General features: G+C 36.3%; 4 protein-coding genes and 1 long non-coding RNA gene across 7 annotated transcripts; 3 read left to right on the top strand and 2 right to left on the bottom strand.

Moving 5' to 3' along the window:
* Positions 1-12,325: 12,325 nt before the first annotated feature.
* Positions 12,326-15,392, bottom strand: LOC136812347 (uncharacterized). Its single transcript, XM_067068842.1, has 2 exons — positions 15,331-15,392; positions 12,326-12,851 (listed from the first exon to the last, which is right to left on the bottom strand). Exons 1-2 carry the CDS (start codon positions 15,390-15,392, stop codon positions 12,326-12,328), a joined length of 588 nt encoding a protein of 195 aa, XP_066924943.1.
* Positions 15,393-15,957: 565 nt separating this feature from the next.
* Positions 15,958-16,685, bottom strand: LOC136812383 (uncharacterized). The gene is made up of 3 exons (XR_010847341.1): positions 16,650-16,685; positions 16,378-16,518; positions 15,958-16,001 (listed from the first exon to the last, which is right to left on the bottom strand). It is a non-coding gene; the product is annotated as an uncharacterized lncRNA (long non-coding RNA).
* Positions 16,686-23,104: 6,419 nt separating this feature from the next.
* LOC136812346 (uncharacterized) lies at positions 23,105-46,762 on the top strand. Its single transcript, XM_067068841.1, has 35 exons — positions 23,105-23,147; positions 23,462-23,551; positions 23,722-23,781; positions 23,926-24,061; positions 24,534-24,686; positions 24,833-24,893; positions 25,237-25,281; positions 25,793-25,843; positions 26,084-26,113; positions 26,261-26,331; positions 26,473-26,527; positions 26,715-26,810; positions 26,916-26,981; positions 27,616-28,052; positions 28,346-28,426; positions 29,134-29,184; positions 29,957-30,020; positions 30,927-30,974; positions 31,199-31,276; positions 31,821-31,888; positions 32,515-32,586; positions 32,770-32,841; positions 33,062-33,133; positions 40,502-40,573; positions 40,806-40,877; positions 41,014-41,085; positions 41,242-41,313; positions 41,450-41,521; positions 41,679-41,750; positions 41,887-41,958; positions 42,116-42,187; positions 42,540-42,602; positions 42,865-44,480; positions 44,867-45,168; positions 46,094-46,762. The coding sequence occupies exons 1-35, from the start codon at positions 23,105-23,107 to the stop codon at positions 46,310-46,312; spliced, it is 4,776 nt and encodes a 1,591-aa protein (XP_066924942.1). The 3' UTR covers positions 46,313-46,762.
* Positions 46,763-54,751: 7,989 nt separating this feature from the next.
* On the top strand, positions 54,752-64,653 carry LOC136812395 (uncharacterized). Of its 3 annotated transcripts, XM_067068885.1 has the most exons (5): positions 54,752-55,100; positions 56,182-56,233; positions 56,580-56,647; positions 56,853-56,923; positions 57,567-64,653. In XM_067068885.1, exon 5 carries the CDS (start codon positions 57,822-57,824, stop codon positions 64,428-64,430), a length of 6,609 nt encoding a protein of 2,202 aa, XP_066924986.1. In that variant the 5' UTR covers positions 54,752-55,100; positions 56,182-56,233; positions 56,580-56,647; positions 56,853-56,923; positions 57,567-57,821; the 3' UTR covers positions 64,431-64,653. The 3 variants fall into 3 exon arrangements, with proteins under 3 accessions (XP_066924986.1, XP_066924987.1, XP_066924985.1); XM_067068886.1 differs by lacking the exon at positions 56,182-56,233; XM_067068884.1 differs by lacking the exon at positions 54,752-55,100 and having other exon boundaries at positions 55,107-56,233.
* Positions 64,654-68,361: 3,708 nt separating this feature from the next.
* LOC136812394 (uncharacterized) lies at positions 68,362-71,860 on the top strand. The gene is made up of 3 exons (XM_067068883.1): positions 68,362-69,063; positions 69,240-69,307; positions 70,202-71,860. Exons 2-3 carry the CDS (start codon positions 69,259-69,261, stop codon positions 71,308-71,310), a joined length of 1,158 nt encoding a protein of 385 aa, XP_066924984.1. The 5' UTR covers positions 68,362-69,063; positions 69,240-69,258; the 3' UTR covers positions 71,311-71,860.
* The last annotated feature ends 229 nt before the right edge of the window (positions 71,861-72,089 follow it).

Genomic DNA, 72,089 nt, shown 5'->3' with positions numbered 1-72,089 from the left:
GTGCTTAGGCAAAAATAGGTGCTGGGTATGTGCGGACGGCAAGGGTCGGGTTGTTCACCTTTCAAAGTCTCTCTAAGGGTGGGAAAAATCACGATTTTTAGAAAAAAAATTTGATTTTGAGAGAAAAAATTACAAAAAAGTCTCACTAAGGGTAGGAAATTTTGAAAATCAGAGAAAATTTTTCGTAAAAGTCTCTCTAAGGGTTACTTTTTCACTAAAATTTGGTCTCTCTAAGGGTCGGTTTTCGGAGGTCCCGTCCGCACATACCCCTCATTCACCAACCCTAGTACCCCCCCTCCCCCGGGATAGCGACATCAAGGCCAGCTAGTATATATCATTATTTTTACTATTTATTAAAATTGTAGACTAACTTTCTGCTTTTAATCTAAATAAATTGTATGTTTGCTGCTCATTATTTTACTTTATCTCGACTAATTTCATGTTTTAAACGATGTTATGGTTTTCGTCTTTCGTTTCAGATTAATAAGTACAAAGTTATAATGAAAAGACATAGATCAACTCAAGCCTTTTTTACTCAACCCATTGCAAAGGTCTCAAATGTTGAAAAGTCTACTCAAATCGGCACAAACAGTCTAAACAGTCTAGCTATCATAGATAAAGTCATCCAATTATTGGATCGTACCGTTGGATACTATCTGATGTTATTCCAAATAACGAGCAAGCCATTCGATGGTCGATGGATAATAACTTGATTAAGAAAATCGCACCTGTCATAAATGTAATTTGCCTATGCATTTGACAAAAACAACAAAGTGTTCTGATGGGCTTGTTTGGAGATGTCAAAGACACGGACCATTCAGTAGAGAAATCGATCAGGACAGGTTCATGGTTTGATAACAGTAATCTAACCATTACAGAAATATTGGAGCTTACTTATTGGTGGTCTACTGGTAAATATTGATCATGTTTTAAAAATATTAGTTAACTTTCAAGCAATAGATGCTAAAGTTAGATATTTTCAGATATCTTAAATGTTTAATCACGGGTCTTCAAACAATAGTAATAGATTACATTTGACGATTCTTTAATTTTACTTTATTATAACAAGGTGTGGATCAATCAGTTATAATTCAACAAATGGGATTATCTCCAAACACGGCAGTGGACTGGGACATGTTTTGTTGAGAGGTGTGTGAAGTCATAATACTCCACGAACAGTGAACCAATTGGAGGAGAGGGTCAGTTTTTATTTAAATTTTTGTATACCTTAAACTTTTGATACTTTAACCTTTATCGTTCAGAAAACATATATGAGGATCAATGCTTGGATTCTAAGGATTGAAAAAAATTTATAATCAGGATGATTATTCACCTTTTTGGTAAATTTAAATATAGTCCATTTTATTTTTGAAAGGTATTCGTGTACAGATTGATGAGAGTAAATTTGGTAAACGAAAGTATCACCGTGGGCACAGAGTTGAGGGCCAATGGGTTTTTGGTGGCATAGAGGAAGGGTCAAGGAAAAACTTCATGGTAATAGTGTATTAAATACATCATTTAAACTAACCTCAATGACCTCCATTTAAGAGCAAAGTATTCAAGGAACATAAAAATGAAATGGTTTTCAACTCAAATGATTCCGAAAAATATTGCGTTAATTTAAACAAAAATTGCTATAATTTGTTTTTCTTTAGTCAATTTTAAAAAACAATGTTTATAATTTTCATTCATTGTTTCAGGTACCAACTGAACGAATGTTTTGGTTTAAAAAATGAATGTTTTTGTGGACAGACTAACTAAGCAATTGGAATTGCAGTCAAGAAAGAATTTACATTAAATGTCTTCAAAAAATGACGTTTTGATATTTCGAAACCGTCTACAATTCTATACCTCACTTATGTTTTCATTGCTTACCTGAAGTTGGAGTGCATCTTTCCAAGTATCTCAATACTCGAAAACGCGCGGTAATTTTCAATACGTAGGTTACGGAGGCTTATCTCCGTTTTAACTTTATTTTAAAAGTGGGTTTTCTATAGTCGCTCCAATACATAATATAAAAAATGTGTTAAAAAAATGTTTCAATATGATATATAGTCTAGAAGTATAAAACCTTCAACTACTCAAAATGGAAACAATAAAGACAAAAACCTACAAAACAAAAAGACAATACAAATACAACAAAAATCTAGAATGAACATTCACAGAAAATCAATCAGGTTGGAATTGAAAAGGAAAATATGATGACATAGAAATCCATCAATGCAAAACTAGTGATCTAAAAGTGACTACAAGGAAGAAAGCGACTCAATATATGTTAAGATGGAAAGAAGTAACTCAATATGAGTCCAAAAAAATTTCAAGAAAACACATAATCCTCAGTTTTCGACCTACACAGGATTTCGGCCTTTTACGAAAATGGGTTGTGTAGGTAGGCAAAGCAGTGTTAATTGGATACCACCACAGATAAAAAGATGTAAAAAAATGTGTTTAGTGAAAGTATGAAACGCGAATATAAAATACTAGCCGGTACCCGGCGTCGCACGCCGGTTAAGCTGTAGCTGAACGCACTAAAAGTCCTTTGGATGTTGAAGCTGGCTTAAAAAGGCGATCAAAAAAAAAGAAGAAATCTCTACAACGTTTAACTCTAACCTTCCCCGGGTGTCTTATCTTTTAACCATATTTGGATCGTGTACTGTCCCCCCGTGACATAATTTTTTGTTTAAGTCAAAAGTTATCAGAAGAGCATCGTTTACTGTACCAGTGTCGTTTGAAACGACTCTGCAGGTAGCTATTTTTCTCGCTTCGCTCGCGTTAAATATGCCGTCTAGTTTAAATGCCATTTTTTCAGGAAAAAGTGGGAAAGTCACGAAGAATAGTGCAACTCTTTGTTTTTTATCAGATCGAAAAAAAATAAGACAATTTAAAGTTGCTTTCTTAAACCCTTGGCATAATTTTTCGAATTCAAACATAAAAAATGACAGACTAAACGACGACTTGAATATTTTTATAAAAGAAAGAAGTAAACTAATTTTTTCTTATGCTTGATATCGCCCTTTGAATGCTGTTGTTGTCCACAAACTTTTTGATTTTTATGTTTTGATTTACTTTTGAAATATTCTTTTCTATGAAATGAAATTGTTTTGTTTTGAAAAGGATTCGAATGTCATTTATAAATACGATCGTTAAATACATTTGAAAACATTTAAAACAAAAGAAGAGAGAAAAAGACACGAAAGACAACTCTGGGCAGAAATTAAAATTACTAAAATGTAGATGGGCCTTAAATTTCAAAACAAAGGCTGAATAAAGTCTAAACCAAGCTCTAACTGATCTTTTGCAAATGGCGCGAATCCAATGGAACAAATTTGTGGAGCAAGAGACTAAAAGTCATAATTTTAAAACACAAACAAAGCGAAAACGAAAGTGGTGACACACAGACACACAAAGCACCGCTATTAATATATAGAAACTACAACTTAAAATCCACGGAACCAGCCGAAGAAACTAAAATAACAATGAGAAAAGAAGTATACTTTCTACTACACAAAGTTGCCACACCTTTAACACGTTTCTGCCACAACGTTGTAGAAAGCATACTATAAGGGAAGGAGCTGGGATTCGATCGCCACTATCCAACCCTGTGGCTCTCACACACATTTTACATTAAGAGACGCAACTTCACCCCTTCGATTCTTTTTATTTCACAGGAAAAAATAATCAAATACCAAGGTTCGGGAAATATATGAATACATATGTGGAAAATGCTATATTTACCTAACTGATCACTAACTAGGGATCGTGCTAACTGTCCCTAGGTTGGGATTCAGGATATCACTAACAAATTACCCAGATGTAGATTAATGGTAAACATGATCTGGATGTTTGTTTTAACTAACTGGTGAAATTGAAATTTCACCATCAAGAAAATGCTATTCCCGAATTTTCAAAATACAGATCAGTTTGTGTCTCTGCTGAAAACATAATTCACGAATTAAATCCTGATTTATAGAAAGCGGGTAAAATAATTAAATGTATTCGATCATTCTGTGAGCATTAGTTCGATAGCTCTCATTCGTTCTGACATGTACTTGCGCTACTCTGAGAATCCCGGCACTTTTGTCACAACAGTGGAGCTGCACTAGAGAGCCAACTTAATGACCTCATACCCGTCTCACTGATCCACTTTTTGAGCCCTTGCGACGCAAGTCCATTGCGAACGAATGAGGCCGCCCTGGCGGGACGCCTCACCTTTAACGTTGTGTTACACACTGATCGAATACCCCCTTATAATGGTTTGCTTTACATACGACTCGAACAATTTTGAGTGAAAAAATCACTTGTGGATTTTTCTCACGCATGCGTAATACAAGTTAGGTAAATCAATTTTCCCTAACCTGAAAATAATTTTCCCGAACTTAGGCTCTAATTTGTGATAGTTTAAAGTTTTTGATTAAATTGTCTTATTTGAAGGTTTGAAAAATAAGCTCTGATTAATTGTTTAAATGATACACTCGAATTAAAGAGACTCCAGATTGCATTTGTTGGGTTTTTGAGTGGTTTTTGGTGTTTATAATTATGTGATTGCTGTTTTGTTTTTCTGCTTGGCTTTTTAAATTTTTATGTCTATTGGTTTGTTGGTTCTTTTCGCATAAAATTCTCAAACGTATAATTATAAAAATATTGGTCCCTTTTTTATGTTTCATCTTTATTTTATTTAGTATTTTCAACACTTTCTCTCCTTGAGGTCAGATCTCTGATTTTCACCATATATATTTTTTTAATTGGGGTAACGCGGTAACTTGTTGGTTTTTGCCTAAAAAACCTTACGGTTTGGGGTAACTCATGAGGTAACGCGTGGTAACACAAGCCAGTTTTGTTTATATTTTACATATAGGCCAGTATAGGCAGTTTTTTTAAACCCCTCAACCAAAAAGAAGGGTCTGCAACAAAAACAAGTCATTGGGAAATTAATGTGCTTGAATTTGAAAAAAGCTGGATGGCAGCATCATAAAAGTTTTTGTTTACATTTTAAAACAGAAAAGTCAGTCCCCCAAGTCAGATTGGAGCAATAAACTTGTTTGAGTCAAACAAACCTTCATCATAGTTCAGTATTTTGTACTATAGCCGCCAGTTTTTATGATGCTGCTGTCAACACGCTTGTCCATGCTGTTGATTATTTTATCGATGTTGTTTGATGGGAAATCTAGAAGGGGTTGCTTGACTCTCGCAGAAAATTCTATAAAGTTTCACGTTCAATTTGTCGATCCAGTGCTTGTCGCAGGCTCTTCATAATGGTGATCTTGCAGGAATTTTGAAAACTTTTACTTTGTTTCGGTCGAAAGCACCAATAGCAGTTTTTTAGTTTCGTCTGGGGCAGCCGCCTTGGAGAGTCTTCATCTATGATTTTTGCCATCTTCTTCCCAGTTATACTTCCAAAGTTTTGGCTACACGCCATAACACCATTTCGATATGACATCCCAACCATGAAGGTAGCATTGCGTACGCCTTCCTTTTTGCCTTTCATCGTTACTCTGAGCCCTTCGGATGTTAAATGCCATTCACGGGAGGAGGGAGCCCTGGCCTGATCCAGCGGCTTTGTTTTGAATTCAAACCCAACTCCGTCAATATACATGGAAATGTATTTTTTCCAGAAATCTGCGCACTTTAGATCCTTAACCCTCCAACAGAATTTGACACGGTTTTCACGGTCTTGTGAAGACAACAATCCCTTCTTCCTCAACTGTCTATATTTGTATCCGTTTTTGTTCTGGCACCGTCTGACAGTCCTATTGCTGACGTTCTTGTCTAGCCCTGTGTAACTTGCCACGCGCTTTGAGGTGAAGCTCCCATCTGATTTCCGCGACTCCTGAACTGATCTTATAACGTGACGATGGTCTCTTTCTGAAAGTTTGCGTGGCCTTCCCGTATTGAGCTTGCAACGGTCTGCTCTGGCCGGCTGCCCCAGACGAATGTTGGAATGACGGTAAATGCTTACTCTTGAATAAAGTCGGTCAAACTTTTTTCAAAATGTTTATCATTGGTATGTCAGCTTCTTTCATGGCTGTCATTTGGGCAGAGTGCTCCATGGTGATCTCCATTTGTTTTTTGTTTTTTTACTATTTTGCTATTTATTTGTTGGTTTTTTTTCTGTAAATAGAAAAAAGAAACATAATTGCAGTTATTACCTAAAGTGGATTAATTTTCGCGTGGACTTTTTTTCGCGAATTGAGATTTTAGAATTTTCGCGTGGACAAAATTTAGCGAATCGAGGGGTTCTAAAAATTTCGCGTTGACAAAATTTCGCAAAACGGTTTTTTTTTAACTTCGCGATTTCGCGATTTCGAAAATCCTATAGTGTGGGACTGCAAAATTTTTTAATCTGTATTTTCATGTGGAAAATCAGGGTACTGCAATGAAATATTGATGACACATTACAAGTAAAGTAAATAAAGTACGATTTCGCGATTTCGAAAATCCTATAGTGTGGGATTGCAAAATGTTTTAATCTGTATTTTCATGTGGAAAATCAGGGTACTGCAATGAAATATTGATGACACATTACAAGTAAAGTAAATAAAGTACATTTTTGCATGTTCTTTTAAACAATTTGAAAACAAATCTACAAAAAATGTCTAAAATAATCGAGAAAAAAGATTGTCAATGATCGACTGCTTTCTTTATTCCAGAAACTTCACATGCTTTGAGACATACGTTCCGTCCTTCATCAGATGTCATAACGTTGTACATCTCCATGATCCACTTCGCATGAAGTGGCTTTACAATCGATAGTTTTAATGGCACTTCGATTTCGGCAAGCTGCTTTCCTTCATCCAGACCTAGCATGATTTTTCCCGTGTACCATTCGGAAAACTTCTTCTTCGTCAAGCGCTTAACAAAGCCATTTGGACCTCCTTGGACATCAAGAGGATGAAAAAGATAAGTGAAGTTTGCCGGTACACTTTGGAGGAGAATATGATTATCTTTCAGAACTTTAAGTACTTTTGATGTCATTTACCCTTTGAACACATCCATGATAAGAAGTGCATAGTGATCCTTTTGTAGTCCCAATTTCTCTCGTTTGTTCTTGACGTAGGAGATAATAATATCATTCAAGATTTTGACAGATTCGGTTTCATTGCTATAGTGCTTAGGGTTTGCACTTAGACTAAAGCTTGCAGTAAATTTGACTCTGGGTAAACTTATTTTAGTTCTCCCAGCGTAAATAAGCTGAATCGGAAGGAAATGTCCTTCGAGCGTGATAGTGAACGTGGCGGTGATTGATCTTTTGTCAGTTGAACCTTTAATTGGCACCGTTTTTGAGCCTTTTGGCGCCATTGTTTTCTTCGAAGTGGTCACATATTTTGTCAGTGTTTGGTCAAGATTAAGCACTAAGGAATGTGGAATGTTGTTCTTTTCGATTTTACTAACAATACCATTTAGGTAATTTAGCTCTAGCTCCTTTCGTAGATTTTCTGAGATAGGTACTTTCCCAGTTGTTCCAAGTTTTCTGACAAACTTCATTCTCCGTAGCAAACTTTGTGCCCAAGATGAACCCGGCAGGTGAATGTGATCGAGATTCATCTCTGGATGTTTTTTGATCAACGCGATTGCTACAGACTCTGCGATGATCTGGGTCACGACACCTCCGAGCGTACGAACGGCCTATGAAAAACGTAGTATACAATTAAACTTGTGCTGAAAAGAGGGGAATCAAAGGAACTACAGATTTCTTTAGAAGCCTGACTTTTAGTTAGATTATTACGGATTGTGTTTGGGGGAACATTAAAAATTCATCGCAAGAAGTTGGCTAAATCCATCCAAGGCTCGGAAAGTTGTAATCGACAGAAATAAATCTACTCACTCGTAAATAATTTTGAACAAGGCCATCAATTGGACCAAGCATGAGTGGTCTTCCACGACGCTCGGCTTTCAGCTTTGAATGTGGTTCACGTTTCTGCAAAACAGGCAATTTCAATTCCTTTTCATACTTGTCACGCATTGAACGGAGGGTGCTTTTATTAAGGTTAGGAAATTTTCCTTTAAATTTCCTCAAGCTGCTGGCACCACCGAATTCTGCCATATGTTTTCCAATGTTGAATCTTTCCTCGTCTGTGTACTTATAATAACGCTCTCTTTTATTTTTATTACTTTCTTTCATTGCTGATGATGCTGCTTCAAAATCAAATACACCAAGATTTGTATCTGAGTGAGATGGAAGTTGCACTTTAGAGGATGAGCTTTCAGGTTTCTCTACTGTCAAGTCAACATCGACTTGTTGAGGTTGTTTGTCTTGAGGTAATTTTTCTTGAGAAAGAGAACTGTTTCTCATTTCTTTGATATTACCAAGACTTCTAAGGATGGACATGACTGCTACTTGTAGACACAGAACGCAACCGCACACAAGACAGTTCTTATGATCCTTTTATTCTGGGTGTTTTTAGGCCCTGTTATTTGCTTGTTATCAATATCAGAGGAGGCTGACAGACTAAGTTCACGTGAATCCATAGTGTTTTATTTAAGTATTTATACTGAAACGAAGTAGAAAAATAATAGATAACAAGCATGGTCCTTAAATTACCAACCTTAGTACGGGGAAAATACTTAATACAACACTCTCAAAATTTAAAGATGGAACCCTTGTCACAAAAGATAATTTGCTTTAATTTTGCAATTTCTTTATGCAACCATATGGAAACTACTTTTTAAGGACTCATTAAAGTACGCTAGTTTCAACATGGTATCAAAAAGTTTACTTACTTAGGAGTTTAGCATGTACACAAAACTTAGTAACCCTTTTAACGTGAAGTCAATGTGGAATTGTTTGAGGGAGTCCATCCTGCTTTACAATGCACAAGTAGGCATTCCCAGACTTTGAACAGGGCTTAGGTGAGTTACCTCCCTCAAAGCATTCCACACCGGTATTTTGAGAATGGTTTGTATTACGTATTGATGATGGTTATTTTTACGAGACTAAAACACTCCTACAAGTAGTAATTCTACAGAACATAAATTTCCTACTAAACTACACATTGTGATTTGTCTGCTAGTTTAATCCAATAAAACATGTTACATTCATTGATCTAAGGAATGCAGGACACAACGACAATGATAGGCATGTTTGTAGCATAGCGAATCTTGAATACCATCATCACAAAAAGCGTCAATTTCCTGGATCAAGAGGAGTTCGATTAAGCATGGATTTTCACGAATCGTTTTTTCAGAAAGTGATTTAAGGCGTTTCTTTTCAGCTTGTCTGACTTTCCTCTTAGGATGTCTATTGAGATACTCTAGACGTTCAAATGGTATGGGTTCAGCAATACACCAATTGACACCTTCCGTTACAGGCGAAAATGCGGTATATGCAGTTCCATAATTTTTTACTTCCATCTCTATTTCTGGTGACAGTTTTATAATTGCATTAGAGATCTATTGGTTTCTTCCTATTGTGTCATACCTTGGCTCTTTGTTATTGTTAATGCTTAACCAGTAATCAAAGGAAATCCTTCACGATGACAGTATTTTGCATCGCAAAAAACTTCATTCAAGGGTATCAGCACCCATGTGGGATGGTCCGGGTGCCACTGTGGACCTTTCATTTTAGGCAAATCAACAACTATAACTTCTGGGGAAGATAGGGGTTTTACACCCTCTTTGTACACGATGCTAACCACAGTACCCAATGATGCTCCATTATTTAAACCAAGCCTAGCAAGACTTCCTTGATTCTTAGTAAGAATGACCCGACAGCCAGCAGCAACAATAATGCTGCAATGATGCTTTGGGATTTGACCCATAGATTCTTTTTCTTTTGAATGATGTTTTCCTACAACAGTGGAAATTATTACGACAGACACATCACGATTCCCATTTACATTCTTGCTATTCAAGACATTCTTATTATACATCCTTGCTTCTTTCCATGTTTCAGTGAGACAAATAACGTCCGATACTTCACTGTCAAAATTTCTCTTCTCTTCTTTGCACAATAAATTAAGGCTTCGAGCATTGATTTCGTCCCAGTCTTTCCTTGTAACATTTCCAGTTGGTAAATTATCAAGTCTATTTAACAAAGCCAGGGTTTTGTCTCATAATCTCCTCTAAAACAATGACATCTTGAAAATTACTATAAACTAAATTACCAGCAGCTTCTATTGGAGTAGTAGAATCTACATTCTCTTTTCAACAAACGAATAGAAAGCTCCATAAACCTGTGATGAAACCAAGCAAGTACGTATTCTCCTACCATTCCTCTTTCATTGACCTGATAACAGCTGTTAATAATTTTCTTACGCCCACGGTAAACCTCTAAGGGCGCTTGAAAAATATACATCTGAGGAAAATATTCCTCCCACGGAACATTTTACAACAAGAATCTTGTTGTGAGCCAGAAAGTCAAAAACTAATACGGCGCCCTATTCATAAACACAATCACGCAACTTTGTTGTCATCCCCAGTCCTTTTAGACGAACGCAGTCCTTACGATTTCGAGATTGCATATTCGTCAGATTGTATGTTTTCACCCATCCCTTTAGAGCATCAGCGTGGTAGGCAGAAAACAATCACAATCCGATCACAAGGTTATCTTTCATCGGCATTAATACACATCAGCGAGATATGTTAATTTTTATCAAAGGTAAGATCCTTTAACTCTTTGTACTTACCAGCAGACATGGGCTTGTCAAGTAAAGTTGCAGTGTTCGAACTTGTATTTCGAGGAATATGAACAGCCGAATGAATAGTACCGCAATCAGGTAGAAGTACAGCTGCAGCCCCAGTTGGTGCAACATTCAAAACAGAACAGTTAGATTGAAACATTCTCCTGACCATTCTAGTAAGAATCTTGATTACTTGGCTTTTCCCTGTACCTGCACAACCCTGGACAACCAAGCGTTTACAATTGTCATAACTAATGTCAATATTCCCCCTAGCATATTGCAGTAAGGTTTTTAGATTGAAATGGACAATCGTCATTTGAAGTTCGTTCACAAGCTTGGGGTCGACGTCTGGGAGAGTACAAAGACGACTCGATCTTTCAACTCAAGAGATGTCTCACCAGAAACTTGCGAGAGCCAGCCTTTCATTTCCTGATACTGATCTTCAGAAATCGTATCAATGTTTAGACAATCCGCCTCATGATCATGCCAATTAAAATTATTTGTACCAGCATAAAGAACAAACAGACTCGTGTCAGCCTCAGCATTTGACATTTGCATCCTATGGTTTCTAGCTATATCTCTCAATAAATCATTTCCAAATGACTCCAAATTCTCCATGTGCCAGGGGGGAATTTCATCAATAATCCTTTGACAAATTTTTCAGAAACAGGCCATTTCCAAAATCTTTGACATCCAGTAAAAACAGGCACATGATCTGCTTTTTGGGCATGTACATATCTTTGCCCAATCATAAAGTGAAATTTTATACCTATTTCTTTAACGGCGACTACAAGTGAATTGGCATCCTTACAAAACTGCTTCTCGAATACTAGAGTATCTTCATAATGTTCAAAATCAGTTTCATCTTCATCTGACGCAATACAATCACTTCCATACATCTCAGAGATGATGGGGTTGCTGACTGACCATCTAAGTAGGGCTGTGATTCCAAGCAAATAAAGAGGACTGTATTTTTCTATTAAATTTCACAAGATGTTTCTTCTATAACTTCAACTAAATAAAAACGCTAACTTCACAACAAAAAACATGCTTTATATACTACTTGATCACGTGACTTCATCAATTATTCACACTCCCCCGGCCAGTGGTACGGCATTTCGTAACCGTTTCTTTCTTGAAAGTTTCAACGGGATAAAGTTTATTCACAGGGCGAGTAATCAAAGTTCTAGTCTTTCCAACAAATATATTAGCACCACGAATTCCAATCAGTTCTCTTACGCGACCGAGTCGCCATTTATGTCGTGGTTGTTTGTCGTCGTAAATTAAAACTACGTCATTAACGCGAATTAACTGTCCTCTAGGTCGATTTTGTATGGTGTATTGACGTAAGGTGTTCAAATATTCCTTTCGCTAACGATTCCAGAAATGATCAATCACAGTTTCTACTTGTGACGATTCGACAGTTCAATTTCGTCATTCAAATTTACTACGTTTTTGTTTGTATTTCGTAGATTCAACTTTCGACCAAATAATAAATCATTAGGCGTCAATGGTTCCTCTAAATCATCATCGTCAAGTTCATTCAAAGGACGCGAATTTACATTGTTTTCAGTTTCTGCAAGGACAGTTTGGAATTCAGTAAAACTAAGGCAGACGTTGCCAATATTTTTCTTTAGACAACGTTTAACAGTTTGTACAAGTCTTTCAAACATTCCTCCATGCCACGGAGCTTCGGCAATGTTGAAACTCTAATCAATATTACGTGAAGTGGCGAAGGATTGCACTTCTTGAGCAATGAACATAGTCCCGTTATCACTCAAGACTTTCTGAGGGCATCCTAGTCTAGCAATAAAACGAAAAAGGTAAGAAACGAATGCTGAAGCTGATGCATCTTGGACAAGATCAAGCACCACACCTCTAGTAATAGCGCAGGTGTATAGTGCAGTGTAGGATTTGTAGAGTTCATCTTCTAATTCGTCTTCAATGTGAACGCTCTTACAAAGGATAGGACCGAAAAAATCAACACCAGTACCACTGAAGGGTACATCGTCTCTCAAACGAAGTTTTGGAAGGTCAGCTTCTTCTGGATAACGATAATGTCTAGGGTTGAACTTTTTACAAGGGAACGGATATTTTGCGAGAACGCCTTTTACGAAGCTACGACCGCGCGTAATCCAAAAACGATTTCTAATTTCAGCAAGTGTTTGTCGAGCACCGAGGTGTTGTACTAGTCTATGACAATCAATTGTAATCAATTCAGCGAGTTTGTGTTCTCTGTTTATAACAATAGGAGATCTGGTTTCGTATGGAATACACGGCAAAAACTGGTTGGTATAATAAGTTATTCAGATTCCGGAAATTTAGGTTTTCCCGAAGTTTTCACAATTTTTACGAAGTTGTAGTATCCTAGGTTTAACGAACGCGGTTAACTTAGGTAATCTTCGGACAAATTTGGTAAACAGTTCAGACGAAAACTGAAGTATACGAAGTTGTGAAAACCACGCTAAATTTAGAAAAACTTAGATTCACTTGATTTAGTGTTTTTACAAAGTTTTTAGAATAAATGACTTGTTTAACAGTGCAACATATAAGTCTAAAGGCTTTTTTTAAATTGCAATAGTAGGGTGGGAAGATCTTTTTGAATTAATTTATCAATGGTTACAATTACCCAATTTATATAATGATCACAAGTAGGCATGATAGTCCTACCAATACATTCATTCATTTCACAATTAGAAAATCAATGAAAGCGGCATTCAAAACTTAAAAAATATACAATTGGTACTTCATTTTCATTTCTTCAAAATACCTGGAGAGATTGAACTCCTCCAAGTAAAAAGTTCAATATTTCGAGCAAAGTAGGCAATTAGAGTCAATAGCGGAAAAAGCATTTGGCGAGAAAACAGCTTAAGAGAGACACATCCTGCAACCAATGATTTCATCACCTTAAGGGGATTAATATTCGCGGGAAGTTATTTTTGTTAGGCGACTTTTTTGCGAGGTCTGGCATTGTAAATTTTTGCGAGGATTTGCGAGTTTCGCGAAAATTGGGCCTATTTTTTTGAAAATAAAGGGAAATTATGTCTACAAAATCCTTAAAATCACGTACGTCTAAAAACTCAATTTTCAAGAGAATTATATTTAGCGAATCCGAAGGTTTTTTAAAATTTTCGCGAATTTGCGGAAAGACTCGCGAAATATAATTCCCGTTAAAATTAACCCCTTAAGGTATCTATCGGATTGTATGTCCTTCTTGCAGCAACTAAATTAATTTTTGTATGGTTGTTGGCCTCTGCTAACCAAAATCTGATAGAAGAAAGTTTCAAATCGGAAGCTTCTAGGATGAAAATAATACAAGAGAAAAACTTTTTGGTGTAATGTGCCGGATTTTATTTTGGCGATTTAATGAAATTTCTAAATTTAGCGAGAATTTATTTATAGGCAAACGACCCATATTTTAAAAAATATTTCAGCTGAAAAAGGAGGGATAAGTTGTTTCTCAGGGAAAAGAATGAAGAATGTGAAAGAAAATTGAATATGCTATCTGATTGAGTTACTCGAGCATTTAAAGAGAAAATACAGAAAATACAATTTTGTCATTAAGCGAAAAAGAGAAAATTTGTTCAACTACGGGCCCGACTGACCAAGATTTTTTCAAAAAATAACTATTATACAAAGTTTTTAATGTTGAAAACTAGATTATTTATATTTCTAAGTTATTTTACTTGAACAGATTGAATTCACTGATCTGGCGCTTCTTGATGAATTATTATACAATAATTATTAGACTGCGACTTTTTAGGGTCGTCCCTTTCATTTCATAATAACAAACTAAAATTGTAGATTTCGCGCTTCCTGCTTTGTTATTACGCAATAATTAGACTGACATTTTAGGGTCGTCCCTTTCATTTCATAATAACAAACTAAAATTGTAGATTTTGTGCTTCTTACTTTTGTTACTACGCAATAATTAGACTGACTTTTTAGGGTCGTCCCTTTCAAAGCATAATGACAAACTAAAATTGTAGATTTCGCGCTTCTTGCTTTGTTATTACGCAATAATTAGACTGACTTTTTAGGGTCGTCCCTTTCATTTCATAATAACAAACTAAAATTGTAGATTTCGCGCTTCTTGCTTTATTACGCAATAATTAGACTGACTTTTTAGGGTCGTCCCTTTCATTGTATAATAATTAATCCCCCTACAATGATGGATTCTGCGCTGCAACATTCAATTATCATGCAATAACAAGACTAGCTTATAGTGAATCATGTGAAAAATACGAAATCATCAAGATATTGTACCTCATTTTCGAATAATTACCAAAAGAAGAATAATATACTTAGAGTTTTCTCCTTTTTTTAAATAAAATACATAAAACCGATGGGCCTTTTAATACACTAATGGCTAATGTTTACAAAAGAAAATAATCGCTAGGTAATTATATAAAGATCAAATTGACGTCATTTGTCCGTAGCAAAAATCCCAATGAAATACGAAGAAACTAACTCTTATTTAACGAACTGCGTCATTTCGGTTGGGAAATAATCCCCTTTGTTGGACAAGAGTTTAACACTCAAATGTTCAGTTTCTGCCTTTTCTTCTGCAGGGGTATGAACCCAAATTCTTTTTACAATAGACGATATCAGCATTCCAAAACTATATATATCCGAGCTAAAAGATAGAGGCTGTTTACCTTCCAACACTTTAAATGGTAAGTGATTTGTCTGTGCAGACCTTTCACGAAAATACTTTGAAAAGACTTGTGCACCATTCTTATGACAAGCCCAGCTGAAATCCACAATGACCGGCATACTGAATTCTTCATATTTAATTCGAGTAACGGAATGTTCCATAAGGAAATTCAAAATAATCGATTTTGAATGAATGAACTCCATCGCCGACATCAAATGCTTTAAAACCCATTTCAAATGTTGGACCTGGAAGCCACGAAATTCTGCAAGATTGGACGATGGCACGGACTCGTAGACTGCTGTTGGTTTATTGCATATTTCAGTAAAACCAATTGGTTTAATTATGTTTGGATGGTAAGTAAGAAGGGTCAAAATTTTCAATTCGTAAGATAGAATGAGACGCTCATCGTGGTTATTTGATAACAATTGCTTTGTGACTACTTCTTTCCCAAAATATTTTCCGTCGTGATAGTGAAAGCGGCCAGCATATTCGCAACGATAGCCAAGGCATATTTCCCCATCAAGGATATCAATGTCTATATTTAGTACATCGTCTAAGATTTTCCCTGTAAGGCCATTGCACATTGAAGACATACACAGTTCAGCAGTCCTTTTAGAAAAGACTTTGTTTAGGGTACTCTGGTTTAATTCTTTAATAACAGCATCGGCAACAGACTCAAACGTCCTTCTTTCCACCAAGCTCATTCTTTTATACGTTTCATCAACATTCTAAAATTATCAAAAATAAATCAGTATTTACCTAAGAGGATCCAGGCAAAAAGAAACAAAAAGAGTTTGGAATAGGCAGGGTGGGTCGGAAAGTCTTAACAATTAATAGGCGGGAAGAGGGATTGGAATAAGAATGTCTTGGTTAGATATTTGTCGAAAAATAATTGTAGCGGAGGGACGCTTCATTAGTTACGCGATATTAGTGGAAAATCTTGCAAAATTAAGTTTAAGAGAGCTTCTTGGATTCCACAGACGTACTGAGACAGAAATGTTATTAAACTCCAATCAAATTTTGCAATGATTGTACAGAACTTGAAAATTTCAACATATTATTCTATTTATGACTGAGAACTTTGGGACCAAAGTTGTTACTCACCAGCTCCGCTATTGCAATAGAGTCATTTGTAACGGCTTCTTTTTGTTCGGTTATCAAGTCAAACCTCTTGCTTATACTGTGGATAAGGCATTCTTTGATTTCATCACCACTCATTGTCTTTATCAGATCTTCAATCTGGTTCTATAAAAATAAAACAGGTTCAGGGGTTTTAGCGTTATGAAAATTACATTCAAATTTGTCTGCGTTAACTTTTTATATTGGTGAAAAAATTAAAACACAGCACATGTTGACCAAAATTTTAATTAACATACCTTCAAAGATCTTCCCAATCTTCCTTTTAGCCTCCTATGATATGGCTTTTCGCAGATTTGCCTTCTACTGGAGGGAACAGTGAAAGAATTTCACCAATAATTTCTGTTGTTATACACATTTTAGTTACTTCTAAAAGAAAAATTAAATCTGAAGTAATTGATACCATGATAGATTGCGAGACGATAGATAGACATAAATCTTTATAGAAGTATTTTGAGAAGACACTGGGGGTGGCATAAATTTTCATCGTTCTATAACAATAGATTTTTTGTCAAGTCCGAACCCCCACCCCAGTTATGCTTATCTTACGAAAAATGAAAGACAAAATAGTCAAGACAAACCTGTATAGAAGAAGCTTTATTATAAATTTTAGTTTCCTTCAAAACTCAAATATAAAATATCAATCGACACAAGCAACAAAAAAAAACATCTCGTACGAGGTTCGTACCGTCGTTAGACAAAACTTTCAATGTTTTCATTTACCCATTTTTGAATGTTAGGCAAATTTTTTGAAAGTTTTGTCCAAGGACGGTAGTGTAAGAAGTTAAAGTTAAAGAGGGTCAATTGAAAAACAATTTAAGAAGCATGACAAAAATAAACAAGCAAAATGTCGACAACTTTGAAAAGATTTATAAAATAAAATTACATTCACAAGTTCTTAATCGAGATGGTACCATAGAAACGAAGCTGAAGATTAAATCCTATAATTAAAAATAAGATGCAAAGTATTAATGTAAATGAAAAATAATCGTCAATGAAAGAATATAAAAAATCACACCAGCAGAACAAAGTTAACAAGATCAGATTCTGTGCCTTTCCTTTTCTTGTATATAGGATGGCGTTTGAAAAATCTACACTTTTTCTTCTGCACAGTAATAAATAAACTTGGACCGGACACTTGACAAGTGTATAAAAGCGTTAAAATCCCAGTGTTCATACGTTATGTTCCAAATTTTCAATGGGCTACCATAAGCTAATTCCTCTCGGTAGGGATGACGAGCGAACCAACGGCATTCAGCGATATAATCGACAGCTGTACTACCGTCTTGATTTAAGACATCAGCCTGGAAAAGATTTACGATTTCTGCCGGTCGAAATTCTTCTGCTCCATCCAAATCATTTACGACTGGGGCGATTACGAAACGATCAGGGAAATTTCCTCCGCGAAATTCTACCGAGGAATATTTACACCCATTGAAATGCAAAACCTTGAATTATTTAGAAAATTTCGAAACCTTTGAACCTTCAAACATTGAAGATATTAATAAATGGTCTTCGTCTGAAAAAGTGAATCTGTCTTTCAGCAATTTATCGGCAGGAACATTTTTCGTTTTAGATGTCTTGAAGAAAGGTAAATACATACTGTGGTCCAGAGACTTAACTGTTTGGTGAAACACAACTTTCTTCATATAGGTACTCACGATATTGTAGTTATTCGTGTAATAGCTTCCCAGAGTACCATTGAAACGTTCGAACGAAAAGCACCAGAAGCTATAAACTGGACCAAAGTTTTCAATACATTCCTTCAAGTGTAGATGAAGGTGCATGTTGGGGGTACAATGTTCTGCACCATACAGGTTGACAAAATCTTTCAGGAACAAAATAAGAAGATTATGGGCTTGTTTTACTTCGTCAAGAGTAACAGACTTTTTGCATAGTAGTTTACAAGCCCTAACGTTTTTGTACATGTTTTGGTATTTTTTTCTACCCAGTAACCGTTTGCAGCAATAAAGTGCATAAACTAGAACAAATGCTTTACACTCTTCTGCCTTCAACCGCTTATAGTATTTAGAAATCTTCCTAGGTAGTTTGGTTTGACCCTCTGGCACCTGAATGTGTTGTTGAAGGTTGTCGATTTTCTTCAATTGATCCTCAGTGAGCGTACCAGTTCTCAACCAGATTTTGATCAAGATCAAAGAAACAAGAAAGTGAAAAGAAAAAAATTAGCAAAGATGTTGGTTTTTGTAACATTTTTTTAGCTGGTGGTTTACATTCAGCTGTTTGTTGTTAAGATAAAGAGTAAGGCTGGAACAATTTTGAAGCAACACCTTTAAGGAATGTCGAGAAGTAGAGAAAGGTTAAATTGAAGCTTGACAAATGTTGAATAGTACCAAAACTTTGGGTTAAAATCGCCCCATTTATTTATCTACAATGAGCAATGAAACTCAGTCATTCATAAACATTACATGCCAAAAGATGTATACCTCAAAACCTCCAAAAATAACTATGAATAATAGGATGTAGGAAAAGGTGAAACGCCATTCAACTTACCCAATAAAAGATTGTGCATGGGGTCGATTACATGCATTGTTATGGGATCAAAGTAAGGCAGGTCAAACAATTTTGAATATCTCGCACTATATTTCTTCTCCAATTTTCATTTTGCGGTTTTATTTTTGGCCCGTTCAACGATCTACGGAGACTTTATGGATGGCACCGTTTCGTGAAATCCACTTGTTGAAACGAAAACCTGAATAGTCATGTTTATTGTTTGGAAACCTTCCTCTGGGAAACCTCTTGAAACACTTACTACAGCCTGAAAATAATAATAATAATAATAATAATAATAACAATAATGAAATCTTACTTTTGAACGAAGCGCGGCATGATTTGAACGAAACACGTCATGATTTGAACGAAAAGCGACACGCTTTGCATACGATTGAACGAAATGCGGCATGGATATGAACGTTTTGTCGGTTCTTTGAACGAATCGTCGGAAAGTATTTGAACGATTTGTATATTACCCACAATGCGCCTGGAAAAACACTCGCTCCAAATTTCTAGCGGGAAAGGCCTTTTTGCTGTGATTTTCAAGTTTTCACGTAAGTAAAACAAGAAAAAAGAAGCTGGTTGATTTGATTAACATTGTATTGGTTTTTATTTTTCTTGCCTGGGATTAACATAGTTATTAGAATGCTGATTGGATTTTGTCTGTAAGTATAAACCTAGCACCTTTTCTTTTTTAGAAAAGGTTACCAGTCACTCCACCTTCTTTAGGAGCTGCTCAAGTGTAATCCCATCAAATTTCAGGGACAAAATGTACAGTTTGCAAATCTTGTTATGGGCTAGACTCTAACTATCTCTTCTTTCAATGACAATGCCCTTGGAGAAGTTGGCTAGCCACATTTCCAGACGGTGTCAATCGAACGAATCGAACACCGAATCAATCGAACGCCGAATCAATCGAACGCAATTGAACGCAATCGAATAATTGCAATTCGATTGTCGAACGCAATCGAATCGCAATCGAATATTACCCGGGATTTACTGTTCGATTGCTTCAATTACGTTTGATTGTATTCGATTACGTTCGATTGATTCAATTTGATTATTCGCTTTGGTATGTTACTTAAAAGCACTCGGCCACCCACGCTAAAAGCTCTAACAGAGTGATCCAATTTGATTTAATCGCAATCAAACTCATCGAACATAATTGTAATCAATCGAACATAATCGTAATCAATCGAACATTAATCCAATGTTATTGACAATCAATCGAACCAATCAAACATAGTCAACTATCAATCGAACATTACTCGAACGCAATCGAACACAATCGAATATTACCCAGGAATCGGCCGTTCGATTAAGATTCGATTACATTCGACAATCGAATCGCAATTATTCGATCGCATTTGATTACGTTCGGTTGGTTCGATTGCAATTTTTGTTCGAAGTTGTTCGATTGACACCGTCTGGACATTTAACAAGCCAACTACTTTCTTTAGTTGGATGGGCTGACTCTGACCAGGCCCTCCCACTGGCAATTGCATTCATTCCAATTACCAATATTTGATTGTCCAAGTAATTTGATCGAACGCCAATCGAATATACCAGGTAATGTCCAGACAATCTCAAATCGAACGGAATCGACTATCGAACCAGTCAAACAGTTACATCAATATGCCTTCTTACCTGTCTTTAAAAATATAAATAAAAGTAATCGCGGAAAAGGACGCGAAAAAAAAAGACATAAGTGTGAGAACAAAGTAATCAAACTCGTTAGAAAAAGTACCATTAGAAGTCATAAAAAATCAACCTGAATAAATGCAATCGAAATTCCAGAGAACTTCATAATTCCCCAAACAACATTACATTACTATGTCAAACTCCCATCACATAAATTTTACAATTACGTCAGAGTAGACTACGCTCGCCACCGAAGAGGTTTATTTGGAAAGGGTAATTATATTTTATTGTTCGCTTCTTTTTTAAAGATTTGCCAAGTTGGAAAAGTATGAATTTCTTTGTACATATTTTACCTACCCCAAATATTTGGGACGCTGAGTTTTAAACGAATGGTCAAGTTGAAACGAACGATAAATGTATCAAGGTCTGTTTTATTTACCCCCTGGTGACTTAACAAAAGAGACTTAACTCGATGTTACAATCCAATTATTGAAAGTTTGTCTCGGCCTTTTTATAATGAGCGAGACATACGTTCTCTGATTACGCAATTTTCATATCAACATTTTCGAGGCATTTTGATGTAACTGTCAAACCAAATCGAACGCAATTGACCGATTGAAATTAGATTGTCGAATGCAATCGAACCTCAATTGAATATTACCGCTTTATTTTCAGATTTGATTGATATTTGATTGATGTTCGATTGCGTTCGGTTAGGATTCGACTGCATTCAATTATGTTTGAATGCGTCCGATTGGGTTTGTATTATGGTTAATTGGACTTTTCCTTTATATTTGGCAACCACTGATGTAAAAATTTTCTTCTAAGACAGTCAATCGAACAACGATCAAACCAGGTGAACAACAACCGAACCAATCAAATGTTACCCAGATTTTTGCGTTAACGACAATCGAATTTCAAGTGGTCGATTGCGTTTGATTTAGTTTGACTGGTATGATTGTCGATTCCATTCAATTGACATCTGGCAATGTCGGCTGAACTGTCTGTCCCTGTCGAACTGATTTTTGTAATCTATCCATTGAACTTAGTCCAACAAAATCCAGTACTGTCAAGTAAGAAAAAGGCTAATGTGCAACACTGGAGGGTAACATGTATGGCGCGCCAAAGCGGAAATAAATACTATCTTTCATTTCGCGACACTATCTTTCATTTCGCGACACTAACTTTCATTTCGCGACACTAACTTTCATTTCGCGACACTATCTTTTATTTCGCGACACTATCTTTTTTAGAACGATACTATAAAGTTAGTGTCGCGAAATGAAAGATAGTGTTGCGAAATGAAAGATAGTATCGTGAAATGAAAGATAGTGTCGCGAAATGAAAGATAGTATTTATTTCCGCTTTAGCGCGGCTTAAACATGCACATACTCCAATTAATTGACCAACCAAAGCAGTACAATTTCAAAACAAATCTTCCGCTCACAGCTACTCTACCATTTTAGAAATCTCATATTTTGCTGCGCGAGTATTTTTGTGGCAAGTTACTCGCCAACTCGCCAACAAAATAAAACAGCTTGGTTGGATAATAAAAAATCATACGAGATCATAAATTTTAAGATGGCTGTAATTCAAACGTTTCTTAATGGCTGCTGGACATGTAATCTCAAATTTAATGATGATGGAAAACATAATATGAATGACATCACTTTTGGCGAGTACAGGTTAAATCAGGTTTGTTTTGATTTAACTTTGTATTTCAACGACCAGACAAGTCAATTAATTGGAGTATGTGCATGTTACCCTCCAGTGTTGCACATTAGCCTTTTTCACGGTATCAAGTTTTTTTGCAAATTACAAAAATCGTGACAGAACAATAGAATTTTTTTTTTTTACAAAAAGATTTGTCGTATTTACATTCACGAGCTAAAATTTCTGTACGGGACTAGCCAGAGCGTCAGACGCGATATCTAACCTCTGTTCAACAAGTTTCTCAACTTTTATCTAAACGTCTGATTGCAAACAACTCTCGTTGCAACTCCTTTGGTCGCATCCAATCAGATTCTAGTATTTTTTCTTGCAATCAAAACAACAATTTATGTCGTTCTGATTATTTGAAAAAAAACGTGTTCTTAACAAAGAGAAAAAATTTGTCATTTTTACCGTAAGTGGTCTTAATCCTGTCACTATAGGTTTATATCCGTCAGGTCCTTTCAAAGATAAAATAGTAAACAACAAACCTTTGATCATACGATTGCAAAAACATATAAAACATTAGAAAGAAAAATAATATCGTTAAAACAACATGGATTACATACATATTGATAATGACACATTTTAATAATTATGTTTTAATTGGATCTTGTCAACATAACTTGTTTGTTGTGTGAAAGTATTTTGTGGGTTTGAATGACCAACACGAAAACAGTTTGAGAAATGTGTCAAGTGTCTAGGTCTGTCTCACAAAAAAGTTCTATTTAATATAAAGTTTGTTAACTCCCTCTACAGATTTGTTTCTGAAAATGACATCTGCTTATTTTTGTTAATTTAGGTATAAGTATATTTAGTACAACAAAAACAAATGTATAGTTACAAAAAAAGGGCAATGGAGACTGCCAAGAAAGGTTTGTGTATGAATTATTCCTTTTCTATTAGCATACAGTAAATGTGGACTCAGCTCGATTTCAAACATCAAATTATGCTTAACCCCACGCTTGGCATTTTGTTGTAGACAATCTAGCCAAATAAGACATCAATCATGCATTATTAGTTTGGCTTGTGGAAAAGTAGATTTTATTGAAAATAATTCATTTCTTCCAAAAACACCTTCAGAATAATACCAACATGGTGTTCATTTTTTGAGCAAAAAATGATCTTTAATACAAGATCATTTCCTGTTTTAAGTTCATTCTGATATTTTACTCAATCTTAATTTTAGTAAAACGAAGAAAGCCAGTGAAGCTTGAAGATTTGATCCTACTTGATGAAAAAGAACGCTTTCTTTTGAAGAAAATAAATGACAGAATTGGTAATTTTATACATGCTAAGTCCATTTTCAACTGTGAAGTTATTTTAGCCACCATCAGTTTAATTTCATATCTGCTGAAATTTCACTCTGGTAGTATTTATAGTGAAGTATTTGTCTTTCTTCTCTCTTGCGAAAGCACGCGGATTCTATTTTTTCTAATTGTTCCATAGGTTATGGAGTTTTTGCGAGACAAAGCTTTGAAGCCAAGGATTTACTTCTGGAATATAAAGGTAATTATGGGTAATTTTGAATCCTTAAGAGTGGTTGCGTTTAGTTAAAAAGAATAAGTATATGTATATCACTGGGAATAATGATTGAATAAGATTTTTTTTATTTTAAGATAAATCATCACAGTTTCTTTATGCTCATTACAGGAGAGAGAATATCAATAGAAGAGTCAAGAGGAAGATCGATCAGCTACGAGTATGAGAACAAGGGATCATTCATTTTTGACGTTGGATCCAACAACAAGGGATCATTCTTTTTTGAAGTTGGATCCAACTTCGTCAGGTTATTTTTGTCCCATAAATTAATTTTCATGATGAGCAAAGGAGACTTTATGTAGATTTTTGTTATACTCTTCCGTGCTTAATTGTAGGGGGTCATTTTCCTTCTTTCCTATTTTTTCACCCCCAAAATCATTTGATTATGACCCCCCCCCCCGTCCCCCTCATTTTATGACTTTCTTGACCTTCATTTTCCTAGGGCTAGGGGTTGTAATCAAAATCACCCTAAAATCAGCTTAGTAATATGACCCCCCCCCCATTTTATGGATTTTTTGTGGAGTGTTGACCCCCCCCCCCTAATCGACCCCCTACAATAAAGCAAGGAAGAGTAGATTGTGATTGATTGATAATTGAATATTGATTGATATTGTTTTGATTTCATTTCCAGATACTGTTTTCACAATGTAACACGGGGGTTAAAACTTATGAAATTTGGTGATGTTGTTGTTATCTTAAAATTGCACTGTTTTTTTTAGTATCGATGCAACATTCAGTAGATCATATGGTCGATTTGTTAACGATTCACCCGCACAATTTGCCAATGCAAGTGCTAAAAGAATGACTCTCGGCCAAGATGTAAAGATTATCTTCCAAGCAACTAAAGATATAGATGCTGGAACCGAAATCAGGTAGGACTACTGAAATATTGATTGACTCAAGTAAACGAAACGACAAGAAATTTTCTTTAGTTATTGTTTCATAAGCTAGCCAACGTACAAACGAAAGTGTAGTAGGTGACCTGGAGGAAATATTAATGTTGTCATTGCATTTTTAGATATGACTATCTTGAAGGACAAAAGAACATTAACTATGATATCATGCCCTGGCGTGCCCCAGTAAGAAGTATTCTTTGTATTAAGAATCCCTATCAGACGCTTAAAATATGGTTAAAAGCTTGTATTAAAGCTTCACTGATTTATTGTATTAATTCTAAATTTATCCTTGAAACTAAAATGGAATCTTTGGATTTTTTTCCGTTTTTGTCTCAATTATCTTCTTACCCTACAATGTTATCGGGAAATAGTTTTTAGGCAAAACTATTACAACAATCACTGTTAATACTAATAATAGCTATTTGTCAGGATGCTCTGAAAGGTTATTTTGTTAAACCTTACTGTATTCTTTGATTTGGAAGCATCAGAATGTCGTGTTGAAAGATTTTCATCATTTTCTTTCTAGCAATACAATCCTTCATTACCGTGTTTTTTTGACTTCGAAAACAAGGTCAGTATTTTTGAGTACTTGCGTACATCCGATGTTTAAACGCTGTCATTTCTATTGTTCTCTGCATACAAGGGGGTCAAATTTTGAGATTTTGTGTACGTTCTGTGTGAATGACCCCTCAGTTTTAAACATCAATTATGTTGTAAATCCCTTAGCAAAACTTTTATACTTGGAATCAATAATTGAGCAAAAGCATACAGTGTATATGCCAATTGGAGCCCACAATACTGTGCATGCATAATTTTCAACCGGTAGTGGACGGCCAAATCCATTTTTCTGATCAAACGGAAATGTGATGTTCTTTAGTGACGTATTCGTCGCTATTTGGGTCACTACTAGTTAGGGTCAGGATTAGACTTGAGAGTCATAACTGAGTGCCCTGGACCCATTTAGAGTCACTTCAGGGTCAATTGGACCCACTGACAAAATTGAAAACTTCGTTTTAGGTAAGATTTTAGATTGGGCTCCTTTTGGAGCTTCCACTGTCTCAAAGACTTGCTTATTCATTTAGATTATCATTGAAAGTGACACCGCCAAGAAGAAGCCGTTAACAGCATCTAAGGTACCAAACGTTTGTTCTCTTTAAGCACTTCAAGTGTACGATTTCTTAACACGTGAACTACTATATGGAAAGCTAATGAGTTTTACAATAATTTTACCTGCAAATAGAGAGAATTTCTGAAAAGGGGTATACATACAGATACATAATAAATTTGATAAAATCTTCATCTTTTAAAATAAATTTGTTCTGTGTTTTTATTTAAACAAGCTTTTTTTATTTTGATCATCACTTGATTTTAAGGCTATGGAAGTCATGAACCAAAGCTACAAGGTATGTCATATATGATCTTGAAGTATAATTCTTACCGAAAAAACCTTTCATGAGACAAAATTTGAACTTGTGGCAAAAGCTTAAAAGAAAACACTTTACAAGATTGCTCATCTAATTGATTATCCTTAACCTATTATATAATTTTAGGACAAAAAGAAATGTACCATGGATGATAGTGATGATGACGACGATGTAATCCCACCGACTCCTCCACCATCGTAAGCTGACATAGAAAATTAACTAATTATCAAAATGACTGGATTATGACTTATTAATGTTATTACCTTCAAAACAATCGTACTTGCATGCATGTGGTTAATTTTTTTCATTAAATTAAATTTCTTTTTGAATTCATTCAGGCCATCAAAATTCAAGTCATCAAACTTCAAAACTAAAAATGAACATTCAAGTAAAGTAAGAACACCTTTCATTATCCCTGATCCACCCTGCCGTTTCTTGTTGAGTAGGAAAAGAAAGAGACACATTGTGTCAAATTTGAACTAGTCATTAAAAAAAAGGAATAGACATTTTAAGGATTAGACATTTTAAGGATTAGACATTTTAAGGATTGATTGAAATTCCCCATGTGATTTTTTTCCAGGAGACACTTTCCAAAAATGACCCCATTCCCTACGTCCCAGACTTCAAAATTGAATGGTGCGAAGTTGAAGGAGTGACAGAACTTTTCGAAAATAAGGTACACTATTTTTGAAAACTTTTTTCCTAACGCTTCCAAGTGATTGTTTGCAATGCAAGTGGCAAGTGGTATTCAAAACCTAACTCTTTTTCAAACTTCCTATAGTTGGATGAAATTGAACTTGTTCAACTGGAGGATCAAGGTCAAAGCCTACCAGTTTCACTGTTAGAGGTAAATATACTTTTGACGAATCAGTTTTTCTATTCCCACGTTATTGGGATGGAACACCCCTTATAAAATGGTTGTTTTACCAAAACTTAAAAATCAAACTGGGTTCAACCGCCATCTCGAGAGTGTTGGCTACTTGTATTGAGTATTAGCTTGATAAATTTATTCCTGCTAATCGAACTCTTAAAATTCAAATCCATTCTGCCTCGCATATCTATAGTCATAACGTAACGCTGTCACTCCTACAATTTTATTGCTACTATAAACAATTTACCTGCTATTATAACCCGTGATAATTAACCCAGTTGAATCAAGTATTCAGTCTTACGGTATAACCCTCCAGACTTTCCAAGTATATCACTGGATAGAGAAATTATATTCAACTTATCCATGGTAAAGTTCAGATATTTCAATGCTAGTAAAATATCTTTATTAATGTAATGGATAAATTTCAAAGGTATCGCAAATCGCCCTTCATTTTTGAACTCTTATTTATTTACGGCAAAATGGCCAGTTCTTTCAAACAACAAAAGAATAAACCTTTGCGAGTCAGATTTTTATGAAACTAGATTTTGTTAGTTTGACCAAAATCACGAGTTTGTAGAACCCCTTAAGTAGTATTTGTTTCAATTTCTAGGAAAAAGTTGAACTTAATGTCGATTACTCAGTACACAAAGAGGTGGCAAAAGTGATGGATGTGGAAAGGCGGGAGGAATGCATGGACAAGCAGGAGAAAGGTGTTGACAAGCAGGAGAAAGGTGTTGACAAGCAGGAGGAATGCACGGACAAGCAGGAGGAATACACAGACAAGCAGGAGAAATGTGTGGACAAGCAGGAAGAATGCGTGGAAAAGCAAGGGAAATGTGTTGACAAGCAGGAGGAATGCGTGGACCAGCAGGAGAAAGGTGTGGAAAAGCAGGAAGAATGCGTGGACAAGCAGGAGAAAGTTTTGGACCAGCAGGAGAAAGGTGTGGAAAAGCAGGAGAAAGTTTTGGACCAGCAGGAGAAAGTTTTGACGTCCACCACTGTGGTTTTTAAGGTGTTCCCATCTTTTTTGGGTAGAAACTGTGCAAAGTTTCATCTTAAAAATTTTCGACTCAAAATGCTCCTAACAATTGCTGCACGGTCTTTCATGCTTCTGCAATCATCAGGCAATAGATCTTGTTCTAAATCTTATCTCAATTCATGATATGCACCATTGCAATGTCTTCCATTCCCATCAATAGCTGATTGGTTGAAAGTGACGTATTGAATGATTTACATCACTTACAACCAATCAGCTATTGGGTCTGTGATGTAAATTCAGAAGACATTGCAATGGTGCATATCATGAATTCAAAGTACAATTCAACATATTTTTGTTTTAGGATCTCGTCAATAGATATGCGAAAACAAATACAACATTGCCATGATTTGATTCATATTCGAGATACACAGCCAGATTATAGGTTACGCACTTTTCAAGAGTTACGATTTACCTTTACATTTGAAAATAGTTTTACGAGTTTACAAATATACTTAATACACTTAATATACTTAATCGCTTCCATATTCTCGCGATAGTGATACGGAACGGTCTCACTTTTTGAACTATCGTTTCTGTCAAAATTATTTTCATTGAAGGTGCAATTTGAAACTCATGTAAATGTATATCGGAATTATCTTTAAAATTACATCTCGTTAAAACCGTATCCCACGCGAGTACTTCACTCCCTGGACACTTTTCTCATTCCACTCTTTATCTCAAAAAAGAATACACTATGTTGTATGTTTCTACTCTTTTACACGTCATGTCACTTATTAAATCTTGCAATCTGATGAATGTCAATTCGATTGAATTACGAACCTGGTCTGGAAGTCTCACAAAAAGGTTAGATTTCCGTCACGTGATCAAAACATCGGTTATCTTGAAGCCGCGAACCAATCACATCAACTTATTTCAGATGTCCGCAGCACTGCAATGACTTCATACGAAATTTTCAGCCTGGTGTTTTGATCACGCAATCAAAAGAGAAGGAATAAAAAGCTCAACCTCGGCCTTCAAAAAACCAAACTTCCAGACCAGGGTAGTTTTTAATTGACAAAGTAGAAAACAGGGCTGCCTTAACTGATGATTTGTAATGCATATCTTATCGTAAATTTATTTTCTTTGTAGATGGAACCAACAACGTGTTGTCTCTGTTGAGGAATTTCTACGTAGTGAGAGGTATATTTTATAATGAAAACCATCCTTTCGTTTTACACTGTTTCCATTGGGTTACTCTTCTGTGCCTAATTGTAGGGGGGTCGAATAAGCATGAGGGTCGACGCTCCACAAAAAATCCATAAAATGGGGGGTCATAGTAAGGATTATTTTAACAAAAACCCCTAGGAAAAGAAAGGTTTTTACCCTTTTTGGCAAAAAAAGTCATAAAATGGGGAGGCTCATAATAAGGTGATTTTGGGATTGAAAAATCTCGAAAATTGGAAATGACCACCTCCCGCTACAATTAGGCACACACGAGTAGCTTTTCTAAATTCCTCTAAAAGGCTAGAATAAAAAAGTCTAGGGAAGATTTTCTAAAAGCATCTAAAGATTTTTCTTGGGTGGAGAGGAAGTAGGAATTTCTACCTTTGAATTCAACAGAAAGTTCTCTACATTAGTCGATCGCCTTTTTACTGTGTTTAATCCGACTGCCAAGGTTTAAACTTTGATTGAAGAAGATTGAAAAAGGTAATTGCATTGACAAAAGTTTCCAATTTAGACATCGATCTATTGGCGATCTTTTGCTGATCTCAATTAGATTGGACACAGAAAAAAACTGACAAGCTGAAATAGGCTTTAGACTCTTGTCATATAATCTTGTTTGTTTATATTCAAAACTCATAGCTCATCTCTTAAAACCTTTGACCTCCACGCCAAAAATATTTTTGTGGTGGAAAGAGTTTTCTTATTGAGAATTTTATCTTCAGAAATTCACATTTTCTTATATTTCTAGATTTAACTCAGACTTTTTCTTGACCAATGGCAAAATTCAACTTATTTCAGAGAACAGTCAAGAGGTAATACTTCTGTTTCTTCACGAATCATTCTACACGAATTACTGGTATGAGGTGTCAGTATTTTGTCCGTAACAAAAATTCTCGGGCCTAAGCCCCCCTGGCAAAAATATCTCAAAATCTTTTTTTCTAATGAACCATGAGTGGCTACGTCCCAAAAAAGATGTCACACATCCAAAGCTTTGCCCCCCTACTATATTGTTTTTTACGAATTTCTAGCATCAGATTTGTAATCAATTCACCGAATGACATATAAACTGTTATGTAGAATAGCAAAACAGTTACCGACTAACTTTCTAATCGCAACGATGTGCATTTTTTTTGCCCCACCCCGGTGGAGGTCTTATAAATGAACCTTTGTCCGTTCGTTCGTTTTGCACACTGATCCAAAATGGGAAAACCTTTAATGTGAGCCTGATTTTCGAAAGAACATTTTTTCCGGCTGAAAAATGCCGGAAATAGGCCGGAAAAACCGGATTTCTTGCATTTTCTCGAGATTTAATCATTGGTTTTTTGAACAAAGATGCGTATTAGCAGTGCCCGAAACATGGCTTAGTCTTAAAAATTGCCCGTATTTTTGTCGAATTCTACTAACCATTTGTTGATTTTTTTTTCATTCCTTTGTTTTTCTTTTTCAATTTTATTTTTCAAAAATGTTGATAGTTTGTTTCTCCCAATAGATTATTTTAATTTTGACCTGTTATGCCGTATGTGTTTCATTGTTTCAATCTTCATTGATTAGTTTTGATAACCAGGTAGGTCCATAAAAGTATCACTTGTTACTTTGTTTTTATACCGTTTGAATTCCCTCTATTCGCTCTAACTTTATTTAATTTTTCGTTATCCTACCTTGCCAATTTAGAAGCCACCGCTTCGAAATCGTCATCAAACGTTTTGTTATTTTTTTAGGATCTAGAACGAGAAGAACTTTGCAGCAAATACTCGGAATTAAATGAGGTATATTTCGAAGCTTTGTCTATTACTTTTTAATCGTCAGGTGAACATGCCGGAAGTATGATTGGTTGATAAGGATGCAATCGTATTACAATCGTTCTTTTCACTAAATTCACTTTGTAGCCCGTGATAATTTGTAAATTGTACTTGAAAACGTAATCGCTTACTAGCACTAGCGGTAAAATGATTCCCAAATGATCTTCATTTTACCTATTTTAATGTTATAGGAAGATTCAGATGGTGAAATTGAGATCCCAATTGAGATCCCAATTGATTTTGATGGCGGTTTCTTTCCACTCAGTGAAGTGAGTTTGTTTTTATATTTATCATTGAAAGTGATGAAATTGTTAGGATCTGACTAACAAATTACGTTTTAATTGGATAACTTGAGGTAAACCAACCTTTGTCTTATCATTATTTTGTTGACCTACCGGAGGTCAAATTAACCTGTCTACGTTCGTTCGTTCGTTCGTTCGTTCGTTCGTTTGTTCGTTCGATTTTGGCAAAAACAGGCCCTAAATTATGTTTTTCTAGAATTCTTTCAGAATTTTCGTACAAATTAGGCGGGTAAGGTCCTCTAAAAGGTTGCGAAAAGATTTTTTTCTAGATAAATTTTTTCAGCTTTTAAAATGAATTTCTAACTATAAGAATCACTTGTAAGCATACACCAATGTTCTTAACTTAATTATTCTTTATGTTCACAAGATTGATGCATTTTCGTTAGTGAAATTGTGTTCTTACAAAGTATTTGGGCTTGAGTTAGAAATTTCGTGTTCTCAGAAATGTTATTTTATAAGACAATCGGTCTCATATTTTTACTAACCATGTTTACTTCTTTATATTTTAAAGCGTGGCACAAAGAGGAGGATTGTGAACTACGCTGATCTCAACACAGGATCACAAAAATCGAGAAGTTTGTAAGTCTTACTTGCATTCTTTTTTCAAATAAACAGAATATGAATTAAAGACTGTTTCAAGAATTGCGCTATATAGAAAAGTAATACCTCATTGAAAAGATAATTTTGAGTGGAAGAATTTAAAGCTTGACGGAATTTTGAAAATTTGAAATTGAAAATAAAAAATTAAGATTTTTTCTGCTTGGCAAAAACATTTCATTTATTTTTCCGAATCTTTGAACTTTGCTAATTTCAAATATGTTTTTAGAATTTTCATACAATTCCTCGATCAAAAGTAACATCCCTTCAATTCAAAGTAGACCAAAAATTCTCAAACAGGGGTAAGAATGAGCCAAATCGAGCCAATTCAGAAGACTTTACATTTTGATCAAAGCATTGTATGAAAAATCTGAAAATATATTTGAAATTAGCAAAGTTAAAAGTTTCCTCAAAATGAACACGTATTTGAGCTGGTCAACTACCAGCCGAAATCAGCTCCATTAAGCTGAGCTAACATAAACTATTGCTTCAATCCTTTATTTAAACGATGGTGTTTTTATATTTTCAATATGGTCTGGCCATACATACCTAGTATGAGAGTTTGTTTCAACATTTTAAGTGAACGAAATGTCATTTCGATTTTTCAGCAATGAACTTTCACCAGTGGAAGGGCTTACAACGGTACAATCAACACACGCTCATCAAGTTGGTGCTGAACTGTGAGTCTTTTGCTTCTTCGTCTTTTGAACGAAATGCCTTTTCATATTTTGAACGAAATGTTATATTTCTATTGTTGAATTCGCACCAAAACTGGGCAACAACCAGCTTAAATAATACAATGTGTCAATTATGAACTTTTATTTCATATTTTTAATTGAACGAAATGTCATTTGATTCTTCAGCAATGAACTTTCACCATCGGACGGTCTTACAGCGGTACAATCAACACACGCTCATCAAGTCGGTGCTGAACTGTGAGTCTTGTGCTTTTTCGTCTTTTGAACGAAATGCCTTTTTGTATTTTGAACGAAATGTTATATCTCTATTGTTGAATTCGCACCAAAACTGGGCAACAACCAGCGTAAATAATACAATGTATCATTTTGTTGAGCTTAAATTAACTTTTATTTCATTTTTTCAAATGAACGAAATGTCATTTCATATTTTGAACGAAATATCATTTCCATTTTTCAGCAATGAACTTTCACCAGCGGATGGGCTTACAACGGTGCAATCAACACACGCTCATCAAGTTGATGCTGTACTGTGAGTGTTTTGCTTTTGCGTCTTTTGAACGAAATGCTTCAATTCTCTTAAGTTTCTCATGAATTTGTATTTTACATGCCCGTCATTAAATACAACTTTGATTGGTCGTGTACGATTTGATTCTTTACCAATACGGGAGACGTAATTTGGCTTTGTGTTTATTTTAACGTCGTTTAAGAGTTCGTTTACGAAATCATTGTCATCTCTATTACCATTCTCTTCCACTCCATGGATGATGATGTTAGCTTCCCTTGATTGCTTTCTCTGTTCTTCCATTTGTTCTTCGACCTTTTCGCTGCGAAGTATTTGTTTCATGCTGGATACATTTAACTCGTCACCGATTTTCGTGATTTCGGCAAAACTTTTCTTTGAATGTGTTTTCGATTTGTTATCTACAGGTTTCGCATTTATGTCTCTTCGATTTTAGTTGTCAGTTTAGTTTCCAGCGCGAAAAATTGAGCTTGAATTGTATCGGCAACATGGTTCCTATCTTTAAGGTATCCCTGACATCTAGCTTGTAATTCTTTAATTGTAACATTCAACTTCCTTTCATTCTCGTTTTTCACCTTGATAATATTTTCGCACGCTTCAATTTCTTTACGGCTGTGTGTGCAGCTTTTGATTCTCTCTGATTGGTCCAAGATTTTTCGGTGTAGCTCTTGATCGATGGAACAGCAATTTATGCATTGGTATTTTCGATAGCCTTTATTCAGGAAGATTTGTATTTGGCAAGATGGTAGTCCTGTGCATGCATAATGCAGTGTTCGTTGACATTTATGACATTCTAATCTCATTTTGTCGTCATCTTTTATGCAGTTTTGTTCTGTACATCGATTTGCAATTTCGATTTCATCTCTTGTTGAAATTCTGCTAGGCGATACCGTTTTTTGTTGAAATTTGGTCGTTTTTTTCATGTTTTTGTATTTTATTAAAAATTCTCCATTTTTTAACATGTGCTCTTTTCCGACATGGTGGAATAGGTTGCGAAACTTTCTGCCCAGTAAGATGACAGCAGGGTGTTTGGCTGGTAGGAAGATTTGATGTTTGGATGCATAGGGAAAGTCTCCATACTTTAGTCTACCACCAACACGCATAACTCCTTGATCATCTAGAAACACATTAAGTTTCTTTAGAGAACCTTTCAGTTGACCTCCTTCTTTGATTTGCTTCATTACATCTGGAAAGAATTCGTTTTGGATGAATTTGACAAGCTGGTGCTCACTTGACTCCTCTTGTTGTAGAGTTGGTTGATAGGTTGGACTTGATGAGATGATTGCTAGTCTTTGCGTGGATGTCAGTTGCTTGGATTGGCTCGACGACTTTCGACTTGCCTTAAAATTCTTGAAGAAGATGTGTATCCATGCAATGACACGGATGATCTTTCGCCAAGAGGAGAATCTCTCATATTGTAGAAGAGGTTTGGTTACGTTCATCTGCGTGACGTTTACTCTTCGAAGTTCAATGTAGTTTTCGTCTAAGGGAATCTTCGGGATTGATGGCCATTCTGATTCAGGTAGCCTAAGGTACGCTGGACCGTTGAGCCATACATCGTCTTCTACTGCTTTTAACCCTTCCTCTCTTGTAGCTAAGTCTGATGGGTTTGTCTTTCCGGGAACAAACTTCCATTGGAATACTTCAGAATGCTCTCGTATTTCAGAAATACGGTTGGCCACAAATGTTCTGAACCTTCTCTCCTCATTGTTGATGCATTGCAGGTTCAGCGTCGAGTCAGTCCAGAAGATTGTCTGCTGGAAGTCGTGGTCAAATTCTTTGTTGATCGTTTCTTTGATTCGCACCGCCATCACTGCTCCTTGAAGTTCGAGACGTGGTAAAGATATTTGTTTTATTGGTGCAACTCTGGTCTTTGCCATAATGATGTGAACACGAACAGCGCCGCATTCTTCGACTCGTATGTAGGCAGTTGCAGCGAAGGCTCTTTCTGAGCATCGCAGAAGACATGTAGCTGAACAAGTTGAGATGATTCAGGGATTAGATCAAGACTTCTGGAGATGCAAATTGATTTTGATAGTTGTGACAACTCCTTTAGCCATTGTGACCAAACTTCGTTCGTCTTGGCATCTAGTGGTTCATCCCAATTTACTTTCAAACGCCATGAATCTTGAAGAATCAGTTTAGCATTGAGTGTGCATGGTGCTAGGAAGCCCAGAGGGTCAAATACTGTTGATGCTTTTTTCAAGATCAGTCTCCTCGTGAGGGTGGTAGATTTCGGATCGACGTTGACGTTGTAGAGAAAACAATTTTTTTTTAAATCCCACTTGACACCGAGTGATTGTGTTTTCAAATTCAATTGAGGTATTCGAAGCTCGTTTGTGTTCTGGAACGGCTTGAAGGACTTCCTTTGAATTGCTGTTGTATTTCGTCAGGTTGAAACCTCGATTTCCCATCAGTATGTCAGATGATTTGATCAGCTCTTTCCCCTTGTCTTCGTTGGTTACTGATGAGAGGAGATCGTCAACGTAGAAGTTCCTCAGGAGTGTGCTGATGACATCTGAGGGAGGTTGTCTTTCTGATCAGTTATTGCTCTTCTAAGGGCGTATGAAGCACAGCACGGTGAACATGTGGCTCCAAGGATATAAACGAGCATCTTGTATTGATCTGGCTCTTTCTTTGAATGTGGATCATCGTGCCAGAGGAACCTCAATGAGTCGGTATCCTTAGGTTTCAGTCGAACCACATAGAACATTTTCTCTATGTCGGCGACGATGGCTATTTTGTGTTTCCTGAACCGTAACAATACCCCAAGTAGACTGTTCAGCAAGTCTGGACCGGTACTAAGACTGGAGTTCAAGCTTTGATTCTTGATGTTTGAAGCTGCATCGAAGACCATTCTCACCTTCCCTGGCTTATTCTCGTTTATCACTCCGTGATGGGGAAGGTACCATGATTTGGTTGATTTTTCTTTGGATTCTTCCTTTGTCAATTTCCTGGCATAGTTGTGGTTAATGTAACCATCTACATTTTCTTTGTATTTGTTGAATTAATCTTGGTCTCTTTTGAAGCGTTTATTGAGGTAAGATAGTCTCTTGGATGCCATTGGTGAGCTGTCAGGAAGTTTCTCATCAGACTTCCATAACATGTGTACGATGTAATGGCCGTCTTCGAAGATAGTTTCATCTTCTAGGACTTTCAGAAACTTCCTATCCGTCACTGACATTGGTTCCTGTATGTCGAATTCTGTTCCGAAGGATTCAGTGTCCCAGAATTGTTTGACGAGATCGTCCAGTCTGTTTTCCTCTTTGTGAACCCTTGGTCTGATGTGTTTGATCCATATTGATCCTGACGCACCTCCTTCGTATAATCCGAACATGGTCCATCCTAAAGGTGTTTTGGCTGCATAGGGTAGACCAGGATGCTCCCTTTCGAACTTCTTTGGTAAGTAGAGCTGCTGGCACGTCGGCACCAATGAAGACTTGAACTCGATTCTACATGAGGAAGATCGATGTCTCGAATGTAATTCCGTTTAGGGTCATCTGTTACTGGAACTGTCTGTCCTGGAACATTCTTCACGTGAGAGACGAAGCTTCCATCTGTGGAGGATAACTTTAGGTTGACAAACTTGGCCTGCATTTCCTCCTCGCCTTTGATGGTACCAAAGGAAACTTTCTTTATCTTTTCTGACAACTTGAGTGATTGACAAAGGCTCTTTGTTATGAGTGTACACTGGCTCCCACTATCGAGGAGGGCGTAAGTATTGACTGAATGACCAGCTTGGTTTGTAACTGTTACTTGGACGACTTTCAGGAAGACGATGTGATCGTTTCTGGTCATGTTGATGCTTGGTAACTTTGGCCCGTCCTTTCTATCTTTGTCTTTAGAAAATTCGGGTTTGGCTTCGGACTCTAAATTTACTATTGCCTGGTGGATTGTAGTATGGTGATGCTTCTTACATCCCTTTGCAAAACAAGTCTTTTTTGAGCTGCAGGTACTGACACCGTGTCCTTGACCAAGACAGTTGAAACATAGACGCTTTGACTTGACAAAGTTGAGTTTTTCGTCATCTGGTTTTGCTTTGAAGCCTTCACACTTGAATAGGTAGTGATCACCGTTGCAGCATGGGCAGTGCCTTGTATTGTCTGTTGGACCAAACTTGTGAACACGTGGACCATTTCGATTACTTCGATCAGTTGGCAGGTTTGGGTCCTTTGAAGCCATAACTCTTGCTTGTAGCCACTGCTCCAAATGGATCAGGTTTAGTTCTGCCTTTCGCCTGAGGATCAAGGAGTACTCAGACCATTTTTTCAGGAGGTGGTTGTGAAGTCTCTTCAGTATTTGTCTCAGAACATCGGTGCTGTGGATGTCAGCCGTATACTTAATTTTCACTAATGTATTAATGGAAGTAGACAGGGCGTAGTAGAATTGGGTTAGAGACCTTGAATCGTGTTTGGGTATTTGGTTACCGTTGACAACCTTTCGTATTGTTGCTTGGGCAACTAGTGAAGGATTACCAAACATGTATTTAAGTCGTTTGAGTGAAGCGATGTAGCCATCGGTGTCACTTGCGAAGCCCTCTATTGCCTTCTTTGGTTCACCCACGAGGTGTTGGTTTAAGTAGGTTCTTTTTTGAAAGATGTCCGAGTACGGTTGATTGTGGACCATATCGAAGAAATTTGAGATAAACAAGACCCATTTATCGGCGGCCCCATCAAAGGTTGGAAGTCTTTGGGGTTGGCAGTCTTTGCTGAATGAGCATCTGCATTTGAACGTCATGGATCCTACCATCTGGGATGATGTTAATAGTGGATCGATTGAGGTCGTCTATCCAAGCATCTACAGCTTGTGTGGAGGAAGATTCATCTTTGTCTTCCGGCGATACCTTTTCGGTTTCTTTATCTCTCTCCCTTGTGGATTTCATTTTGACACTTGGCTGACGTTTGTCTTGAATGATGTAGGTGCTGTGGAGAGGATCACCTTCAATGACTATTCAGTGGTGCATCGGTTCGCAGATTTTCTTGGAACGTAACTTGCCTTTGTGTTCGACTGTTTCCATAACTTTGGTACAAGTCCTGGTTGGTAAACTCTCTACTAGACGATCGAGATTTTAGTTGATCTCTTGTTGTTTGGATTGGTTCTTGAAGGTAGAGTCTTGACTCTGAAGTTGGGTCTAGTCCGTCTTCGTAAACATTTGGTCTTCGGAGAGGACTGGGTAAACTTGAGTTTGGTTGGTTTCCCATTTGGAGTTTAGGGTAGTTGTTGAGAAAGGGGGCTGTTTCATGTGAATTTGCAAGATGTGGTAAGTCTGAAAGGCTGCTACTTTTCCTTCCTATGTGCTTTACATCAGATGATTCCTTTACATCAGCATTGTGTCGTCTGTTTGTAGTTTCAGTAAGGTTCTCCGTGACATGAAGCTGTGAGAAGGCTGCAGTAATATCGTCAGGCAGTGATTGAGGTCTGTCATCTGTCAGGGATTTCTCCTCTTATTGAATTTGGGTTGCGGTTTCTTCTCTCCACATTTGGACTCTTTCTTTAACTTTCTCCGATGAAGACGAGGATAACGTGTCGTTCTCACGTTCCTTCAGGTATGTTGTAACATCACCACAACAAGAGTTGATTCTCAAGAAGGGGTTGTCAATTCAGATGTCATTGTAATCGAGGTGATCGTTTTCCAGGAGTAGCATCAGGTCTTCGTGTAGTATAACAGCTTGATGATGCATGTCATCGAGAGCAGTTCGAAGGTATTTTATCTTAGTTCGACTACCTCTGGTTAAGATGAGTGAATTGATCTCCTATGGTTTTAGTGATCATGTACTTCTTGCTGTTCCTTTTTCTCTTTGCTTGAGAAATCTCTCTTGACTCAGGCATTTTAATCGAGACAGATGGGTGGAGAATAGAAGAAATTGAGTGTTGGTTTGAAGCTAGTCTCTTCGAAAGTAAATTGATGGAAGGCAATTACTGATTTTTGTTAACCAGCTGCAATGGTTATCAGAGTCAAGATATAGTGGTACTTGACTTGATATCCAGACTTTGTTCGTCTAGATTGAATGTGGTGATCGGTGTGATCCCTATGATATGTGTACTTGAGTTGTGCGATTGGTATTCAGGTCTCTGGGAGCAGAATGTGAATTGAGCAATCGGTATCCAGTCTTGCTTGTGACGTGGATAGAACGATCGGTGTTCAATCTGCTCTAAAACTTGAACTGAGCAGTCGTATTCAAGAAATAAGGTAGGTGTCCAAGCTATGTGATGATAGTTGGATTGAATTGAAATCGGTATCCGAGCTATGTGATGATAGCTTGGATACCGATCTCATTTCAATCCAACTATCATTACATAGCTTAGATACCGATCTCAATTCAATCCAACTATCATTACATAGCTTGGATACCGATCTCAATTCAATCCAACTATCATCGCATAACTTGGATACCGATCTCAATTCAATCCAACTATGTGATGATAGTTGGATTGAATTGACATCGGGACTTTCTAAAAATCTCCGGAAAAACGGTTTTTCTTGAATTTCTCGAGCTGTACTTTACATTTTTTCATGAAATTTTGCACACTGATCCAAAATGGCAATGTCTATAATGTGACTTTGCCTGTTTTTTAGAAGACAAGTTTTTCCGGCCAAAAATGCCGGAAATGTACCGGAAGAATCGTTTTTTCTGCATTTTCTCGAGATTTCATCACTAGTTTTCCCGATGTTTTGCACAATGATGTGTATTAGCAATGACCAAAATGTGATCTTCTTGAAGTCGTGATAAAATATTATTTTTTCCGGTTTTTGCGGTTTTTCTTACACTTTTACCTGATATTTCTTTGTTTTTCCATACAAAAACCTTAGTGATAGCGATGCCACCATCAAGCATGATTTAATCGTAAATAAAACTGATTTTTGCACCCGGAAACTTTCTAAAAATCGCCAGAACAGCCAAAACTCGCCGGAAAAACGGTTTTTTTTGAATTTCTCGAGCTGTACTTTATATTTTTATGAAATCTTTGACACTGATGTTAAATGACAATATCTAAAATTTGACAAAGCCTGATTTGAAAAATAAGGTTTTCTCCGGCCGAAAATGCCAGAACTATGAGGGAAAAACTGTTTTTTGGCATTTTCACGAGATTTTATCATTAGTTTTCTCTGATTTTTTTGCACAAAGATGCGTATTAGCATTTTCCAAAAAATGGTCCAGTCCAATTTTGAAGAAATTTTTTTCCAGTAGATGATAATGCCGGAAATAGCCGTTTTCGCAAATCTTGCTATTTGATGACCATTTGTTTATGTGTTTCAGTCCCTCTGCGTTTCTTATTTTATTTCTTTTTCCATTTCCATTCTACATTTATTATTAGGTAGGTCTATTTTGCACTCTGCTTGTTTTAATTAAATGAAATATCATTTCGATTTTTCAGCAATGAACTTTCACCAGTGGACAGGCTTACAGCGGTACAATCAACACACGCTCATCAAGTTGGTGCTGAACTGTGAGTCTTTTGCTTTTTCGTCTTTTGAACGAAATGCTTTTTCGTCTTTTGAACGAAATGCCTTTTCATATTTTGAACGAAATGTTATATCTCTATTGTTGAATTCGCACCAAAACTGGGCAACAACCAGCTTAAATAATACAATGTGTCAATTTGTTCCTTTGTTCAGCTCAAATAAACTTTTATTTCATTTTTTTAATTAAAAGAAATATCATATCATTTGATTTTTCAGCAATGAACTTTCACCAGCGGACGGGCTTACATCGGTGCAATCAACACACGCTCATCAAGTTGGTGCTGAACTGTGAGTCTTTTGCTTTTTCGTCTTTTGAACGAAATGCCTTTTCATTTTTTGAACGAAATGTTATACAATGAGTTGAGCTCAAATGAACTTTTATTTCATATTTTTAATTAAATGAAATATCATTTCGATTCTTCAGCAATGAACTTTCACCAGTGGAAGGGCTTACAACGGTACAATCAACACACGCTCATCAAGTTGGTGCTGAACTGTGAGTCTTTTGCTTTTTCGTCTTTGAACGAAATGCCTTTTCATATTTTGAACGAAATGTTATACAATGAAATGATACAATGTGTCATTTTGTTGAGCTCAAATGAACTTTTATTTCATATTTTTAATTGAACGAAATGTCATTTTGATTCTTCAGCAATGAACTTTCACCAGTGGAAGGGCTTACAACGGTGCAATCAACACACGCTCATCAAGTCGGTGCTGAACTGTGAGTCTTTTGCTTTTTCGTCTTTTGAACGAAATGCCTTTTCATTTTTTGAACGAAATGTTATACAATGAGTTGAGCTCAAATGAACTTTTATTTCATATTTTTAATTAAATGAAATATCATTTCGATTCTTCAGCAATGAACTTTCACCAGTGGAAGGGCTTGCAACGGTACAATCAACACACGCTCATCAAGTTGGTGCTGAACTGTGAGTCTTTTGCTTTTTCGTCTTTTGAACGAAATGCCTTTTCATATTTTGAACGAAATGTTATACAATGAAATGATACAATGTGTCATTTTGTTGAGCTCAAATGAACTTTTATTTCATATTTTTAATTGAACGAAATGTCATTTTGATTCTTCAGCAATGAACTTTCACCAGTGGAAGGGCTTACAACGGTGCAATCAACACACGCTCATCAAGTCGGTGCTGAACTGTGAGTCTTTTGCTTTTTCGTCTTTTGAACGAAATGCCTTTTCATTTTTTGAACGAAATGTTATACAATGAGTTGAGCTCAAATGAACTTTTATTTCATATTTTTAATTAAATGAAATATCATTTCGATTCTTCAGCAATGAACTTTCACCAGTGGAAGGGCTTACAACGGTACAATCAACACACGCTCATCAAGTTGGTGCTGAACTGTGAGTCTTTTGCTTTTTCGTCTTTTGAACGAATTGCCTTTTCATATTTTGAACGAAATGTTATACAATGAAATGATACAATGTGTCATTTTGTTGAGCTCAAATGAACTTTTATTTCATATTTTTAATTGAACGAAATGTCATTTTGATTCTTCAGCAATGAACTTTCACCAGTGGAAGGGCTTACAACGGTGCAATCAACACACGCTCATCAAGTTGGTGCTGAACTGTGAGTGTTTTGCTTTTGCATCTTTTGAACGAAATGCCTTTTCATATTTTGAACGAAATGTCATATTTCTATTGTTCAATTCGCACGAAAACTGGGCAACAACCAGTGTAAATAATACAATGTGTCATTTTGTTCCTTTGTGGAGCTCAAATGATGCTCAAATATTCATCATAATTTGAAGAATTGTTATCAATTCACATAAATTTTATGACTGGGCAATAATCAATCAAAATATCACAATGTGTTGTTTTCATTGTGCTGAAACGAGTTAAACTTTCGTCTTGTCTAAGCATTTCTCATTTTTTATGAGTATTTCAACCTTCTGTTTGAACGAAATGTCGTTTTTTTTCAGAAATTCACTTCCAACATCACTTTCAATGGCCTCGATACGTCCTGGTCAAGTTGAATCTAAACCGTGAGTGTTTTGCTTCTAATTGGTTTCATCAAAGGCAAACTATTAAAAAGAAACAGTCGCACCTAGGTGTTTTTAAAGAAAACATGCAAAGACCTATGTAACTTGAATATTGGTCATAGCGTGTAAAAGATGTAGCCTTTGCGACCACCTATGCCTTAGGGAACTGTATGGAACTTCAATTTAATATCAAATATGATGAAAGGTAAAATTTTCTAAGCGATAACAAAATTAATACTGAACCAAAAATCCGTACTTTTTTCAGGCGTCGAAATAAGAAAGAATGCCCTGAATGCCACAAAATGGTCCCCGACCTCCCGAAACACACTAGAGATACGCATCAGTGGTCATACACCAGTTCTGTGAATGTGGTTGGGCTATTTGGTCTTCGGAAGAAAGTTGAAACAAAATCTACAACAACCGCACCAAAATACAAACATTACATCAAGATATGTCCTTTCCCAGATTGTAAAGGTACAACAAAAAACCCTGGTGAGCATCTAAAAGGAAAAAAACATGGGTATACTGCCGAAAAATTGAAAGACCCCAAAGTGAAAGAAACATACGATAGTCTAATAAAATTATTCAAACGATACGACTCCGACCAACAGATCAATCAATATAAAGTTGGTTCACCTCAAAAGTTTCACGGTATTGTAGAAAAGAGATCCAAACGAACTGCTATGGAATCTAGTCTACTAGTGGAAGATGAAGTTACGGACGACGAATACGATGAAGATATCCGAAATATCGGAGAAGAAGTCGAAGAAGAAGTCGAAGAAGAAAACTCTGACGCGCTTATTAGTGATAGACATTCTGTTGAAAAACTCATTAAGTCCTTCGAAAAGTATATGGTCGGCCCATACCGCGGGCGAAAGTCGACATCAGTCAAAGTAGTTGCAGATGATGTCAGAAGGAGTTTTCGCGTGATGAACGTCATGGATATAGAAGATCTAGAAGCAATGGTAAAAAGCGACGAGCGTCTCTTAGAATATATTGAACATTGCAAAAACCAAAATTTCCTCCCTGGAACAACCAAAACCTATCTTAGTGCCATAATGGACTTTCTGAACTTTCTTGCTCAAAACAAGGAACACCAAGTCAGTATCAGTAACATATTGAAAACAGAAAAGATGTTAGAACAATGGAAAAAACGATTCAACCGAGATGATCGCATCCAAAGTCACAGAAGAAAAGCCGAGGATAGGCAAATGTTGCTCACTAAAGAGCAAGTACTGAGATATGACACCAGCGATTTTAAAAACTGTGCTCTTAAAATCTTGAAGGAGTTCAAGGAAAATCCATCCAAAACTCTGAAACGTTCAGAACATACCAAGTTGAAGGACTACTTCATTACTGAAATAGCCTTAGCCAATGCCCACCGTAGTGGCGTATCTGTCCACATGACAATGGAGGAATATCGTGGACATTTTACGGATGAAGATTTTGAGAAGATTCCGGTGTGGAATCACAAAACCGTATCATCATATGGTGCCGCACCTGTATGTTTAAGACCCGCTGCTTTTGACTGTTTGAGAACATATGTGGATGTTGTAAGACCAAAATTGAATCCCACATGCCAACAAGTCCTCGTAACATGGGGAAGAGAGCCTCTACAGGATTCCGACCCATCAAAGGCAGTTCATAGGATTTGGGAAAAATGTGGAAACTTCGAGGGTCGTGAAATTCCCAAAAACCTTACAATTAATCATATAAGGAAATCTGCTTCCACCTTGTCAAGGAAAGAACGCAACCCGCATCTCAAGGAGATTGCAACGCTAATGGCTCACAGTGAAAAAACTGCTAACATGCATTACGACATGTTTGACCGTGACAATGCATGTACAGTTGGAGCCAGACAAATTGAGAAATTGTTTCGAGGTAAATTTATAATTGATGACGTGTAGAATGATAGTAAACAATATGAGAGTGATTTTTTAGGCACTTTGAAAATCCAATTTGAAGACCGACGATTTCCATTATCTTTTTTTCGAAAATCACTATCCATCAAATATATCCACAGTCTAGGGCATAGAAGGGGTTTGAAAAGAGACACGGGCGGAAAGGAAGGGAAAGAGGTCAGCAACATGTGGATGTCCTTTTTTGAAATACATTCCACTCAAGTCATGTTTTGCCGACCTTCTTTATGGATGATCTCTTCTGACAACAATTTAAATTCTAACTGATTTCTCTCACACGTACACACACATTCTGCATGTTATGGAGAATTTCTTTATCAATTAGAAGTTTTTTTCTGTTTATGTTAGGTACTACGGATGAAACGGAAATCCAGAAAACACCTTCTAAATCGAAAATTCAGGAAACACCTGAAACGAAAATCCAGAAAACACCTTCTAAAACGGAAAGGAAGAATTGGACGAACGAGGAGGAGTCTGTGTTAATGGAAGCGATTAAAAATCACACACCAGTCAAAGAGATAGATGTAAATGCAACTGATCGGAAAAAAAGAGACAAAATTAGACATTTAAAGAAAAAGGCCTATCCTGTCAGCCCCTCAACCAGCATAGATTCTTCTGATCCTGGAACACCTGAAAGTCCAATCTATCAGGTAAGAAAATGAACTTAATTCGGTTGAGGTTTACCCGAAAGTTAATCGCATCCTTTTATCTCTATTATTACTCTTCTGATTTTCCAATTAAAATTTATCAATTTCAGTGTCATCGACTTCATTGGTCATTCAAAAGTCGTCAAATTTCAAAAAGTTTTGGTTCATTTGAATGAGGACCTTTCAATGAACAAAAAATACTAGCCGGTACCCGGTGTCGCACGCCGTTTAAGCTCTAGCTGAACGCATTGAAAAGTTCTTTGATGTTGAAGCCGGCTTAATAGCACGATCAAATAAGAAAAAAATCTCTTCAAGGTTTGACTGTAGCCCTCTCCCTGGTGTCTTTTCTTTTAACCATTTTTGGTTTTCGAACTGTCCCTCTGTGACTGCGACGTAATCTTTTGTTAAGTTAAAAGTTATCAGAAAGAAAACTTCGTTATTGGACCTACCTGGGGGTCCTATAAATTAACCCATGTTCGTTAGTTCGTTCATTCGTTCGTTCGTTCGTTCGTTCGTTCGTTCGTTCGTTCGTTAGTTAGTTCGTTAGTTCGTTGCCAGCTTTTCTCGAGATTGGTTCATTAGTTTTTTCTGATTTTTGGCACAAAGGTGCATGACCATAAACCCTCAAATGTGACGGAGCCCGATTTTCGAAAAAATCCCGGAAATATGCCGGAAAACCCGGTTTTTGGTAATTCCTATTTTTTTTGTTGTCCCTGAAAAGTCCCATTAACTTGTGTTGGAAAAATAAGTACACCGAAAAAATTTGGAGGTTTTGCCTATATGCAGGCTAAATATCTCTTACCATCTGATTATCCCTTTAAAATTACCCCAATTGAAAAAACTTGATTTTTATTGTGATGTTTATTAGTTCTTTTAAAACGATCTTTTCTTGAAAACTAATATAGACTAATATTTATTGTTTTCATAGGAGGAAGGAAGCCGACAATCTTTGTGGTCGATGAGAGACAAAAATGAATTACGTAAAAACTGCGAGCCATTCATCAGCAAAGAAATGCAAATGAACGACAAAACTATCAAAATTCTTGGCTCGCGTCTCTGTGAAAAATATACTCTTACGCAAATTCGAACGAGAATTGCATACGAAAGAAGATTACCGTATTGGAAAGAAAAGTTAAAATTAAAATAATGTTTGTGACTGGCATTGGACCTTTCGATTTTTTATTAGGACATTTTTTGGGGCTGATCCGAAAATCGTACTCATTTTTTCTGAAAATTAATATTAAGCCTCATACCTCTATGCCCCAAGTTGAACAAGATGCCTAAAAATAGGCATTTCTGTGTGATACTTGCACCTGCTATTCTCTGCAGTGTTGACGAGTTCTAATAAGAACGAAATGCTTATGCTGCCCTGCCACCCAAATCTCCTGAGTGAATATAGTTGGACAGAAATTCTTAATTTCTTCACATGCTACTGATGATGTCAATAGTCTCAGATGAACTTTGGAATTGAAATTTGTACCAGTACCAGTACGCACCGGGTTGGCCAGAATACTAAAATTCGATAAAATTGAAATACAGCATTATCTGCGCTTTCTGCTCAATTTCAGACTTTTTTAATGTGGTTGCAGCATATAGAAGTGGCTGTTCAATCGTTTTCTATCCAAAAGATCATTTTAATTATAGTTTGAGAACCAACTCCAAGACCAAATTAAAAGGTTGATTCAAATCGATCATTGGAAATTGACAAGTATAGTGAAAAAATCTATTAAATACCAATTTTCTCAATATTTTGGCAATTGCTCACGTTTTTGGTATTGTGGCCAACTTGGTTCATTTCAGTTTCAGTTTCCTAAATGAATTATTTGCCTCTATGTTGTGCAAAATGTCCTTATTATAGTGTTATAACCAACTTGGTTTGAACTTTTAGTATACTTTGTATCAAATTTAGAGACAGTATAGTCAAATAGACGAAAATCACGACTTTAAATCGTTTCCAGAATCTAAGCACTGTCACTGGGCTAAATTTAACATTTTTACGCAATTTCAGAGCAGTGGACAACTGGGTGCATAGCTCTGAAAGGCCTATGATAACCTTACAAGAATATTGTTTTAAGGTGGTAGTCTAATGGATTTTTGGGGAAAATTATATTTTTTTTCAAAATTGAGATTTTTGCATTTCCGAGAAGTATCACCCTTTCTTAGTAACTTGGTTGGTCAGTCATTTGAGGGCTATGCATGTTAGCCTACACTGATGCAAGTTACCCGATCTCACGGTACGAACTGTGGCACATCAAAAAACTTTCAGACAAGCAAGCGCTATTCTTCTTGTACTTTCAACATCTTCTCGAACAATTGTTGTGTAGTGCCAGATGAATCGTCCAAAGAACTACCCGCCTTTACACGCACCTTATGCCATTCTCTATGTAATAACTCAAGCTCTTGTACAGTGTGCACTTTGGTGTTTCAGTTCACTATCAACCAATATACCCAGGTCTTTTTGTTCAAATACATGTTCAATCTAATTATCACCAAGGCTATATGGATGAGCGTGTTTTATATTTGCGAATTTGCCGAGTGTAAGGACATGACATTTATCCGGATGGAACTGTACTAGCCAATCGTTGGACCATTTTTTGAGTGTGTCTTTATCACTTTGGATGACAAGGGAGTCACATACTGAATCTACCTCTTTTAAGATCTTTGTATCATCGGCGAAAAGTAGCAGAGTCGATATCACTTTGTCAGGCAAATCGTTAATGTATATGACAAAGTAGAGGGCCCAAGACACTTCCTTGTGGTATTCCACTTAATACACTATCCACGTTGGATTTTGATTGGTTTACTTTGACCAACTGCTTCCTTCCACTCAGAAACGATGATATCCAATTTTTTAATGAACCAACTATGCCATACCCTTCTAACTTCTTGCAAAGCCTACGATGAGGCACGGTATCAAATGCCTTAGCGAAATCAAAATAGATGCAGTCTACAACTTTTCCATCTGATATACTTTCGCAGTACCGGTCAACATATTTTGATAGTTGGGTTGATGAAGCCGTACTGCTAGGAGGTTTAAGTTTGTGAGGTGGTTCGTGATATGTTCTCGTAAGATCGACTCCATCAGCTTGCCAACCACGTATGTTAAACTGACTAGTCTGTAGTTGACGGCCAAGTTATGCGCCCCTTTGTTCTTAAATATTGGCGTGACGTGAGCAACCTACCAATCCCTTCAGCCAGTGTCTTTTTTCATAAACCTTGAAAGGGGCTCGGAAATTTCGTCGACAAGTTCTTTCAACATTTTTGGGTGTATTTCATCAGGACCAAAAGATTTGTTTACATCCAGATCTTTGATTTTTTTTATTACGATATCTTTAGTTATGATGATGTCCACAATATTATTTTCTGTTCTTCGTGGAAATTCTGGAAGATCCCCTTCAGGCTTAATGGTAAAGACACTGCAGGATTGTTTTTGGAGAATGTTTGCTTTCTCGTGGTCTTCATGACGCAGCGATGACTTCGCAAAATAATAAATAGTAGTCACCGCATGGTCAGAGATTCATGGACCAGGTTTTGGAACCGTCGCAATTGTTGTGATGAATCTCGCTTTCGTCTTCAATGTAATTATCGATGTGTTGCAGTAGTAAGTCTTTCAAACGCACGCTTTCATTGGCTTTCATTGGCGACAATGTAATTTTTGATCATGGTTTCTCCCTCGTCTTCAAGTTGCGTTGTATCGATGTCTTCAGGTGACTCGAGAAGTGAAGAAACACCTGTCACAGCTTTCATCTTACTTCTTACATGCGACCAAAAGACTTTTGGTTTCGTTTTTACTTTAGTGCATATGTTGCGTTCGTATGTTTGATGTGCTTGTGACATCATCCGATTTACCCTGTTACGTGATGTAACATAGGTAAACCGATTGCGTCTCCTTTCCTCGGGACGTAAAGCTCGGGCCCATTTTCTGTGCAATCGATTTTTCGGTTTCTTCTCTTTGCAGATTATTTCCCATTGGTATAGATCCCTTCCTCTTCCAACTCTGACAATCAAATTCTTTCAACGGAACAAATTGATTTCTAAGCTCTAATAATTTATTTTTTAAATGATTGCCAAATTTCCTCAACAGTTTTTTCGTATTGAGTAATCCTTCTTGCCATTGATTGCACTACAAGAGACTGTTTCATTGCAGCATAATTACCATCGTTGAAGACGTATCGCTTTGAGTTAACTTTGCGCTCAGTGTAGCAAGCAAAGGTGAAAGCCAAAACACTATGATCGCACTTCCCTAGTGGGCTTAGATATTGCAAGTCACGTATTTGATTCTCCTCGCCCGTGAAAATTAAATCGATCGTAGATGGGTCATCGGTTCCTCGACAACGTGTTGGCTCATCCACGTGTTGATGTAGAAAGGAATCACGGATTGCATCCAAAAACTACTCTTCTTTACTCTGCTCGGTATGCGGTGTGGTCCAATTTTCCCAGTTAATTGTTGGGAAATTGAAATCACCAACCAAACATTTGTGAGAGTATTTCTTGTCTGCGGCAATAATCTTCTTTGACTTCGCAGATTGCAATTATATGCGGTTTCTCTTTCTGTGCGTGGATTTGTAGTTTGTTTATTTTCTTAGGTGTAAGTTGGTCTGCGTTGGTGTACATAATTTTTATGTCCTTGACAAGATTCTTTTTCTATTTAGATTTGTTGGACGCTCTGCGATTTGGTAGAGTGTTGACGGTTTTTTTGTTGTTTTTTTGGTTTTGTTGTATTTCGTTGTTTTTGTTTTTTTCTTCTTTTTGTTCTTTTTCGTTTTTTTGACCAGTTGCATTTACTGGTGTTGTTGAAGGTTGGTGGCCTTCACCTTCCTGATGCCGAACCCGTTTTTGAGGAACCACGGACTCTAAACACTACATCTGTTTTCCCTTTATTCTTTTCGTTTAAGTCTTTTGCTTGTGCAACTAAGTCTTTATATTTTTTCCTCTGATCTGGAGTCAGGTCTTCAAAGACACTCATCCCTTCTACGTGATGTTACCCTTAAGAGCGGCGAGGTTCCCAAAGATGTTCTTTTTTTTTAATACCTTTGCCCGGAGGTTTTAAATGAGCGTCTTCACATACTCTGCATCATGCTTAGGTGCTTAGGTACATTATCAGCTGGTTCTGCAGCCCCGTGGATAATGATGTTTTTCGATCTTCTTTTTGCTCTCTTTGTTCTGCATCTGCTTCTTCATGTACTTTCTTAACGGCAGTCTTAATGCATTCGGTGGATGGAGCAGTTTCTCTATCAGCAGTTACTGCAGCTGCGTACGATTTTGTGCATTCTTCTTTCATGGCGGAGAAAATTTGTGTACGCAAATCCTCTAGTTTTTTATCCAGCATATTCTCTAAAATTATTCTCTAACGTAAATGCGGGATCGTTAGATAGCTGTTTCTTTAAATCTGACAACTCTTCTTTTTGGGACTCTACGATCTCATTCTCTGTGATGGTCTCCTTCAGTTTAGCAAGCTCGGCAGCTGTTTTTAGTGAATATATATTTTAGTATTGTCAGTAGTTGTCAGATTTTAAGAAACATCTAACGATCCTGATAAAGATCTTGATAGAGACAAACCGTCGAAACCGCCGCACCCACCTCACGCACTTCTGTGTTTATTTTGTTCACTTATATTTTAGTATATGTTTACTTGTAAATTTTCATTTTTGAAAACATTATGTAAAATATAACATAAACTTCCAATTCGATTTTGTCTTTATCCTCTTTTGTGCATAATTGTAGGGACTGAAATAGGCGGGGACGTAGGTACTGCTGGAAATAATAAAACGAGGTGAGGGCGATTCGCCGAAAATCCCTAGAAAAATGAGGATTTTCGGCACTTGTAGCACGAATGCCATAAAATTGGGAAAGGGGTCATTTTTTAAGTAATAAAGGGGTTAAAAATTTGAAAATTGCAAATTGTCACGGAAATTTAAATTATACAAGCTTGGCACTCGGATATTCCTATCTTATTACACATTTCTTTTATATAAGCAACCGAGTTGCTGAGTTTTTTAAGTAATAAAGGGGTTAAAAATTTGAAAATTGCAAATTGTCACGGAAATTTAAATTATACAAGCTTGGCACTCGGATATTCCTATCTTATTACACATTTTTTTTATATAAGCAACCGAGTTGCTGAGGGCTCAGGCCTCAAAATGGCCCAAAAATTAAGCAACTTTCTTAGCAACCATGAGGCTTCAAATCCAAATTAGCAACTTTTCCCCCAGCAATAGACCAGCTGGCCACACAACATTGTTTCAACGCGTATCTAACATTTACAACGTCCATATAACGTTAGATGAATGTTGAAACAACGTTTTGTGCCAGCTGGGAAAGAATAACTGTGACACAACTTTAAAAGAAAGCCTTGCAAATCTTCGAAAATGTGCTTTTGAACCATTTTAAGCTTGAAAATTTTAAGCAACTTTGGGCCTGGATTTCGAAAAACCCTTAGCAACCCCAGGCCTGACCGGAAAAATGGAGTTGGTCATAAAAAATTTGTTTCAGTTTTTTTTTTTTTTTTCATTTTTGGGACTTGAGAAGGAGTTTCTACAGCTAAAAGAGGGCTTTTTTGCTTCAAACGCTTTTTTTCATTAGGTAAGACTGTCGTCAATTTTTTTTGCAATATCTTCAGATGGAAATGGAGCTATTTCCTGGCCGTTTACCCGAATATATTTGAACGATTTGCTCGGTATTTTTTTTCGAATGAAGTCCAAAATCAGCTAGATAGATAAGTAGATTTTGAAAAGAGCTGAAAACCCAAGCCAAGCATACCGTAAGAAGCTCATCCCAATAAAATCGGCTTACCTCAGGCGTACAAACTTTCGCGAGCAGAAACTTTCGCGATTTTCGTGAATTTTGGCCCTTTACGCGAAAGTAAATGTCTTTAAAAATTCTTAACAGGGCGATTCGCGAAAGTTTATGCTCGCGAAAAAATCTTTAAAAAATTGGAAATCTAAAAAACCTTGAAAAAAGGGTCGAAATAGACTAAATTTAGGCTTTTTAGAGTAAAACAAGAAATTTTCCTTTTGGGAGCTGGGAATTTTTTCAAAAATTAATAAACGGGGGGGGGGTCACAGATATCTGTAAAGCCCGAAGGGCTAGATAGGCAACTTCAAGCTTTCTCCAGCAAAAAAAAGTGAAGCAAAAATTTGACTTTTTAAATTTCGTGCCGGTGGATAGGATCTAGCATTTTAATTGTTTTCGGAGCGCGAGATAAAAAAAAGTAGGCGGCAAACGGTATTTCACATCTCTCAAAGCAGTGAAATTGCATATTTTAGTCACGTGACTTTGGTAGGAAATCCTTCCAAACCTAGGCTTCACTTTTTGATAAAAGCCGCAAATCTAGCCCTTCGGGCTTTACAGATCTTTGGGGGGGTCCTAATAACGTCCGGGGGGTTGGAAAAAAATCGAAAAATTAACAAGCGGGGGGGGGGGCGTTTATTTGGCACCTAAGAGTACGCGCCAAATTTAGTATCTTCAAGATAACTCTTTCCACGGAGTTGTACAGGGTGTGCCTAATTAAAGTATCGAGTTTGAACATGCTATTGAGTAGAAAAGTTTGTGTGAAAAGAGAGGCAGAGCTTAGCCAAGGTTCTAAGCTAATAGTAGAAAAATATGATGTCTTCTATTAGCTTTGTTGCGAACATGAAGGTAATAAAAATAGATCGAGCCATCACTCCTACTATTCTATTTTATAATATCATTGATAGCAAACTGTTGCTTTGTTGCTTTGGGAAAAAGCCATTAATTTTGCCTTCACTCATGGGACTAGTAAAGTCGAATAGACTTTGAATAAAAATAAACAACATTTTTAATTTGTTCATTGTGTGATGACAGCTTTTTTGATAAAAAATAAGGAAACCTTGCAAGAATAAGCACAGAACATCGAATTTAAAATCTTCGCTGCTCGGAAGATCCTGATTTTTTTTTTGATTTTTTGATTTCTACTAATAGCAACCTTTCATCTACATTCTATTTAAATTCGAAGGCAGCTGCTCTTTTAGATCTAAAGATACTTGTAACAAAGAAATTTCCAAAAATAGCGAAGAATTCGCAAAATTTGAAAAAGTTTACCTCCCGAAAGTTTCCCTACAAAATGAAAAACTTATTTTACCTAATAAAAAAATTGTCACAGTAAATTTTTTTTGCAATTCTCCTAAAAATATGAGGTTTTGTTTGACAAAATAAGCTACTTTATTTCTTCTAATCTAAATCTTGACTCATTTTTGCTAACAATGATTGGTAATCAAAGGAGGCCGATTTGAAAGAAATTTCTAAAGATTTTTACGACCACTAAAGCTGTTACAGAAAAGTTGATACTCCATCTAATTTTTATTACCTCTATGTTGCAAACAAACTCGGTAAAAACCTGATTGCTTTTGACGAAGACTTTTCGTATTCCCAAGGCAGTAAAATATATTGTTATCCAAGGCAAAAATGATAACATCTACGCTATTTCCAAGAGCAATTAAAAATGACAAACTGTTTAGAACGCGTTATTTTTCAAATCAATCAGAAACGACAAATTTGTTCTACAGGGTGTTCTTAATTAAAGTATCGAGTCGAAACACAACAATCTTTTCCGCAATAAACCTGATTTCCCTATTCAAATAATTGAGACAAAGTCGTGAAAACTTTTTTCTTAAACCAGAAGGTGATTCCTTTTTAAACTAACTAATGAGGAGCATAAATTTGAATACAATAGTAAGGGGGGGCGTACGGGGTTTGTGATTTCCGAAATACCGAATAATTTTGCCAAAATTTCCGAAATTCCATAAAAATATACTTGCAATGCCGATACCGATCTTTTAGGGTTTTTTTCCTCGTTTGGACTAATTTTTAATCAAATTTGATTTTTCATGTATGAATTCCAAAAAAAGGGGATAAAAACTTAATAATACCGAAATTTCGAAGCAAAAATTCATGGATTTCCGATACCGAAACAGTTTCAGAATTCCGAAATACCGAAGAAAAAAGGGCCGATTGCCGCAATTCCGAAAAACCGTACGCCCCCACTAGTAAAATAAAAGAAGCATGTAAAACTAATCACTTTAAACCTAGGTCTTAACGAGGCCCAAGTCTAGCAGTCAGTTAAGCCTTTAATGAGCACGAATCTCGATTTTCGAAATGTCAGTGCAAAAGCACCCGCTTTTTTTAATAATTTATTTTTCCCGTGATGTTATAATACCAAATTAATAGCTTTATCCCAAAGCAACATATATTAGCAGTTTGCTGTCAAGGATAATATGCAGATTAATTGAAGTTGACTCTCCATTTAGTTCTAAAACTACGTGTTCAACAACGTGCTCTTTTTATACGTTTCAGGCAAATTTTGTTCCATTTAGAACGATTTTTTCGGCCACAAGTATTTCCGATTGAAAATCTAATACAAAATTTCATCGCGCTAAAAGATAAGGGAAGAAATTTTCGCGGGAACAAAATTTCGCGGTTTTCGCGGATTTTGCCTAAAACCGCGAAATTAAGTTCCCGCGAAATTTTACAAAATCGTCAATCCGCGAAATTAAATTCCCGCGAAATTTAATTTATTTCACGCATTCCTCCAAATTCGTACTATTTCAAGCCTTAAAACAGGTTTTTGGCCCAGCGTCAGCGAACAGGCCTTTCATGAGAGCTTTTCTGTCCGTCAGTCCAAAGAGCTTTTCTGTCCGTCAGTCCGTTTTTGGAGAAATGGCACTAAACTAAGATTACGTCATCATAATAACGTTTTCGCCAATGAAACCGTCCCTCAGAATGTTTTTGCAGAAATGGCGCCCTGAAAAAACGACGATTATGTCATTGTGCTAATTACGCATGCGTGTTATAAATGCAGGAATTGGATGATAACGGTGTGCATGAATGAATTTATGAAAGACATTTCTATGATTCATAGAAAATTTGAAAGCTTATCCAGGATTTCATAAAGCTTGGTGTTTGTGAAATTTATAAAGGTAAATGTTTTTTAAACGTTTGTTCTATTATAGTCTAGTCTAAACTTTCATCACTGCTGCTGGTGTTTATAATTTCCAGTCACCCTTCTTGCATTCTGCCTTAAGTCCTATCTACATGTATTATTACAGGTGTAAACAAAGACAAATGAATACAGAGGGGTGGAAGTCACTAACCAAGGTCGGGGTTAGGGATGGCGAAATATGTCGTTCTTTGATAGTTGCTGTTCTCTTGTCGCCTTTTGATAGTTATTTTTCGTTCTATTAACATGGTATATATATATGGAAATGTTAGACCAGACGGTGTCAATCGAACAAATCGAATGCCGAATCAATCGAAAGTAATTGAACGCAATCGAATAATTGCAATTCGATTGTTGAACGCAATCGAATCGCAATTGAATATTACCCAGGATTTACTGTTCGATTGCTTTGATTACGTTGATTGTATTCGATTACGTTCGATTGATTCAATTGTATTAGATTTTATTCGCTTTGGTATGGTACTTAAGCACTCGGCCGCCCACTCTAAAAAGCTCTAACAGAGTGATCCAATTTGATTTAATTGCAATCAAACTCATCAAACATAATAGACCTTTTTTCAAAGAGGCCACCCTGTTGCATAATTATGTAGTCCAGCAGAAAAACAATGATAAAATCATGCATAATTATTACAACATGCATGATACAGTAATTATTGTTTCTCTATCATTGTTTTTATGGCTGGACTACATAATTATTCAACAGGACGTCCTCTTTGAAAAAAGGTCTATTGTAATCGAAAATTAATCCAATGTAATTGACAATCAATCGAACCAATCAAACATAGTCAACTATCAATCGAACATTTACTCGAACGCAATGGAACACAATCGAATATTACCCAGGAATCGGTCGTTTGATTAAGATTTGATTACGCTCGACAATCGAATCGCAATTAATCGATCGCCTTCGATTACGTTTGATTGGTTCAATTGCAATTTTTGTTCAAAGTTGTTCGATTGACACCGTCTGGGTTAGATGAACAGTCTCAGAATGTTGTGATTAAATTATATTGGATCACTCTTTCCTTGTGTCTTTTTAGTGTTAGCGGCCAAGCAATTTTAAGTGCCGTACAAGATCATAAAATCCAATAAGTAAGTAACTATTTAGTAAGTAACTATTTATTTACCATTTGAACACTTAAAATTACAATAAAATTGTATTACAAAATACAATTGAATAAATCAAACATAATTAAGTACAATTGAACGTAATCGAATCAATCAAACAGCAAATCCTGGGTAATATAAGATTACGATTCAATTGGATTGCATTAAAATGTTGAAAGGTTTTTTTGTTAACTTTGTATCTTCATGACCAGCCAGGTCTGGATTTGAGAGCTATGCATTTTAGCCTCCACTGATGCAAGTTGCCCTTTCTCACGGTATTAAAAGCTCTATCTAGCTATCTATGAAGAATTGTATTATTTGTCTCTTTCAGCTCCTGATCAGCTGAATCGATTCTAACTCTCATCAATATTCTGTCTGCTTCTGGTCCTGATAATCCAGGTAAGGCTTTTTTCATTATATCTTCTCCCAAAAGTGCAATTATGCTACAAAGTACCAAAATTGGCCAAGAACCTACATTTTCCTGTGGATTTCGAATAAAATTAGTCCAAATTGCGCATAATTATGACCCCTCCATTTTGTTGAGTAACCAATTAAAAGCTCTATCTAGCTATCTATGAAGAATTGTATTATTTGTCTCTTTCAGCTCCTGATCAGCTGAATCGATTCTAACTCTGTTCATCAATATTCTGTCTGCTTCTGGTCCTGGTAATCCAGGTAAGGCATTTTTCATTATATCTTCTCCCAAAAGTGCAATTTGTAATTATGTTATCTCTTAAATTCAAGGCCAGTTATGTACTTACAAAGGAAATATGACCTACTCTTTCAGACGAATTGTAGGGATGGGTTAACTTGCAATCCTTTGCAATCAATTGAATAGTCACTTTCCAAAAGGTTGATAAAGGACATCTATTTAGGGAGTAAAACTTAGATCAAATGAAAATCAAAATTTTGTAGGAATTTTTATTCTCGCTAAATTTTGTACTAAATTGTACTAAATTTATGTGGAACAGTTTTCTAAGACGAATGCTGATTTTATATATTAGCATTTACTTAGGTATTCTTTAGTGCTCAATTGTAGGGGGTGTCATTTTGCAATTTTTCGACACATATTTTTATCACTTTATAATGCCCCCACCACCTTTTTATGACTTTTATGCTACAAAGTACCAAAATTGGCCAAGAACCTACATTTTCCGGTGGATTACGAATAAAATCAGTCCAAAAGCGCTTAATTATGACCCCTTCCATTTTGTTGAGTAACCACGCTCCCCCCCCACATATTCCACCCACCCCTACAATAAGCACAGAAGAGTAGCTATCAAAATTTAATCCCTTTTCTTTCTTTTTCTTTTTTCAGGTGCCAAGGATCCTTCTTGCTTTAGCGGAAGGATCATACAGGATCATATATTCTTAGTTTACCCAGAATACCCAGCTCACGAGACTTTATTTGATTAAAGAAAAACCAAACAGTTCTACTCAGACCAATCAGTACCAATCACAATCACAGCTCACAAAAATTTATATTTTTTGAAAAAAGAAATACCCCTCATTGATAATTAATTTTGTTGTTAATTTCATTGTTTCTATTTTATCCATTGTTTTCCAAACAATCATGATATCGATTGAAGCGTATCGAATCTCAATAGGCAATTTTAACGGTAGCCGCCAATTAGATCTCCGTTCAATATATCGTCATATGACTCTCGGTTCGTCTTTTTCGAGCAACGGGCTATCCCGAATTATGAATCACTTTCGACTGTTATCTATCGCCCTATACCTAATTATACTTCTTGTTTCATGTGGAGATGTGGAAACAAATCCCGGGCCTTTCAACATCAGAAACATTGTCTTAGGTTCCTTTAATCAAGGAAATGTCGCCATTTTCGGTCCCCAAGCAGGGACTCAATGCATGTATATGGCGTCCACGGCTATCATGTATTCCCGTTTAAAACCACTAAATGACTGGGAAAAATCGGATTTGGATATTATCCTTAGAGTAGGCAATGAACTGTATCGTGGCCTTGGATATACCAACCAATACCTTGATTTAACTGAATTGCCTTCTCAACTAAACATTGAAAACTATATTATCGACTTTTTAAGAACTTCTGTGACGGTCTCTGTGTTACACGAGAATAGCGTTGATTTCATTAATCTGTCGCCAATATATAACAGTGGAATATTTTTAGCCTGCGGGAATGCAACTGCTTTCATTTTTGACGATAATCGTTATTTTGTTTTCGATTCCCACAGTCGTACCCCAGAGGGCCTGTGCTGTTATGATAATACTGGAACATCTGTTCTGCTCGCGTTTAATACCAAAACTGATCTAGAAGAATACCTTAAATACTTTTACTTACAACAGTTTGGGAATGGTATAGTTGGCTTTGAGATACAGTATATCAGGACCTCTTTTTCGGGGGATTGCCTAAACGGTATTAAGCTTAGCCTCCGTGGCTTTGGATACGTTGAAAAGAGAAAACGATCAATTGATAATGATGATGAGAAGGCCGGGCCATCTAAAAATTTTAAATGTAACGAAATAAATGTTAATCAAAACAAAGATAAAGAGGTAACTAAAAAGACGAAAAATGCTGAAATACTTCTCGATAAAGATCGCAATAGAAAAACCAATGCTCGGGGGAAAATGACGGAGAAAGAAAAGGCCGAAAACAGGAATAAGAATAAATTGCAACAAGCTACCTCGAGAGCAAAAATGACAGAAGAACAGAAACAGGACAAAAGAGAGAAAGACAGATTGCGAAAAGCAAAGTCCCGTGCAAATTTGACAGAAAAACAGAAGAAAGCAGCAAAAGAAAAGGACAGAAAAAGTAAGAAAAAATTGCCTCCCGAAACTAAAAAGACACAAAATGCTGAAGTACTTCTCGATAAAGATCGCAATAGAAAAACCAATGCTCGGGGGAAAATGACGGAGAAAGAAAAGGCCGAAAATAGGAATAAGAATAAATTGCAACAAGCTACCTCGAGAGCAAAAATAACAGAAGAACAGAAACAGGACAAAAGAGAGAAAGACAGATTGCGAAAGGCAAAGTCCCGTGCAAATTTGACAGAAAAACAGAAGAAAGCAGCAAAAGAAAAGGACAGAAAAAGTAAGAAAAAATTGCCTCCCGAAAATGGTATGATCCAAAGAGTAAAAACATTCAAAAAAGAAATTCGGAAAGGTCCTTTTTTTATTTGCGTGATTTGTAACAGACTTATGTATCGGGTCTCTGTTGTTTTATTTGACGAAAATAAATATCATGATGTCGATGAAAATGTCTTCTCTTATCGTGTCCTTAGTTTTGATGGGAAAGAATACATTTGTAACACATGCCACAAAAAAGTCCTCAAGAAAAAAGTTCCTTCCCAATCAGTGGCTAATGACTTGCAAATTGTTAATTTGCCAGAAAGGTTTTCTGATATAAGGAAATTAGAAAAAGTTATCATCGCAAAACGGTTGTTGTATAAAAAAATAACTATTATGAGTAAAGGACAAGCCCCAAAAATGAAAGGAGCGATCTGTAATGTCCCAATAAAAGCAGATGATATATGCAATATACTGCCCCGCGGGATGGATAATAATGGAGTGGTTAGAGTCGCCCTGAAAAAGAAAATGAGTTTTAAGTCTAATGTCTACTTTGAGCCTGTTAGACCACAATTTGTGAAAGAAGTCTTGATTTACCTCAGAAATAACAACCCTTTGTACTCGGATATTGAGATTAATGTAGATTCCATTCCCGCTTGTTGGATAGGGTCTGTCAACAATGATGATCAGAGTGAAAGTGATAATGAGATTGATTTTGTGAGAGAAGGTAAATCTGACAGCGAAATAGAACATACCGAAAAGGAGGAGGAAGAAGAAGAAGAAGAAAACCCTTTAGACCATTTCCGTATACCAGCTTCCGAAACTGTTTTTGTTCCTGAGCTACCTTATGATATTGTTGACGATTCTAACGTGACCATTGCTCCTGGAGAAGATAAAAAACCATTACCTATAATTTGTGACAAAGATTGCGAAATGCTTGCCCACCCTCATTTATTTCCAACGGGGCAATCAGGATATAACCATGAACGGGATGAAAAACTTAGTCCAACTAGGTACTTCAATCAACGTCTTTTAAATTACACTCTAAAGTTCTCCTCAGATAGCGATTATATTTTTTACGCCCAGTCATTATTACAACATTTAAATCTAAACAATAGTATCAACACAGCGTTAAAAAAGATTCAAACACAAGGGCTTACAGCAGGTCAATTGTCCCAGAATTTCAAAGAAACGATTTCCGGTTTAGTGGCTAATGACAACGCGTATAGTTTTATGAATAATTTAAAAGGTACTCCCGCGTATTGGAAAAGACTTCTTTATGAAATTTTAGCGATGGTAAAGCAATTAGGGCTGCCAACATTTTTCCATACTTTATCATGTGCTGATTTAAAATGGCCAGAAATTGTCGAAATCATACAAAAGATAAAAGGAAAAGAAATGACAGAAGAACAAATAAGAGCATTGAGTTACATGGAAAGAACACAGATTTTACAGTCGAACCCCGTTGTTTTAGCAAGGCATTTCCAATATCGTCTTGAATGTTATTTCAAACATATCTTAGCAAAAGGAGCATTAGGTGGTAAACTAAAACATTACTCTATCCGGATCGAATTTCAAGCTAGAGGTAGTGCTCATGCACATTGTTTAATCTGGATCGAAAACGCCCCTATATTAACTCATGAGACAATCGGAGAATACACCGAGTTTATTAATAAGATTGTAAAATGCGACCTTCCGGAAGATCCGGATAGTGAACTGTATCAATTAGTCAAAACATATCAAATTCACCGACATTCAAAATCTTGTCGTATGTATAAGAATCAACCTTGCAGATATCATTTCGGAAGATTTTTTACAGAAAAAACAATCCTCGCAATCCCTTTGGATGATGATATACCTAATAAGGATGAAATTTTACAAACAAGGAAGGCTATCTTATCTCCAGTTAAAGAATATATTGATAAAAACTTTGACCCAAGGTTCAATAATGTACATGACCCTGCAAAAGATAACTATAGAAAACCAAAATCAATAGATGAAATATTACAAGAGCTAGGAATTGAAAAGGAAGTTTACTATGAGAACTTAGCTATTTCTACAGATAGAGGTTTTCAAATACATTACAAGCGATCAACAGCTGCCTGCTTTGTGAATAATTACTTTGAAGAGGGACTGCGTGCTTGGGAAGCCAACATGGACTTACAGCCTGTTCTAGATTATCATCGTTGTGTTTCATATATGTGTGCATATATCTCAAAATCTGAAGACGAATCTACAGAAGCAATGAAACAAGCGGCAAAAGAAGCTTTAGAGTCAAACCAACCTCTTAAAGAAAAGATGAAATCGATATCGAGAGCCTACAGGACACATCGAGAAATGTCCATTCAAGAAGCGGTTTCTATTGTTCTTCCAGAAATATGGCTGAGGAAAACCTCTCCACAAGTTATGTTTGCCAATAGTAATCTGCCTGAAAACCGTTACCGTGTATGTAAAAGTCATGATGAGATTTCAAACATGGATGAGGATGACACGAATGTATTCAAAAGAAACATGTTAGATCGATATTTAGATAGACCAACTCCAAATTGCTATAAACGTAAATATCCCTCATTAGAGCATATTTGCTACGCAGAGTTTCTGGCTAATTATACTTTAGATTATAAAAATAAGGACATAGAAAATGATTATCAACCTGAAATTCTTGAAGATATAGATCAGATAGAAATAGTGAACCTTCGTTTACCATCGTCGTTCCCCTTGAAATCAAATCCAAAAGAACGGCTGAAATTGCGAAAGACCAAATGTGTTTTGAGATATCATGTACCGAGCAGACAAAAACAGCCGGAAAAATATGCTCACCATTTATTGTTTATGTTTTATCCCTTCAGAGTCGAAGAAGACCTAAAAGGTCCACAAGGCACATACACGGAAAAACTACTATTAAACGAAGTCTTAGAGGAAGTGAACAGAAACAAAGCAATCTTTGAACCTTTTGCGAATGTTGTTGATGATGCAATGTTGCATTTTCATGAGAATCCGAGAGGTCTTGATATCTACGGAGAGCAAGAAAATGACAAAGTCCGAGATGAAGAGCAAAATAATATGATTGAAGAAGAAACAGATGACGAAATTGAAAATGAGATTGATCATCATGGTGGGGCCTCTGTACAAACGATCCAACCATTGATATCAGACGATGAATTAAATATTAGAATAAGATCGCTCAATTGTAAACAAAGGGAAATTTTTGATTTCATTGTTCGATGGAGTAGGCAGTTATCTCAACAATTAAGAACAGACAAAATAGAAAAGCCGAATCCCTTTCATATTTTTTTAACAGGTAGTGCAGGCTGTGGAAAATCATACACTCTAAACACAATCAAATTTTATTTGCAGAAATCATTGACATACGGAGCAAGAAATGCAGCGAAGGAGAGACTTCTTATTATGGCACCAACAGGTGTTGCTGCAGTTAATGTGACAGGTTCGACTCTTAATTCAGTACTTGGTATACCTTCCGGTCCTATGTACGAATTCTCAAAAATTGTTCCAAAACTTTCTTCCCAGCGGATATCTAAACTAAGAGAACGCTTTTCAGAATTACAAGTAATCATCATAGATGAAATCTCTATGGTATCCAAATTTCGCTTGCTTCACATAAATCAAAGACTTTGTGAAATCTTTGATACTAACGTTCAATTTGCTGGAATTTCTATAATAACCTGTGGAGATTTTTATCAACTTCCTCCCATTAAAGGTGGTCAAATATTTTCACTTTTCAAAGATAGAATACTAAATATTGATCATTTATGGCGTGAATTCAAAATAGTTGAACTTACTGAGGTCATGAGACAAAGAGGCGATCAGGTGTTTATCGACATATTAAACAATATAAGGGTCGGTATAGTCAAAGAAGGTGATTTAGAAACACTTTCTAAAAGAATTGTTGCTCAGAACGATCCTGATTATCCAAAAGAAGCTATTCATTTGTGGGCAGAAAATAAGCCTGTTGATAATCACAATAGGCTAAAATTAAAGGAACTACCTGGTGAAGAAATAGAAGTAGTTTCAGTTGATAATTTGCCTAGAGGAATAAGCAAATCTGATTCGACCTCCGTTTATAGCAGAGGTCAAATGCAAACAGGAGGCTTAGCACATAAATTTGTTTTTAAGCTTGGAGCAAAAGTCATGGTAACATGTAATATAGATGTCGAGGACAAACTTTGCAACGGTCAGATAGGAACAATCGAACATATCAAATTTGACAATGAAGGAAAAGTAAAACGTATTTATTTAAAAATGGAAAGTGATGATATTGGTATCAAAGCAAAGAATAATGACACATATGGGAGATATAATAATCTTGTACCGATAGAAAGGGTAGAAAAGGAATTCGGTGTAAAAACAACGAGACAATATCCTTCTGTGAAACGAATACAATTCCCGTTGATGTTATCGTGGGCTTGTACCGTTCATAAAGTTCAAGGGAAAACTTTCCCACAAATCGTATTCAATATGAATCTATTCGGGCAACGAGCATTCAAACCTGGTCAAGTTTATGTTGCTTTAAGTCGTGTTACAACATTACAGGGTTTATACTTAGTAGGAACTCTTTGCCCAAATATTATTAAGTGCGACGAGGGAGCTACAGATGAATACGACCACATGAGAACAAACCTATGCCTTAATCTCAATCTAAAGCTTGACAAAAAGGAAGGTGATATTTTAATATCTCTCATAAATGTTCGCTCTTTGCAAAAACATGCTAACGATGTAGCATCTGATAAGATTTTATATGAGAGTAGCATTATATGCATGACAGAGACACAGTTAACATATGGGTTCAATACAAGTCAACTCAAAAGCTCACTAAAACCATTCTCACTTTACACAAACAACATGTCAGAACACAAATACTGCAACACAGCTATTGCTTATAATGAAAAGACAGAAATACTAGATATTTACAATATACCGGGAGGAACGAGATACACCATAATGCACGAAGCCATAGAATTCCCCATCAACATCATCCTTCTATATCGTCAACAAAACCTTCCTAATAATCAATTTCTATATATGATCCAACACCTACAAGAAACTACTGTTGACAGAATTCATCTCATCTTAGGAGATTTTAACAAAAATTATTATACTGAAGAAACAAATTTATAAAGTCAGATCGGTGTCAAAATCAAAACGTCGGGTCGTAATATCAAACCGTCAGAGCGTCGTGCCGAACCGTCAGGCCGTAATGTCAAACTGTCAGATCGTCGGGTCGTAATGTCAAACTGTCAGATCGTCGGGTCGAACCGTCGGGTCGTAATGTCAAACTGTCAGATCGTCGGGTCGAACCGTCGGGTCGTAATGTCAAACTGTCAGATCGTCGGGTCGAACCGTCGGGTCCTAATGTCAAACTGTCAGGTCGTCGGGTCGAACCGTCGGGTCGTAATGTCAAAGGGTCAGGTCGTAATATCAAAGGGTCGGGTCGTGATGTCGAACGGCCGGGTCGTAGCGTCGAACCAGACTGCCGGGTTAAACTGCCGGGATACAATGCCGGATTATCGGGTTTATCGGGCTTATCAGATTAGTTAAAATCTCGTTCCGCAGAATACTATAAACTAAATACTAAGAACAAAAGGGAAAGATCTAGTTTCAATCACCAATTCCGCCCTTCTCCTCTTTTTCTCTATTTCCTATCTCTAACTCTGTTTTTTCTGATTTCTGGACTTAGTTTTTTCTGAATTTGACTATTTGAAGCTATTTTGCTAATTCTGAAGCTATACTCCCACACCTCGGTTCGAACCACCAAATGTAAGCAACCTTGGATTCCAAACCCGACGCCTTACCACTTGAGCTATCGTCGCACAGCAAAATCACGCAATTCATAACATATTATACCAAACTGGCAAAAGACGGGGGTAATGTTATTATAATATGGGTAAAAGTACCCCTTTTTAAACCTGACTGAAATTCGAGCCGTTACTAGCAACCCTGCGGGGCCCAAGGCGCCGAGTATGCACCCGGCACAGTGACAAGCCGTTACTAGCAACCCTGACCCTAACTGATAATCGAATCCTGACCCCCGGAAAATTACCACGGACTAGAAAGAACGAAAAAAATTGAAGGGGCGGAATTGCTGATTGAAACTAGTTTTCACCGAACAAAAGTGGAAGCAAAATGGAAGCGAAATAATTTGATCAGTGAAATGTTTATATTTTTACCACTGATTAAATATACTTTCAGGTGTCTATAACATGTTTATATTATCAAAATCATGAAGTGTTCTTATTCATCTTTGTGCAAAGTTTCAATGTTTATTTTTCTATGATGCTGAAGATACAAAGAAGATATTTCCAACAAGGCTGTAACCAATTTATACAGAACTATCTCTTCTCTTGCTTCTTTCAGTTAAATAACAATGTAGTCAATTTTGAACACTCAAGAGGAGAAAGAGATTTCTATTTTCTCTCGAAAGCGTGCATATGGATCTGAGAAGTGAAATGAAACTCATCAACAAGAGACAAGAAATACTTCATCATCCCTCGAAAGTGTGCATATATGGATCTGAGAAGTGAATGAAACTCATCAAGACAAGAAAGCCTTTTTCAAAGAAGATTTTCATGGTTCGTACTTCAAAATATGGGACATTTTTGTTCATCCAATGACTTGAAAAATCAACTCTGGAGACTGTAGTCTACATAACTTCAGAATACTTCGATAGTATCATGCAGTTAGTCACACTAGCCTCCCGCCAAAATGCATATCAAAGATTAATGCTGCGAAAGCGCTATATCGTTTACTTGACTCTCAAGCAAAAAAATGCGCCGCAAAACTTCTAAAGGGATTAATGAAAAAATAACCCGGCGCTTTTTAATGAAAATAACATTTTCAAAAACTTTGAGAAATTGCCTAAAATTTAAGCCATAGATGAAAAAATTTAAACCAAGCCAACCTTGAAAACTAATTTGAAGAGCAACTTCCCAAGAAAAAGATCTACGGGGGAGGCGGAACCCACCTAGATCCGCGCACCGCCGGATAGGCTTCTTCCCGGAAATTTTGCCGGACCTCAAACAATGACCCATTTACATGTGCGGAATTATTTTTACTTTAGCGTATAAACAAGGCCTTAAAAATCGAAGCGCTGTCTCGGGAATTGAATGACAAAATTTGGTTGGTTGATATTTGGCTGCTGCACGTTCGCAATCGGTAATTTTGTCTCATTTTAAGTTTGCAAGTTTTAATTGATTGTCTTGGGATCTTGAACTTGATTCAGGTAACTCTCATCCTTGTTGTTGAAATACATCCTGTAGATGACTGATGTTGTTTTTTCTGAAAGCTTAATTTCCTAGTGTGACTAACTGTCATGGAACGCGGATATTATTTTCTCGACAAAAGCACTGTATCATGAGATTTTGCACGAACCAAATAAAATGAAGTGAAAAGTAACTCTACGATGAACGAAAAACTCTGGTTCTGAGCATCATATTGTACTGATGTGGAATTTTATGAAATAATAATGGTGAGGAAGTAGCAGTAGGACACATTGATTTGATTAAATTTAAAATCCTGTGACTATCATTGAAAATTAAGATCAAACCATCGATCAAGGGACTTTGTCTTCTTGTGCTTCTAGCATGGTTCGACTCTGAAGCTACATATCTCTGCACCCTTTTTGAAAGTCCTCGTACATGCTATGATTTGGGAACAGTTGAACATATTTTTCATGTACCAGTTTGTTTCGTGATGGATGGACATAGCTGCATTTTTTACAGTGGTATGGATATGCTGCTGTAAGAAGAACTGTTTACATTTTATTTACGTTGTTAACTTGAGTGAATGTGGAATATTGTGACTGATGTTGTATGAAGTGACGATAAATACATATACTCAATGATGAAATTTTAAGATATTAAAAACATTTTCTGCTAAAAAAAGTATTTTTTCACCAACAGTTTTGATAAAATTTTATTTACTAGGCAACTTTTTTCCCTATGAAGTGCTACTGTGTGAAAAATTCTGAGGGTGCTTTAATTGAGAATTTTTTTTTGAATGGAAAGAAATATTTTGAAAGGCAACTTCAAAGAGGAGGTCATATTATTATTCAAATACTTTTGCATCACTCTTGTTAAAAGTGAAGCCATAAAGTATTTGTAAATACTTTATATAGTTTTCAAAATCCAAATGTATATACAGGAATTTTGTAATGTGATGTTATTTTTTTCAAAAAATGTTTTATGCTTTATTTACTATTTGTTATTTTGTACATCTGCTCTTGATGAAACACAAAGAACACAGGAAAACAAAAAAGAACTGTTTATATCTTCTCATCTCACAATCTCTCTGTGTATAGAAAAACTCTTGTGTAGTATTTACATTTGTGAATCAATTTTGGCATAGCAAAACAGAAAATTTCCTTCATATAAGTATGATACAAGACAGAAGAAATTACACGAAAGATTTTTCATTCCTCTCCCAACTTCGAACTTTTTTATGTCGCAAAGTATTTTTCGGTTTGTTTAGATTACGAAAACGAAAGTGAAAATCCCCTTCGACCAATCGCGCTCGACCAATCAAATTCCAGACACGTGACCATAATATTTTGGTTTGCGTAGTATTGGATTATCCCTTTAAAAAATGATATTTTACAGAACGATGTTAAATATCCCGATAAACCGGCATTGGATCCCGGCGGTCTGACTCGACGCTTCGATCCGACCGTTCGATATTACGACCCGACCTTTTGACATCACGACCTGACCCTTTGATATTACGACCCGACCCTTTGATATTACGACCCGACCCTTTGATATTACGACCCGACCCTTTGATATTACGACCCGACGGTTCGACCCGACGACCTGACCTTTTGACATTACGACCCGACGGTTCGACCCGACGACCTGACAGTTTGACATTACGGCCCGACGTTTTGATTTTGACACCGATCTGACTTTATACAAATTTTTTAAGAGAATTTTTACACAATTACGAAATGATTGTTAAAAAACCAACCCATATTTCCGGTTCTTTAATTGATCACATTTATATACACAAAGACTTGATGGCCATATTTGAAATCACCATCTCCATTCACAGTATATATTATTCTGATCACGAGGCAATTCAACTCATCATTAAAAAATAATAGGCCGATACAATTGAAAGAATTGAACACAAACTCTCTTACGATTTGATGATCTCAGAAATTTTTTTGATGATTACTATTTTTGTCCAAAAACCCATGCATATTTCGGGTCCATTGATTTATCATGTATACCATAAAGATTTGCACTTCAGATATTGGAAAACACCTACTCTATTCCGAGGGGTAAATTACTTAAAAAATCACGTACACCTTCCTAAAACCCCCCAAAACAGACACATATACATACAAGATTACAATCTAGAGTACATTATAGATAAAGCCAGCTGTAGTAAGTCTGGCTGCCGTCTACCACAAGCAAACTGTTATATATTCAGCATAATGTAAATGGTGATCATTTGTCGACCAGTAGTGTCGAGGGGGCGACGGTATTTTGGCGTTTTCACCGTCGTGGAGCAAAGTCGACAGACGTCGAGCTCTTTGACTTTGAGCGAGCAAGTAAATTTGTTTAAAATTAGATTTACAGCGAAGTGATTGATGTGATGTAGCGGAACGAGCGGAACATTTAAATCTGCTAGGAGACTAGGAACGAAGTTGTTCGCTCTACCATATACCATTTGTTCAAACCACCCCACTCTCTCTCTTTTCTAGCAAAACCACAAACCACACCGCACACACTGACAGACAGAGATCGAGAACAAAGTAAGCCATTGAAAAAAATCCATGCATATCTTGTGGTTTTTAACAGATAACAGTTTTTCACTTACTGTAAATCCTATTCCATTAAACCATTAAAAGATTTACTGAAATATTTTGTATCCACGTCTGCTACTGCTCAATCTAAAGTGGATGATAAAACCAAATCTTAATTTTTACAGCTGTACCCACAATTTAAAGATGTCGAAAAGAAAAGCCACACCACAAAAAGACACACCTCAACTTAAGGGTAAGTCTAATCTATTAAATGGGACATTGTTGTTGCACATAATTGGATATATTGGCTTCATTCATCCTCAAAATTGTACGTTCTGGTGTAGTTCTAGTGGTTTGTAAGACCACCATGTGCTTGATATGCAAGCCTAAACAGTGTTTAAAATTGCTAGTACTAATCCCTCAAGGCAAAATTGTCCACTTTTAGCACTTTCGGCTTTGTGTTTCATTCAATATCTGGAGAAGTAGACAAGCTTATTCATAATATTTTCTGCATTCTGTCTGTAACAAAATAAATATGGGGTTGGTTGTGGGGGCGTATGGGTCAATCGGTACTCAGTAATAGGCCAATTTTTTTATCAGTGTTCAGTATTTCTTTTGAAAAAATAGGTCAGTATAAGGTATTCGGACATAAGGTTGAAATCAATAAATTCGGCATTTCTCTTAATGGTCGGTATTTTTATTAACGGTCGGTATTTTTTTTAACGGTCTGTATTTGGTATTCGGTATCCATTGTGGCCCTTTGTGGAAACAATTCCTCAGCTGTCTAAAAGCTGTTGAATTTTTCGAAGCATGCCCCTCGTACTAACCTGAGATTAGATTGTGAATGTTTTCTGTAATCCATGTCATGGGTTGTTACACCTAAGCCCTCTCACAATACACATACTTCTGTTATGGTACCCCCTTTCCTATAAAAACATAAAGAAACCATTTTATATCTGAATAAATCAGTGTATCTATTACTTAGTTAAATTTATATTGTCCTGGCAAAATAACGAAAATACACTAAAACATATTTTTGACTCTATATTATTTTGATATGCTTTGACATTAATTATACTTTTGAATCAATGTACTTTCCCTCATGCTTGTGTTGTTGTCTTTTGATTTGTCTTCATTCTCTTTTTAGAAATTGAACTCAAAGGATATGTATCAAACCTTTCACCTATGAAGCAGACCAAAATAGCAAAGCCGTTTTTCAATCTGAATGTGGAGACAGAAGACAACCAGGTGAAACGTGTTGTTTGCTTTTCTCCTCACAAGAGGCGTTTGTTAGAAGATTCAGAAAATCAGCAAATCGGTGTCCACATAACCAAAGCTGGATTATATGACAATGGAACTGTCAAAATTATGGAAAATTCGGTCATCAAACAAGAATTGCTTGGTTTCAAGCCCAACTACAAATTGCCAATCACAAAAATCTTTACTGCAATAAATGAAACACAATTGAATGAACATATAAACATCACAGGTGTCTTAAAATTGCATGATATTGACAATGTGGATGTCGAGGGTGCGAATGTCCCTATGAGAAAAGGAATTATCTGCGATGATACTGACCACATCAACATTGTTTTCTGGAGAGAGTATGCATCCCTTGTTAATGATGGTGACTCTTACATACTGACGAACATGAGGCGTGGCATTTGGAATAATGAACCTGAACTAGCATCCACAAGTAGTACAGCATTCAAAAAGATTCAAGATCTGGAGGATTACAAGAGTCCTGAGGAACATTCAACTGTATCACACCATTATGACTGCACTATTGTCGGTGCTAAATTAACACATACAACAAAGTGCTTATTCTGCAACCACGTCTTTTCTTGCACCAAGTCCTCTAAAAAAACAATCGATTGCCCATCCTGTGATGCAACTGTCATGATTGCAGCAAGCGAAGTCAAGTTTTGGTCAATCTTTGTAAATACAAATACATCTACAATTAAACTTGATGTAAAGGAAAACATGTTGCCAATTGGAATGGGTAATGATCAAATCCAATTATATTTGATGACAAACAAATTTGATATTGATTACTTGTCAATAAGTGGTGTTGTTACAAAACTTGACCTTGTTAAAGCTACTACTGTGGTCATGGACGAACAAGAAGAAAACACTGGTAGTACTGGAGATGATGATGACACAGGTAATACTGGAGATGATGATGACACAGGTAATACTGGAGATTTCGACAAAGAGAATTTAACACCAGTTGAGAAAAAAGAAAAGAAAGAATGACACTAGAATGACCATTGACATATTAATATTCTTTTGTTGCATTAGCATCTTATTTTTTGTTTTGTATATGTAGTATTTTGTTTTTTTAAATCCTTGGATTATTTTGAGCAGAGAATTGTATGTGTGTCCATATAGATGCTTTGACCTTGTTGACAAATTTGCTGTTTTAATCTTCTTCAGCATCAATTTAGTTTTCATGTCATCCATTGGTATTGTATGTTTGTTTGGATACATTGACAGTTAAGATTGCTTGACCTTGTTCATTCAGCCTTGTTGACAAATTTCGTTTTTTTTCAGTATACAAATCATGTTCTTGTACTAGACAGCTAGAAATTTCCCCCATCTACATTATTTTTTAAAACATCTGTTTTATCACCGAGTTTTTATTTTTTGATATTTAAAAAAGATTTATATATTTAAGAAGTTTTCAAAGTGTATATAGTCATATGAAAAAGATTTTATCCATGATTATGAGGCAGATATCATTTTCATTTATATTTTATGATACAACGTTTTGATTTTGTTTTAGCAAAGACCGTATACATCTGGAAAAAAGACAATTTAAAGTTTTAAAATGTATATAGTGAAAGATTTTTTCCTTTACATTTATATTTTATGATACGTTTTGATTTTGTTTTAGCAAGAACCATTTTATCTATATGCAAACAAGATTTTAGTCCTTTAGTAATTAGCCTACATCTTCTTGCTACATATCACTAAAAATAATCCTACGACAGACTTTCTCAACCCTATTTTCGAACGTATAAACCTTAAAAATG

The sequence above is a fragment of the Clytia hemisphaerica genome, unplaced genomic scaffold (genome assembly GCF_902728285.1).
Source record: "Clytia hemisphaerica strain Z4C2 unplaced genomic scaffold, Clytia hemisphaerica genome assembly, whole genome shotgun sequence".
Taxonomy (NCBI): Eukaryota; Metazoa; Cnidaria; class Hydrozoa; order Leptothecata; family Clytiidae; genus Clytia; species Clytia hemisphaerica.
This window is presented reverse-complemented; position numbering and strand designations above follow the sequence as displayed.

Bases quoted from the DNA above. Each gene is read 5' to 3' on its own strand.
- LOC136812347 (XM_067068842.1), bottom strand. From the start codon at position 15,392: ATGCCGGTCATTGTGGATTTCAGCTGGGCTTGTCATAAGAATGGTGCA. The intron at 12,852-15,330 runs GTATTTTCGTGA...TGTTATAAACAG, and splicing joins GGTGCACAAGTCTTTTCAAA to AGAACACAAACTCGCTGAAT.
- LOC136812346 (XM_067068841.1), top strand. From the start codon at position 23,105: ATGTATAGTTACAAAAAAAGGGCAATGGAGACTGCCAAGAAAG. The intron at 31,889-32,514 runs GTAAGTCTTACT...TCGATTTTTCAG, and splicing joins TCACAAAAATCGAGAAGTTT to CAATGAACTTTCACCAGTGG. The intron at 32,842-33,061 runs GTGAGTCTTGTG...TCCATTTTTCAG, and splicing joins CATCAAGTCGGTGCTGAACT to CAATGAACTTTCACCAGCGG.
- LOC136812395 (XM_067068886.1), top strand. From the start codon at position 57,822: ATGATATCGATTGAAGCGTATCGAATCTCAATAGGCAATTTTAACGGT.
- LOC136812394 (XM_067068883.1), top strand. From the start codon at position 69,259: ATGTCGAAAAGAAAAGCCACACCACAAAAAGACACACCTCAACTTAAG. The intron at 69,308-70,201 runs GTAAGTCTAATC...TTCTCTTTTTAG, and splicing joins AGACACACCTCAACTTAAGG to AAATTGAACTCAAAGGATAT.